At 45.7% G+C, this 69,673-nt stretch overlaps 5 protein-coding genes and 1 long non-coding RNA gene across 9 annotated transcripts in view; 4 read left to right on the top strand and 2 right to left on the bottom strand.

Annotated features, from left to right (window-relative positions):
• The first annotated feature begins 10,622 nt into the window (after positions 1–10,622).
• Positions 10,623–21,202, top strand: LOC118504982 (AT-rich interactive domain-containing protein 1B-like). The gene has a single exon (XM_036040135.1). It carries the CDS (start codon positions 12,148–12,150, stop codon positions 16,057–16,059), a length of 3,912 nt encoding a protein of 1,303 aa, XP_035896028.1. The 5' UTR covers positions 10,623–12,147; the 3' UTR covers positions 16,060–21,202.
• A 6,199-nt stretch (positions 21,203–27,401) lies between these two features.
• Positions 27,402–27,739, bottom strand: LOC118505018. The gene is made up of 2 exons (XR_004905380.1): positions 27,646–27,739; positions 27,402–27,561 (listed from the first exon to the last, which is right to left on the bottom strand). It is a non-coding gene; the product is annotated as an uncharacterized LOC118505018 (long non-coding RNA).
• Positions 27,740–27,915: 176 nt separating this feature from the next.
• Positions 27,916–33,482, top strand: LOC118505008 (venom allergen 5-like). The gene is made up of 8 exons (XM_036040197.1): positions 27,916–28,097; positions 28,159–28,305; positions 28,375–28,456; positions 28,536–28,683; positions 28,743–28,957; positions 29,026–29,101; positions 29,182–29,248; positions 29,653–33,482. Exons 1-8 carry the CDS (start codon positions 27,942–27,944, stop codon positions 29,842–29,844), a joined length of 1,083 nt encoding a protein of 360 aa, XP_035896090.1. The 5' UTR covers positions 27,916–27,941; the 3' UTR covers positions 29,845–33,482.
• A 542-nt stretch (positions 33,483–34,024) lies between these two features.
• On the bottom strand, positions 34,025–51,958 carry LOC118505005. 4 transcript variants are annotated; one of them, XM_036040194.1, is made up of 3 exons: positions 51,718–51,958; positions 41,171–41,485; positions 34,025–34,954 (listed from the first exon to the last, which is right to left on the bottom strand). In XM_036040194.1, exons 2-3 carry the CDS (start codon positions 41,434–41,436, stop codon positions 34,135–34,137), a joined length of 1,086 nt encoding a protein of 361 aa, XP_035896087.1. In that variant the 5' UTR covers positions 41,437–41,485; positions 51,718–51,958; the 3' UTR covers positions 34,025–34,134. The 4 variants fall into 4 exon arrangements, with proteins under 4 accessions (XP_035896087.1, XP_035896086.1, XP_035896085.1 ...); XM_036040193.1 differs by lacking the exon at positions 51,718–51,958 and adding an exon at positions 45,826–47,068 and having other exon boundaries at positions 41,171–44,592; XM_036040192.1 differs by lacking the exon at positions 51,718–51,958 and adding an exon at positions 45,826–47,068 and having other exon boundaries at positions 41,171–44,801.
• Positions 51,959–65,920: 13,962 nt separating this feature from the next.
• LOC118505006 (solute carrier family 25 member 46) lies at positions 65,921–67,779 on the top strand. Its single transcript, XM_036040195.1, has 6 exons — positions 65,921–66,084; positions 66,162–66,325; positions 66,410–66,692; positions 66,764–66,820; positions 66,884–67,099; positions 67,172–67,779. The coding sequence occupies exons 1-6, from the start codon at positions 66,044–66,046 to the stop codon at positions 67,707–67,709; spliced, it is 1,299 nt and encodes a 432-aa protein (XP_035896088.1). The 5' UTR covers positions 65,921–66,043; the 3' UTR covers positions 67,710–67,779.
• A 68-nt stretch (positions 67,780–67,847) lies between these two features.
• LOC118505001 (gastrula zinc finger protein XlCGF57.1-like) overlaps positions 67,848–69,673 on the top strand; it is a 1,915-nt gene continuing 89 nt past the window's right edge. Inside the window, exons 1-4 of the mRNA XM_036040186.1 lie at positions 67,848–68,055; positions 68,133–68,338; positions 68,398–69,203; positions 69,276–69,673. The exon at positions 69,276–69,673 is cut by the window's right edge and continues 89 nt beyond it. Coding sequence (XP_035896079.1) covers positions 67,918–68,055; positions 68,133–68,338; positions 68,398–69,203; positions 69,276–69,673 — 1,548 coding nt within the window. The 5' untranslated portion in view covers positions 67,848–67,917. The remainder of the gene's footprint in view (positions 68,056–68,132; positions 68,339–68,397; positions 69,204–69,275) is intronic.

Consider the following 69,673-nt stretch of genomic DNA (forward strand, 5'->3'; position numbering starts at 1 on the left):
CCAGCATCCGGTGGACCATCGCCATCGCCACCTGTTTCATCCAAGGACTTTTCCCTATGAAAGCTGTTTGGGGGGAAACGAAAGGGAAAAAGAAACTCCCGAAAGGGGTAAGTAAGTTGAATGGAAAATGAGATAGAAGTCGCTGTGAAAGGGTTGGCAAAGCCGAACAAGGATGACGCAAATTGTGGCTCCATAGTGTAGCACTGGCCAGCTTCACTGTGCAGAGAGGGTTAAGTGGATAGTCCGGGGAAGGAGAAGGAAGAGGGCAGATTCTGTTCACTGTCTCACTTTCGCTTCCAGCCGACCTAAACTGCTCAGTCCGAAGTGAAAGTGAAAAGCGAAACAAGTAAGGGGTCAGCTGAGACACGCCGGACTTTCGGAAAACTCGACACACTTGGCCCTAATAGCGTCTCGTTTCCTCACCGTTCCTCCTACCTTCCACCTCTCCCCGTTTTCCTCTCCTTTCAAAAACCTTGTTTAACATTTTCCAGCACGATTTGGCGCTCCCGAGAACGAGTAGATTTCTTTCGAAGCGGACTCTTTGAGATATCGACCCGAAATTGAATGGTAGTGTGTGTGCGTGTATTTTACATACATAACGAACCCTTTCCCTACAGGCATAACGAGGAAGGGAGGGAGGTGAGGGGTCTTCCGTCACGATTTTTTTCTCCTACATCAAGAGACGAGCAGTCCCGACAGCAGGACAGCGCTTGACCACTTGCTAGCGTTCGATGCTTGCAGCTTCTTTTTAACTTTAAAGAGAAGAGAGCTCGAGAGGAGAACACTGACCGAATGGGAGGAGAGCGGGGCTTCTTCGGCATGTCCGATGTAAAATTATGTAGAATACATAAAATAGGTAGGGAGGAAGGGAGAGAGTCTGAAGGGCAGTAGGGGAGTAGCCGGGCAGCTTTCACAAACACGCACGAAACGCATGCACACGCACGATTAGGATGGACAGTCCAGTTTGCCAGCTCCCCTGAGGAACTGGGTGCGATGGGACGCAAGGAACGAGGGAAGGAGATGTAGGTTTTAGAGCAAGCGAGATGAGATGGACGATGAGATCGCGGTTAGTACGAGCGCCCCGAGCAGGGAACGTTCCAACTTTGGAATACCAAAGAAGCTGGTAGAATTTTCAATTCAACCTTTCTTGCTGATGCTGTTGGTCACTCGATGTACATGGGTGTCCTTGCTCCTAAATGTGTGTGTGTGTGAGTGTTTGTTTGTGTATGAGAGAGAAGGAAAGCGAGAGAGTAGGAGAGCTTTTATTTAGGGTGGTATTTAAAGTGCGCCACACCGATGGAGGCTCCTGGTGGCTCGTACCGGATGGACGCTGGTCAGTCGTGAGGTTATGGCGTGCGGACGGTACCTTATCCTTTTGCCTTCCTATGTGTTTGCATTTTAATACCAGGGGGCCGTTTCTCACACGGGTAACGAGGTTCCCGAGAACCCGCTGCCGAGCGTCCAGCTCCCGATGTGTGTGCGTGTGTATGGGTGTTCTCCCCGCTCTTCCCATCATTAGATTGAACATTGGACACCTCCATCTGCTCCTAAGTGACAATCCTTTACCGTCCCGGGGTTCGCTCGTTCGCTGCCCATAATGATCGCGTGCGCGTGTGGCGACCTTTACAGTTAGTTAAGCACACGGAGGGACACGGCCATCGCAAACCGGCCAACCATCTTGGAAAATTTGTATGCTGCTCTCTTATACTTTATACATACAAGCAGACTCACGCACTTGTGATGGGATGTGTGGACATGTTGTAGGGCTGGGGAAAGGATGGAGCTCCAACCGGTGCAATAATGAAGAGTGGCGAGTACGTTGAATTGGTTTTCACATTAATTTGTAATACGTTTATTTTCATTGCTTGCGCATACTGAGGAAGAGCAAATCGTAGTTAAAAGGGTTAGAATGATAAGACAGCAGTTTTCTTGCTACAGTTTACGGAAAACTTGTCTAGTTAAATTAAGAGAAGGTCTTACTCGTAGAAGCTCATTAAATGTTACAATTTTTATTTTGTCGTGGCAATTGCCAGAAAAATCAAATGATGTCTCTCTGACATATAAGAAATTCAATATTGTGCGCCTAAAGTTATGCAATTCTTACAGCAACATAATCGTAATAAATAAGTAAGTGCTAAACCGTCTTTCCGACAATGATGTATGGTAATAGTACGGCCAATCAGGAGCAGAAAAGAGTTTTACGGTCGATCAGCAATCGTTAGCCAACGTTATCACCATTATCACTGATATCGACTAACGCTCGGAAGGCATTTCCGTTGATTGCACCTTGATCCCCAATCGATGTCGTTCTTGTAATGGATTTATGTGACGCATGTTGGTGGGATTTGTACGATGAACTTCAGGAGCTTAACTGTAGCATTGATGGAAGGCGTTGGATTGTTGTGTGTTCTAAGGAAAAAGCTTACGTATCTTCTTGGGAAATTATTTTTCTTTAGGTGTTGAAGCATGTTTGAGATTATTATTGTGATTTGAGTCTCCATTAAAAAGTACAAAAAAACACGATTGAATATCTCTTTTGGAGAATATCTGAGTTGCTACGCCGATGAGAAAGAAGTTTGTTTGACGATAAATACCATGGATAGTTCGATACGGTTTTATAAAGAATTTGCTGACACGAGATTTGTCGCCGTCGCAGTCACCATCTCCGTCGTCCACGCCACCAACAAAACCGGATTAGTAGCGCCGGTCCATGAAGATGGCGTACATAAATCTCCGAATCCATTTGGGCGGAAATGTTGGAATAAATTGAAAAAGATTCGTCCACACCGCACCTTGTAGTGTTGAGCCCGGTAAATGGCGGCCCGGGCCTGCCTCGGTCCGCATGAATAAAAATATGACGGTCATCGTCAAAAACGATCATTCATAGCGTGGACGGGGTCGAATAAAAGCGAAATAAGCTTCATCCAGTGTTGGGGTGAGAAATAAAATATAGGATTCATAAAATCCTGTTCGATTCCCGGGTCCGCAATCACCTGCTGCCTGCGCTGAAGACCGGCCGCGGATAAAGGCTGCTTCTGGGCAGTGGTCCAGATTGTCCAGTCGGTTGGTGCTCCCTGGTCCTCGCTGGTGATGGTGGTGGACGGTGAAGATAAGCAACTCTCATACTTCGGCCCTGTGAATTACTATCCATAATGCAATAGCACCCCCCGGTTATTCGGCGAGTCTTCCTCGCTCGCTTCCCAACCACGGATGGTCAGTGTGTGATTTTTGGGTTTCGTCCGCATTTTCCCGGTAAAACTTGGAATTCTTAAAAGATGCTGATAAAAATGTAAAAAGAAAACAACATACAACACACGCATTCAGTACCCGGTGGGGGAGAAGAGAATATTTGATAATGGGCAAGAATGCGTGTGGCCTGTGTGTGTCCCTTATCCCCTTCAGGTTCGACTCTGGGCTTTACTGGTGGTGGACACCGTACTGAAAGATAACGCAGATGATGTATACGGCCCGTGTGTGTGTGTGTGCTCGTGCGCATCGATCTACATACGCGTACATGGAAGCGAGCCATTTCCATTTCCTTTCACGGAAATGAAGAAAGCTGTACTTGAAGGGTGACGAGACGCAGGTCTCGAGGAGGCCTGCCTGGTGGAAGAAGTGGATGCTGACCACTCTCTTTTTTTGTTGCCTCAGTGCTGGGAATGGCTGCGAGCCTGCCCGGTGTATGAAAAATCGACCATCTATATTGTATAATATATGCAAAACTTTTGCTTTCTCATGCTGCTGCCTCATATGAGTTGGGGAGGACTGGTGGAGAGGGACGAGGTAGTGGGGCAAGAAGAAGGGAGGTTCCTTTTCACTTTCTCATATAGCCCGAAAAGGAGTATTTCGCTGGACATTGTCGGACTGGGGCGCTCGAGCTGGAATGCTTTTGAGCGATCGTTATTGTCGATGCTGTTATTTCTATTCTTGTCTCTTTTTTTTTTGTTTGCCCAGCGAGGGTGGAGGGATGGAGGGAGGGAACGGAAAGGGCACGAAATCGCCTCGTTTTCCCTTTTCACTTGCGGTGGTGGTGACGGTACCTTAGTTTCTGATGATGTAGCCGTTTCCTTCTCCGAACGGCGTACGAAAACGGACTAAGAGCGAGTTAGTCCACAAGAAGAGCACACGCACGAGGACCGGTTGGCGCGAAGAGGAGGTCGGTGGGTGGAGAGTGGATCTTGTGGATGTGGTTGAAAGTGAAAAGTTCGTATGCCGGTGTTGGGCAGCTTTTCACTGTCCAGCTGGTTAGCGGAATACCGTGCAGTGTGAAGGACAGCTTGGGGGGGCAAAACAGGATGCGAGAAACGTGCGAATACGTACAAACGATGCCAGTTAGAAGCATCGGAGCGAACTGTACAGTGCGTCTCAGTTGTAAGGAACGTACCAAATAAAATTTGATTTGGATTCTGTTCATTTTGAAGAACCAGACTGTTGTGAGCGATCCAAAAGAACTTTAAGGATGTGGTAGTCCGGTGTCATGCTTATAACGTGTATGACATGTGTATGAATCAGATGAAAAACAAAAAAGAAATAGCTATTGTCCTTCTTCACAAACGAGTGTTTGTAGGTGCATTTAGTTTATTAAAGTTGGATGAAAGAAACATCACTTTATTCTGTGTTTTCGCCATCTTCTTTTAAATTTGTCTAAAGTATAGGGTATCGTTTGGCTCTTATATACAGTTGAAAAGGTTCAAGAAAATTACACGTTCACATGTTGTAAAATAAAATGAAAAACAAAAGATTTGACAGCTATTGTCAAAGTGCTGACTACTTCTAGCTGTCAGGTCGCTACTGTCAGACTCCGGTAGATGGTGTCTTAATAGCAATAAATAATAAAGAGGCTACAGCGAAAACGAAAGAAATGCATGGTAACGGCCTTTTCGGTCTGTTCGCATTAAGTCAACTGGTTAACTTAGTGAAAATAATTAGTAATTCGTGTCTTATTCTCGATGCAAACTTTAGAATTTGGACGCCTGTTTTTGAGTGGTTAAAAGTATTAAAAATGTATTTTTTTGGATGATAAATATAATATTTTAAACTATTCAAAAATTCATCTGTGCTTACGTCTTATGTTGCTGTCACTCATCTACCTTAGTTAATCAAACATCTTTGAAACAATACTGATGTTTTTTTTGTAACGTACTGTACTACCTTACCGTTCAAGAGCGTGAGTTTTTCCAGATTATGCCACCCCGGTCGAAGAACCCCCGGCACACACGGACCAAACTCTAACGCCGAGCGGTTATTTGACCATGAGCGTGAAGGAAATGCCAAGCGAGCGAGGGGCGAGTTATCTCGATGGACGATTTAAATATGCGTGTGTGATGTACGTTTTCCTCATCCCGGCGTTTTCCCACCCTCGGTAAGGGGTGGTGGAAAATGGACAACAGCGGCAGCATCGGTCTCCTTCCCCGATGTAAAACACTTTTCCTTATGTGTGAGATGAAAATGCGTAAGTTGGCGAAAACCGAGTCCCCGTTGTGCCGTCACCGTGCCCATTCCGTTTCGCCTCCTTGGACTCGTCCTTTCGTTCTCGTTCGTTTTTTAGCACGACCGGTCTCCTGCTCCATCCTCCTCGAGAGGCAGCCAGCTAGCACATGAGAATATATTTAATTCGTGAGTGTATGTATGCCCTCGCGCACACACACGAGTCCCTTAAAAGTTAGGGTGGAAGGTGTGGTTGTGTCGGCTTTAGAGAAGCGCTTGTCCGGTTCTGTCCAGCAGCGTGGTCGTCCGGGCAGGTCGTTATGGTAATACATAAACACTTTCTTCAGCACATAAAAGTGGGTGCGTGTCCGGCGAGTGTGTGAGTGTGTTTGGGAGAGGGGGGTTGGGTGGTAGAATAGAATATTGATTTTATTCTATTTTTCCACATAAATTATACGTTCCGTTTGCATGAGCGCGTTCGAAAGTGGAGTTTAGCAAAGAGATTGGAGCTAGCAGCGCAAAAGATGTTGTTTGATGTTACTTTGCAGGCTGGAATTCATTTCTAAGATTAATGATTCGCTTTTCCAAAGACGGATTTTTTTTATAAATTGTTAGGAAAAATGAAATTCCTAATAAAAAATCTGAATAATTTAATTTTATGTTAGAATTACAATGCAAAACGCGTCTTAAGGATCTTGTCTACCGAGGACGAATATATCATCAAACAACTAATCTTCATCAAACGTTGCTTTTCACAGGAAGGAATCCCCCTCCAAACACACGCATCCCTAATGAGAAACATTTATTACAGTAACCTTTTTTATTGATGAGCATCAAATTACTCTAAATGCATGTTGGAAATAAATTCCGACGTGACATAGTTGCGTCACGATTTAAAGCCTGCCTTGCCGACGACCTGCACGACCTGCTGCAACGGTGGCGAGAGCAGAAAAAAGGCGACCGCTTCCGGTGTGAAAATTCCACGGTATACTCGTCAACCGGTGCAATCGGTGCCTGCAGCTCGGAGATTGCTCCTTCCCGGCGGTGCTTGCTTGCTTGCGGGATTGAATCAATCAACGATCAACGAGTTTGTGTCACTGACTGAGGTCGTTCGGGGGGTTGGATTCGCTCCGTCTGACCCTAACCTTGGCTAACATTTTCATCAAAGTTTCCGTGCCGGAGAATAGGGTACCGGAACCCTTCGAAAAACACCCCGAACCGGACCGCCGCCAGACGGTTTTATCGTAACGGAAAAACTATCCTTTTTCCATCTGCTGTGTGTGTGTTGTGCAAGCAAAAGCCCATCCTTTTTTTCACACACCGTCGCATAACGACCCCGAGACCGTCAGAGTTCAAGTCGAGTGGCCCAATGGCCCGGTACCCGGGTTTTTCCTTTCGCTTTTTTTGTGTTGTGTTGGTTGGCTGGTACTACTAGTCTATGCTCTCGACCCCTTTTCTGGGGGTAATGGAGGAGGGAAGGTTGGTTTTGGTGTCCTTGGAAGGGGGGCCTTGGTTGGTGGAAAAGCTGAAAATAAATGAGCCGATGCTTCGGTTCGGTGAACTATGCGCACATTGATAGTGATCGTTCCGATTGCGGCATTCTGTATGACGTTCATGCTGCTAATTACAATGAGTGAGCATCCTGAGTCGAACAAATCATTTTTACGATCACTCGTCTTTCTGTTCTTTCTCGTCCTGTTTTCCCTCTTTCGGAGTGATTTGCAAGTGGAAAAAATCAATGATTTATTTTCTATGTTTTTTTTCCAAAACTTCTCTAGCTTGATTGGGAAATTGTGTTCCTCACAGTGACTGGTGGAATTTTTAAGAGCGCACACATGTGCTAAAAATGCGTTACAGCTTAAAAAACGAAGATCACTTTAAAAGCAAAAGAGAAAAACAACATTCAGCGCTAGGTACCGAAATAGGGCGAACAAAAAAGCACAAAATGCAAAAGAAAATACTCCAAGCCTGGTGAGTTGAAAATTGGTTTCGGTACAACAGCAGGACACTGTATGCGGGTGTTCCTGTAGCTAAGCAAAACCGACAGCCACACCGCCATAAGCGCATAAGAAAATCTGGGTAGAAGAAAATAAGAGAAACGCACCAAAATCATTCCAGCAACGCTAAGCTGACAGAGGTTAGGGCTAGGGGCAATGGTAATGGTCTGCCCGCAACAAAAGAGGGTTGGCCAAAAAGGGAGGATGAAATAACGACACTGGTGTGTTGTAGGAGGAAACGGTGAACCGTGATGCACATGCACATTTCTGCACGCAGGTAGCGGCGTGCATCTCGGCGAAGGATCGACCCACGGCAGGGTAGAGGAAAATAGGCGAAGCCAGGCATGAATGTGGCACAGAATTGGAATTGCTGCATTATTGCTACAGGCGACCACACATACCTATGCTTCGGAGGCACGTACAGGCAGACAGGCACACAAACACAGAGAGAGAGAGAGAGAGAAATGCCCTTATTCCCTTAGGAAATGGTGGGTATTAAAGCGAATTATGCTTCGTATTTTTAGTTTATGTTGTTTAACGACCGAATATTTTTATGCTCCTTTTTATGGGATTTTCTGTTAGGTGTATTTTTCCTATTTCCAAGGGGGAGGTGATTGATAGAGTTAGCAATTTATAGTTGTAGAGAAAACTGACAGGTATAATTTATGGGCTCGGACAGGCCGGAAACGTTTGGCGAGTACAGTAGAGCGCTGTAAGCTTTAGAGAAATTAAATCATTTATGTAGAACTCAACTTCTTTTTATACTTCAACAGAACTGTTCTTATAGAATCATTGAGCGTTGAGCCCTTGAGTTTAAAATAAATTTATTGCTTCAGGAAAATCTTCGCTAGTTCTCCTGGCTCCTAGAAAACACAGCATACAGACCTTAATTTCGTTATTCGAAGATTTATTCAATTTCATTATCTTATGGGGTGCTGTAAACATAGTTGTCATACCAGCGACTTGTCCTTGTGCTAATTAGAGCATACATAGTTTGATTAGCGAAGCCCCAAACTACGTAGCGTATTGGAATGTTATGAGTTATGGTCCGTCCTCCGAACCGCCCATGGAAAGGAAGCCACCGTCCTTACCACATGTAGAGCTCCAGCAATACCGTAGAAAGAACCGAGCAAGGTTCCTCCTCCCCCCCCTCCCCGGGTCAAAAATTGTTCAAATATTTGTCGTTTGTTTCGTTAGCATAATTTATGCATCCAACGCATCTACGCATCGATACGGATCTGATCCCTGGCCGATAGCGGTTCCATTTGCTTTTGGAAGTGAGCAAAAGTTGTGGCCGAAAAACCCGGCCCGTGTCCTATGCAGAATGAGTGAAGTGAGAGCATGTGACAAATGTTGAAGCTGGTTGCCGAGCAACAGTTGGCTATTTTTGGGGGGACTAGGTTTTTATTGTGAGTCTTGCCCATTTTTTTTGGCGTCAGACCGCTGGCAGTAGTTTTGATTCGCTAGCCCGTAGTTCCCACGCCTCGAAGTTGGTTTAGTTGGGTAGGGGGCTTTTCGCTCTGATTGTGTCTCATTTATGCTTCATTTAGCGCAGGGCGCAGAGTCTAGTCTTGGTGTGGAATGTTGAGGAGAAGATGGAACAGATGATTTAGTGCGGCTAGGCAAACAATCGCACGGTACCGGCATGTGATGCGAGTCGGAGAATGTTGAGGAATGTTTTGCTTCGGACGAATCGATAGTAATATGAGTTTTGCTATGAGAAAACAAAATTCCAGTTTTTAATATTGATGTACAGAAAATATGAAGAACAAATTCATGGTCTATATCAGGAGATCTAGGAGTAAATTATAGTAAAGAAATAATTATATGAAATCTTATTCTGCGAACAGAATCACTAAAATGTAAGCTCAAACAAATATCCTAAGAAGCAAATTCCTAGGAACACAATTTAACTTAAAGGAAATCCTTTTTCTTTAATTGCATTTCACAGATTGGCTAAAATTAAAAAATACATTTTCAAAAACAAACTTCCCCAAAACATTCATCGTTCGCGCCGTTTTATTATAGCGCACGAGTCCTAGGCTCCTTTCTTAGCCAATAAAAGCGCCTTCCATCTCTATCGTGCCGAAGTCTTCTAGGCCTGAACGCGACCAGCAGAAAAACAAGGAATCAAGCGTGCGAGAGCAGGACAACCAGCGCCATTTTGCCATTCCTTTGCACAGATTCAGCGACACGTACCAAGGCTCAACTCGCATACTCATACACAGGAAGGGGAGGAACAAAATCTGATTGAGTGTGAGAGTGTGTGTGTTGGTGCTCATGCGATCAGTGCGATCATACTGCCAAACGGAAAATGCTGTCAGTGCTGTCAGTTAGGCAAATAGGGGTGGTTTTGCAGCGACATCCTTAAAATCGCGAAATTCTTATGTCGGACGATCTTTGGTACGATTAACGGAACGCGACAGCGAATTTTGAATGACATTCCAACCACTTAGCAAAAAAAAAAACAATTGAGCTAAGGATCAAATTACTGTTACCAACAGGACACAATTGAAGAGATTCCATCGTGAATACTGACTGACAAAATTCGTCTTCACAAGTTCTCTTCGCTCGTTTTATTTTCTCTGCTGTGTAATTGCGAATGTCCTGTGGACCGAAGCATGGTGGAGTTCTCGTCCGACGTAAAAAAAAATCCTCCCAGTCGTACATAAACGGCCAGTGTGCGTGAGTCCGTGCGTGTGGTGGCTATGTAAAAGATGCTGCCCACTATACTCTCCACACGCTGCCAGCAGTCACCGTTCCTTTACCCCTTGCAAGAAGAGCTACAGCAAACTACCCCTTTTTTGTTTTGGACTTGCGTGTGCGTGTGCGTGTGTGTGTGGTTTGAGCAAGGGGAAAGGGAAGTTCCATCGGACGTCGGTAAGCGTCGACGTCGTCGTTGGGCAAGAGAGCAAGATGCTGTGGGCAAGAAATCCGTCCAAGAGCGAAAGAGATAATCTGTAGCACATGGTGGACAGAAAGAGACGACTCGATGGTCTTACGCACGCATCTTTACCGTTCTCCGCACTGAAGGATACGAGAACATAGGAGGCTGAGACGGGAGAAAAAGAGATGAGCTGTTCCGGGACAAGATTAGAGACACACTCTTCTTGCTCAACACCCTAAATAAGACGTGCTGACTGATAATGGTGGTGGTGGTGGTGGACAACGACCACTACATACGCGCGAAAGAAGACGAAGGGTTGGTGGTGGTGGTGGTGGCATTCCGGCTATCCCGGGTGTAGTACTGGTCCAGTTTTGTCTCGGTCTGAACGGAATGGGACATTTCGGTCGCACAGCCAAAGGCTCACTCACGGTGAGGCTCTATTTGTTTGGGACGGATAGTTCGGTTTCATTTTAAAACGCGTCCTCAACCGAAGCGAACGCAGGTTGAGCTGTGTTGTGTTGTGGTACCGTCAGAATCTGTCGTCGTCGGTCGGTCGGAATATCCGTCCCGGTCGGCGCAGAACCATATCGCGAAGCGCGTGTAGGGGCGTCGTGCGAATTTTTGGCGACTTTTAGATCCCCACTGAGGGGACCTACGGCCCCCATCGGTTAAAGTTTGAATTTCGCAACGCTTTTCAAAGTTTTTAGTTTCCGCGTGTGATACGAGAAAGACCGAGACAAAGTAAAGTTTTCAGTGATCAACGGTGATCGTGACGAAAGCCATTGCGAGTGAGGTGTAATGTGAGTGAACAAATTGACACGCAGATACAAATACGACACCAAGTACAAGCGCGAGTAGGTTAAACCATACAGGAAAACACATATCGAAAATAAGAGAAACCCGAAGCAGAGAAACAACGGCACACACGGTTAGCTTGATAAGACCTGAAGCGGGTGAAGTGAAACAAAGAAGTGAAAACAACAAATTAATGCAAGCAGCAAGCACGCAGAGACCTCAGAAGAAATCCACCTCGCCACAGAGAGACAGTGAGTCCAGCGCAGGCAGCAGTGAGCCTGAGCGGGGTGTTGTGCTTCTTTCTTCCTTCTATCATTATTCTACCACCGGAACCACGGCGCTGGTGGAACACAACAAAAACGGTGATAATTAAAATTTATTGAGAATCTATGTTAATTTGCCGTTTGTCACACGGTGCGGGCGAGCGAGTGGAAAAGGCTAAGTGACACTGCGGCCACAAGGTGTGTAACGTGCCCCGAAGTGTGTATGTGTGTAGTGTAGTGGTGCGCTACTGCCCTGTTACTAGCTGGCTTAGCTTAGAGTCACCGCAGACAGCTCAGGAACCCCGGGTGTAAGACTTGGAAGGTCTTGAACGATCTCCACACTAGCTGCTGCTGGAGAGCAAGCATCGTCGCGTTAATTAGGATCGATTTATGTGAAAGTTCTCAGCACAGCCGTGTGTTGGTGTGTGTGTATGTTTGTGTGAGTGGCAAAATTCCGGAACAGGAGCGAGTGGGAAAATCATGCTGTTTGACTACCTCGGTGCAGTAGGCGTACAGCTAGGTAGATCGTTTCGGACGGGTAATTAAAAGCGGGCACGATAGTGACTGACAGCCGTGAGCGAGGGAAGCTTCATATTGTACTGAGACGTCATCCTGCAGACAAGTGTGTCCTGACGATCGTGTGAGTGCGTGTGTTCTGGAATCCAAGTGTGACCAAGACTTGCCGGGGAAGTGCGCGTAAAGATCTCGATGCTAGTGAGCGAAGCGGTGTCGTCGAATCGTAGCGAATTCCTAGTGAACCTGGTGCTGCCATCAAGTGATGGCCAGTAATGGGGGGACTCTGCACGGGGTTCCCCAGAGTGTGTCACAGCAGCAGCAGCAGCAACAGCACATCTGCTCCCAGTGTGGCCTATACTTTGAGAGTGCGTCCTCGTTGCAGGTGCATCATATGCACTACCATCAGCATGACAGCATGAACCGTTGGGGTTCACAGCAGCAGCCCGTGGTCAGTACAACGCTCGGAACGACAGCGGTTGCAACGACAACAACGACCGCCACCACCATAACAACGAACGGGACCGCACCGTCCTCCACGACGCCAACGTCCTCCGACACGGAGAACAACAACCAGCCCGGTTCGCATACGCCGACGCACGCGACGGCTGGTTTGAAGCCGGTAGCGTCACCTCACACGACGATCGCGGCCGCCGCCGATTCGAGTGACAATCAGCCGCCAACGCCACAGCCCACCATAACGGAGCCTGGAACTCCGCAAAGTTACGGCGGTGGTGGCACATCGCCCTATCACTCTCAGCAACAGCAACAGCAGCAGCAGCAGCAACAACATCAGCAGCAAGTAAGTCAACATCCGCATCAGCTAGGATTGCCCACGGGGTCAGCAGGGAGTGAGATGCACTATCCCAGCTACATCCATCCCGGGTACGATCCGGGCAGTTACTACTCCGGTGGACCTGGTTCGGGTCTTGACTACGGTGGCGGTGTACTAGGTGCACCTCTGCAACCTACGGACTATAAATCCGGCTCGTCGGTCGTGTCCTCGGCAAGGTACCATCCGTACGGCGGTGGTTCCAGTGGCAGCAGCAACAACGGCGGTGGTCCGGATGGTTCTTCGCCGGCGGTGGTTAGCAGCAACGGTGGTTCGGCCGGCATGAGTCCGCAAGTGGTAAGTTCTTCCAATGGTGTTACCGTAGCAGGTAGCGGCAGCGGATCCACGACTGTGACGACCGTCGCCAGCACCACTTCCCAATCGTCCCAGCCGGCCCATTCGCCACCGAACGGAACGGGCGGCTCGAACATTCCACCAACACCGTCCCCATCGCCGATCCAGTGCGAGAAGTGTGGTATGGTGTGCGAATCCGACGAGGCCCTGAACGAGCATGAGGCCACGATACACTCGAACGTGCAGTCGGCGCAAGATCAGCAGCAGCAGCGCGTCGATCAGGTTGATCTGCAGGGTGGTGGTGGAAACTGTTACACGTACGGAGCTGGAGGAACAGGCGGTACGCCAGTGTACCCCGTGAAGGAAGAAGCGCCCGCTTCGGACATCCTCGATCTCGACTCGCAAAAGATGGTTGGTTATGGACCTGCGGGTGATGGTGGTCTGTTGCCACCGATGAACTCGCTGCATCCACTACAATCGATGCAACGACACCCGATGATGTCTTGGCATGATCCGCACAACTTCATGGGTCCTCCGTCACTTCCACCGCCGCATCCATCGCATGGTGGTGGGCCCGATATGAAGCACTCGGCCGCCGTAGCAGCAGCAGCAGCCGCGGCCGCCTATTACCATCATCCGATCAAGTCCGAGTATTCGGCTACTCCGGCGATAAAGTCCGAGTATCTTGGTGGCGGAGGAGGTGGACATTACGGTGGGACGGGTAGTCCGATCGTGAAGAATGAATACAGTCTGCCGCCAACATTGCCACCACCGGCCGTGGCTCCACAGCCAACGAACGCCCAGACGATGAAGCAGTACGCGGACGAGATGCACGACAATCAGCTGGCAACCAGTCCGTCCGATTTCCCGAGCACGACCACACCGCAGGAAAGTGGTTCGCAGTACCGTACGTTCGAGCCGGCAACTTCATCGCTTCCGGGAACAGCGGGACCCACGAAGGGCACTGCTTGGAAGTCGAACGAAGCGCGCCGTCCGAAGACTTACAACTGTACGGCGTGCAACAAGTGGTTCACTAGCTCGGGCCATCTGAAGCGTCACTACAACACGACGCTGCACAAGAATGCGGTAAAGTCGAGTGGCCAGCCAGATCCGGCGACGCTACCGATCAGCGTGCATCATCACCCGGGTCGTGATCCGAACTACGCCAACAAGGGTCGCCGAGGAGGAGCGGGCAACGGTTCCGGAGCCGGTGCTGGAGGAGGAGGTTCAGGTGGAGCTGGAGGTGGAGGAGCAGGTTCGCAGATCCAGCAGCCTATACAGCAGCCAGTACCACCGCCCGATCCACCGAGAAGTCCCGAGTACGGGACGGGTCCGGGTGCGCAGCAGTACGGCAGCGCATCGGCGGCGGGGTTTTCGACGGCCGGGAACTCGCCCGGCCATCAGCATCCGGGCAGCGTGGGCCAGGTAGTCAGCTCGAACCAGTCACCGGGGTTTCATCACCCGTACGCCGGCGCGACCAGCGCGAACGGCACCACAGCCAGCTCCACTTCTTCAGCGGTTCCCCCAAACGGGGTAGCAGGTCCCTCCGTCCAAGTCTCCCAACCGAGGGGCCTGCAGATCTACTCGAACAGCAGCAACAGCCACAGCATGGCGGAGCAAATGGAGCAAGCCACCCATACCATTACCACCATCCTCACGCCCACCACCCATCCGCTCACCTCCACGGTGGGCATCCCGGACACCCTGGGCACCCGCATCTCCACCAGCACCACCCGCACGCCCACGGACACCCACACGCCCCCCACCATGGGCATGGGCTCGCCGGTGGACCATCTGCAGCAGCAGCCGCAGCCGCCGCAGCAGCAGCAGCCGCCGCCGCAGCACATCATCAGTTCAATGGAGCCCTACCACCACCCCCACACGCAGCCCCACACAATGCACACCATCTCCAATCCTTTAACTATCAGCACCAGCATTCCATCCTTCCAAACCATCCTGCCGGAGGCACCGAGCTATCACCTTATTATTGGTAATGCGGCCCATCACCAGCACCAGCAGCACCAGCAGCAGCAGCAGTACCACCCGTCGCAGATGGGGCTGATGGCCGGAGACGGTCAGTGGGTCGATGGAGGAGCAGGAGGTGACGGGCTGATCGAGTCGACGACGGGAGACCGTAACGGGTCGTTGGGGTTTCCCCGGTGTTCGGGGGGCGCCGAGGTGTATCAGGGCGATACGGCGCCCCCCTTTTCACCTAACGTACCGGACCAGTACCAGCGTCCCAGTAGCAGCGATGGGACCACCATCCTGACGAACCTGACCGATCAGCAGCAGCAGCACCATCACCAGCAGCAGCAACGCAACCAGCAATCGCAGCAGATGATGATCGCCCACAGCACGATGGGCAACAAGTACAAGGAGTACGTTGTGCTCCAGCAGCAGCAGCAGCAGGAGCACGAGGTAGACCCGTACCAGGAGCAGCTGTTGTACCGCGTGGCAACACCTCAGCTGGGCGCCACGGCACCCTCCATTTCGCCCGCTCCCTGCTCCCCCAGCGTCACGTCAACGGATGTCGGGCAGACGCAGCTGCAGTCGGGCCAGGTCGAGTCGGCCAAGTCGGCCAACAAGGCGAACGGGCAGCCGGACGTGCACCGGTGCATCGAGTGTGACAAGGTGTTCAACAAAGTATGCTATCTGACACAGCACAACAAAACGTTCCACTCCGGGGACAAACCGTACAAGTGTCATCGGTGCGGCAAACGCTTCCCGTGCAATCAGTCGTACGAGGAGCATCTGGCAAAGCATGGCGGCGAAAAACCGTTCAAGTGCGAACAGTGTCCGAAGCAGTTCAATCACAAGACGGATCTGCGCCGGCACATGTGTCTGCACAGTGGTTCCAAACCGTATGCCTGTGAGCAGTGCGGCAAGGGCTTTATCCGTAAGGATCACATGATCAAGCACTCGGAGACGCACCGGAAGAATGTGGCGGCTGGACAGGACCGGGGAGGCAACGGGCAGAAGCGGGCCGGTAAGGTGGGAGGCCTGAAGAAGGGAGGCAGCAAGAAGGACATCGTCGGACTGGTGGACGAATGACGATGGCTGAATCTTCGCTGTCTTACACCGGAGCTGTGAACGGGCGGCGATCGACACATCGGATGTGTGGTGTTGGGTGCTGCCGCCATCAAACGCCATCAAGTGTACATTTGTTTCTGAGCGTCGATTCGACCGTTTGAGTGCGTGTGTGTGTGTGTCTGTGCGTTGTACAGGGGTGCTCAATCGTTGCGTTTTGGCGGCCATAGGGGGAACTGGGGATTCGAATGCGTGTATCGTAAGCAACAGTTGTAGCCGTTAAGTCAAGAGCGTGAAGAGTTACCTCCCTTAAGTTACTACTACATCGGAACCGAAGTACCGTCAACTACCTGTAAATGTTAATGTATGCCATCACCAGCAAACGGGTGCCAACAACCGGAAGCTCGATCCTGCCGAGTTCCGAAGCGTAAGTGAATAGATTATACTTGTACACCAGCTACCTCAAGCGAGTATAGAAAGAGAGAGAGAGAGAGAAAGAGAGAGAGAGAGAGAGTCACCGTGGGGACATGTTTATGTATGTTTTATTCCGTTTTACAAATAAAAAATCAAACGAGATAGATCAGTATCGATGTTCAGTTTAGTTAAGCCAAGAATAGTGAGAATCAGGGGAAGATTTTGTTCTCCAGCTCAGGAACACACATTAGCGAGCTTTTTACAGCTCGCGAAACTCGTGATCACAAACACTGTCCGTCGGTGATAGGGAAATGGAGGCTCAAAAAAACCGTTCAAGATTCCTCAGATGCCCGCAACCTTTACCTCCGGTGCATTCGTAACGATTCTACCTCAACATAAGTAATGCATTTTACAATCCAACTCCATACACTAATCCGTAGACGGGTACGGAGACCGTTCGAACCGACAGATTGTTTATTTTGCCTCCTTCTGTCAGTCTTCTTTCTCCAGAATAGGAGCGCATCCTAGGTGTTTTAGGCCACACCGTTGGTGGCATAAATAAAGAACGAGAAAACCCTGGTGGCGAAGCGATAGAGTTACCAAGATATGATACCGATGGAGAACCTTTTACTATATATTTATTATTGTACATGGCAGAGGTGGTGTTGCGTAGCGGAAACATAAACACTAGAATGATATATTATGTATAAGTATAGATGTGACCCATACTACACTTCTGGAGCTATTCAGAACATTTTAAAGCAATAAACAAAAACAAAGAAAAGATTGTACTGTGTGTGTACGCGTAGTGTACGTATTCTTCGTTGGACGTTCTGTACTGGGTTCCAGTTTTAATCGATTCCATATGCGTGTGTGTGTGTGTGTTTGTGGTAGGATGGAGCCAGAGTCTAATGGTAGTAAAATGAGTGCTCGTGAGTGTACGGTAATAGAGAGATACTATGTAATATAATATAGTGTAAACAATATTTAGAGATGAATGTCATCAGCTGTTAGGCAGCTATCCGTTTTACCCTCTTCTTCCGGCGAGATGGAGTAAGAAAACAAAGTACATACAAACTACCTACAATCACGTACCTAATCTGATAAGGATGTTAAAATGGTGGCGCAGAAAGAGATGGGACAAAGCAAACAACAAATGGGAGACAAACAAGATCTGAACAGTAGTCCTCTTCTCTTCTCTGTGTGCATTATGTATTGCGTGTGAGTGTTGAGTGTGTGAGTGTAGTATTTTGGAATCTTTCGAAGCTGGTCACATTTTAAAACAGAACAAAAGTAGGAACAAAAACTCATTTTACTCTACATTAGACACGAGAGCAAATCAACAAAAAGGCAAAAGCTGATTGTAGAAAAAGGAAACTCATCTTATAGACTATTGAAACAAAACGAATGTACAAATGAACGATAATGGTGCAGGAAGTAGAAGAAAGCAAATCAATAAACAGCATATAAAAAAACATGATAAAACATTGGAAAACATATTTGAATCTATTGAGAGGCAAAAATCAAGCAAACAAAATCGAAAGTAATTCGTAACGATGGTACAAAACTCGGCAGCAGAGCAAAACGAACGGAATGAGACCGAACAAACTATGATGCCAAAAGAGATAGAGAGAGAGAGAGAAAGAGAGAGAGTGAAGGGGAAACCGGAAGGTTGTATGGCAACCGAATTTCGAAGCACATCAAACGAACGATATCAAGCTATATTAGTGGCACAATTTAATCATCGAACTTCACGAGTTGCACGCAATACGGAAACATATGAAGCCAACAGGCGTTCCCCGCGATCGTCCCTGTGTGCGTTAGGTTTTATTCGAAAAGTGATTGTGTACTTTATACGGTCAGGGCGTATGGTTGTGTTTAGATTAATTAATGGTCCCGCAAACACAGGTTGGAGTCGAATTGGCGAAAGAGAGTGTGTGAGAGTTACCAAGCGTTACGATCGATTACGAACGATCGTTCGGGTTTGATCGATCCGAGCAACGCAATACACTACTATTAATTGTCAACGTTCCTATACGCACGCACACGCAACCCACTTTGGATTTGCGATTGTCCCCAAGGTGCGGAACAGTAGCGTCCCAGTTCCTTTGCTTTGTGTTTCGTTCCGTTGGCAGTCGCGTTCGGTTTCGTTAATGGGAAACTCGGACCCGGTAATGGGCACCCGATGATGGTATCTCGCCCAGCCAACCCCGTTAGCCATATAGCCTACAGTACACTAATTAGTCTAGCCGGTGTCGGAGAGCCGAGCGATCGAGACGGTCCGTCTCGTTGCGTTTGCGAGTCTCTGGCGTTTAAGGTCAAGGCTTCAGGAATGCAGGCTCGTTAAGGCGAAATGCGCTTTTGCTTTTCGTTGATTTCGTTCGTTTCGAACCAGGCCCTCGGACTGAGGGGGGGGGGGGGGGGAGGGGTACCCTCAGAATCAAGTACGGAAAAGGAAGCAGACATAAGTCAAAACTCGAATCTCGGCGAAGCAAGCACAGAAACCACACTTTGCAGCCAAATCTGAAACCTCAGGGATACTCGTAGAATTTAATGTTAGAATGTATTTTAGAGTCTACAGGTGGTACAGGTGGTACTGGAATCAAGCATTTCGGCAACGAAAACACTAACGACTATCATAAAAACACATCTTACGATTCCGTAACATATCGTTCCAAATATGGTTTAAGTTCAGCGATTGATTATTTTAGGTTACTTGGTCTGTGGAGGTCTCTGAGATCGGCCACACAACTCTTCCAGCCTCGGTAGATACACGGCTCGTTTCATTAGCCTCTACCAACGGTGGCGGTTAATAGTTTTTTTAATGTTTGATTTGTTTGGCTTTATTTTATGGTGCATTTTATGTACCAACTACGTGTTGTTTTTTTTTCGTAACGAAATATCCTTCCTGATAAGCATTGTACACATTCCTAATTTAATTTTAGCTCTCAAACACACACACACAAACAGTGGTAGTAGAAGAATATTACTTAAATAGTTACCAGAGTTACCAATGTTATCCGTGAGTAGGGGCAGCGTGCTCACGTAACAATACAGGAAGTCAAGTGAATACAAAACTACAAACAAAAAGTACATTACTCCATGTAGTATGCTCAATCGGTAAATAAGTTTGTTATGTAGCGAAAGGCAAGAGATAAAAAGAAACCCGAAGCGCAAAGCAACACAGGCGCATATACGAAAAACCCAGAATAAACAAAAGAAACAAAGAGAAACGTAAAAGATGTGTGTAGTATAGGAAAACAAAAACAGATACAATGAAGATGTATAGAGTGTGAAACAGAGAAGAAAAGAGGGAAGAGAGAAAACTTACAACTAACAAAACAAAGAAATTAAATGGAAAAAATCTAAAGAGCTAGACATTAAGAGGTAAAGAAAAATCTACAAAAAAAACTTGTAAAAACTGAAAGGAAACGAAACGAAATGTATCAAAAAACTCAACCCGAATGCAATGCAACTGTAACCCCTTCGCGCGTTCACCCGATTATCAATATATTGTTTAAAACAATCGTTCCATATCAGTGAGATACTTAGGCTCAATATCAAGAGTTTGCGCGTGTTTTGCAATAAAAAAGGGTGCGTTCCTGGCGCACGTATATGTTAAGGTAGAAGCACACATATCCCGCTCCGTGTGAGATGGTCGCTAGAATCGAGAAGGATGGGTTGTGGAACAAACCAACACTTGTAGCAAAAAAGAAATCAGTTAAAGCATAGTGAAATTGAGTGGGAATTTTGAAGCAATAGAAGGATGTTGTTTTTATTTTTGGGTTTTTTGCGTAATAATTTTGAACGTTTCCCCTAAACCATCAATACCTTTCAGTATTAGAATCGGCTGGCAATTGGAAGTTGTACGTCTAACAGCTCCAATTTCCAGGTATTTAAAAAAAAGTATAAGGAGGGAAAATAGAAGCGTCTTCAAAACACGACATCACGGCCAAGTCCGACCCGGTGCTTTAGTTTAAGTGTCCAGTTTTGTTTCTTTTTTGTGTTTAACTAATGATTAAGTTATAACAGGCCTCGTATTGTTACTGCTGTTTCCGATTTATCTTGTACGTTTATCAGCTAGTAAGGGCTGACTGGCGCGATCGGCTGGTTGGCGGACAATGAATTACGCTGCCATATACCACCACTACTATTACTACTACTACTACTACTACTACTGCTTACCACTACCATGTTGAGTTTCGTTTGCCATAGAACACAACTTTTACACAGTCCAACAGTATGACAAGCACAGTCGGAATGGAGGCTCGTCTCAGGATTGGTAGGGTTAAAGAACCACATGTTGCTATTTAGTTGTCAGTTGTTAGCTTTTAGTTGTAAAGTATATTATCACGATGGTTATTATTATTACTATTATTATTACTTCTATCACAATAAAACCGGAAATAAGGAAATACAAACTCAAACAAACTCAGGTGTACGAAATGCAGATTCTACGTGCATAGGTAAGAAAAAGTACAACGTAATGGCAGGGATCTTAGAACAAAATCAACACGGGGAAGACCGAACACGTTAGAATTTTAAGTGCAAAAAGAAGGGCAAAAAAACTACAAAAATAAAACAAAAGAAGATTTATCCGCCAAAAAAAAAAGCAACCGTGTGTAATGAATGGTACCGTAACTGGAATTATGACAAGAATGCATACGAAACACGTACAACCAAATCTTAACACAATGGTTTTGCAAGTGTATGGAACAACAAATGGAATAAAGCAAACATGATAAAAAATATACGTGAGCATTGTGTTTTTTGCTTTTACTTTTCGGGGACTGTGGTTTGGGGTTTTAATTGATGGCAATATTGAATACGCAGCTCAGTGGCCGAGGCGATGACGGCACCGGTCTGCGGGTACCGGTAGTCAGAGCAGACTACTTTGCTAAGGGTTAAATCAACGCAAAGAAAGCCAGAAACGGCAGGCAGAGACCCATCGAGATGAGATGCTGGAAGCTTGAATACGCCATTAGAATGACACCGAACAGCCTGGGCACCATGAAATAGAGATTTGTTGATAGAGACGATTTAACCGGAAAAGTACTCCATCTCTTCAACTTCAACTTTCTCAGGTCTTGCCATGCCCCATATAGTTTTCTTGGCTTGATTTTTATCCGTGGAAGAATATTCCGTCCTTTGACCAAATGTTCCTTTTTCTCTTTCTTAACGTTCTGTAAGGCCATTTCGGCCATGTCTCAAAAAATATTTATACTAAATAGAGGAACAGGTTAATAAGATCATGTTCAAGAATTAATTTGTAAAAGATTTTCGATTTGAAGGCTCTCAACTACATACAAGAAAAGGGAGAAAGAAGACTCGCTATATATACGAGATACGTGGGACAAGTTAAATATTGTCTATGATGAGCCCTTAGACTGTGTGCGGTGGTTCAATTTATGCTTTTCATGTTGAGTTATTAGGCTTCTGCTACGGTATCCAGACCTGGTCACTGGCTTTAGCAAGCACTCCTTGTTAGGCTATTTCTTGATCGTCCAGAGATTTTGGTTATTTAAATTTTCCAATATATTTTTTCAAATCTCCGTCTGCCTAACTAACCAATTGAAACCTATCCTAAGGCCTAATAATCCTTTCGTAAGGCCTGGCCTAGTTATTCTTCAAGTAAAAAAAAAACAAGCTCCGCGGCTTTAATCATGCTGCCAAAGATTTATTCAGCTTTAACCTCAAGTTGATTATGTTTGCCAGTTCTAAGAACCCGGGCCCCATTAAATCGCAGCATTGCATCATCCTCAAGGAAGCAGGGTTGCATTTGGCACCGCAAACCTTCTTCCGCACGGCACGCTGCAAAAGAGAAAACTTGTGAAAGTGTGCGAAAGAAATGGCAAATCGACAGTCAGCATCTTCTGGCGTACGGTCAGAATCCCGGTGTCCCGTAAGGTGACAGGAGACGGTCCCGACCGAACGAACGCGCTAATGCAAAAAAACCCGAGTAGAGTAGTCCCTTCTTAAAGTTGGCGAGATGAGACGAAGAAAAATGTATTACCGGTTGTGCAAAATGTTGCGTGCTCCCTTAACGCGATCCCAAAAAATAGGGTCAAAAGGGTTAGATGAGCCGTTGTTGTTTTTTGTTTTTTTTTTCGGTGGGATTGTTCTGTGTTATATAGATCGGCGGCCGAAGGAAGCAAAAACACTAGAAAAAGGAGCAGCATCCAGACGAAGGAAAAATGAGGGCATTCCCCGATTAGTCCTATAGCAGGCACCCCTGCACGGGTGTGGTGTCCTGAGCCGGGAACTGAAGCAAAGTTTTCCACCCAAGGGCGACCCGGAGAAAGCGTAAATTGTAGACAGAGCGCGCCTAAGGGGTGCGCTAAAAACTAAAGCCTAACCTTTTTTTTGTGTTGTTGTCGGGCGGAATTTCGGTAGCATTAAGGGAGAGAAATCAGATCACACAGTATCGCACCAGACAGAGGGCAGGATGAAGGATGCTGCTCTGTGTGTGTGTGGATGAATGGGAAGTAAACACACTACTACTGTGCGGTGTTCCCAGCTGGGGTTTTAGGGGCTGCCGGGTTTTTATGTTTCGGATGAGCAAACACTTCGTGCCATGAGACTGAAGAATCCTGGAAGGATGTGAATTCAAGGACAAGGTGAAATGATTGTGGAACGCTGCGGTTTAGGATGTGGATGTGCTGTCTCGGGACGGTTCCTTTTTCCTTCGTGCGGCTTGTTGCTGAATCATGCGGCTTGCTGCTGCTGCTGCTGCTCAACCGGTGGCAGTGTGCCGGGGTTCGATCGGAAGTGGTTCGACCGTTGGTTGATTTGCTACCTCTCGTGCTTTTGTTGGTGTTTTGATCGAGCTGCACGTAGGTCCAGGCACGATCCGGGACGAATGTGTCAAATGTGGCACCCTGTCTGTGGACGCGATTAAATAGTGCAGCCAGCTGAAGAACGGTCCCGAAGCAGAATGAATACGTATTGGTAACCTTACCTTAGAAAGAGGAAAGTCATTGAAGTCTTCTCAGACCAGTTATTGGAGGGATCGACGATGGAAATAAATTTCCCATGAACTGTATGCAATTATTAGATTAGAGCCACAGCGAAACACACACACACATTCGTGTTCCTGATTGCACTTTCCCCTCCGGAAAAGGAAAAGCGAAAACAAAACACATCTCATCCCAACAATGTCAGCAGTCCAAGGGGGTTTTGGATTAAACTTAATTATTTATCAAAAAATCACAACGCACACAGGAAATTCGGCTTCGATGCTTCGTGATAATGAGCGTTTTATTTAAATCGTCACCAGCTCGGAGCTCTGTTTCGGTGCGACCGTGCGGCTGAGCTTTTCCTTTACATTTTTATGCTAATTGTTTGGGGTTTGCCGAACTCGAACGGAAGTTCCGATTGCTCGATTGGTCCCGATTCACAAATTTTTTAATGGTAAGCTAAGGTGGGATGAGAAGGAGGGAACAGTGAAGTGTCACTTCACGCTTCATGCCACTCCACAAACACACACACACACACGGTTGGTGAAAAGTGAATGGAAACGGAAATGCTGACCATCAGGAGAAGGTTCGTTTCATACCGCCGGCTCAAGTCTTTCGATTTGTGTCGTCGATTGGGAAGCGCTTTTTATGGTTGTTTTTGTTTCTCTCGCTGGTGTGTTGTGTGTGTGTGTGTGTTGTTTGTCGATAATGCTTCTGATAAGCGCGGTGGAAATCGATGAGAAACTCCCGAATGGCGATGGCGGTGAAATTATGCACAGCCTGTCAACAGCTGCAAAAGAAACAAACTGGGTAAAAATTTGGTTGATTGGACGAAACATCCTTCCGGCGGTATTGAGTGTGGAGAAATTTTTCTTACCCTCGGTGTGCTGCTTTCTCGGGTGCCCATACACGCACAAGCGCGGGTACGTGAGCTAACCGCAATGTAAATAATAATTGTGCAAGCACTGTCCTAATGAAATTGACCTCGCGCACTGTGCGGCGATCCTAAACAAATAGCGAGTCGGTCGTGATGAACACACGCAAACAAGCCGCAGGCAGTAGGAAGCATCCTTTATGTTGATATCGAATCGCCGTACTAAAGGAAAAGGGCAGACCAATAAAGGAGCTACCTTTAATAGCGAGCTGCTCCCGTATTGTTTCGTGCGGTTATCAGAAACAACAATATGCGAAATTGAAGATACGATCGATCCGGCTTGGGTGTTTTGATATGTTGTGACGTACTGGTTCTTAAAATGATAAGAGCATATTTTGATATTAAACCCTCATCAGACTCTCCTAATAGCATGGGAAAGCCATGATAATAAAGAGAGGAAAAAAAAATCATTTTCATTTATCATCCTAACAGCGTTTAGCAACTAATCCTATTTACTGCCACGGATTACGATACCGATGGAGATGGTAGCTTATTAAATAACAATTCAATGTTCGGGCGAGTTAGTTATGCAAATGGCTTCATTCTGTCATTATTATTTGCAGCTTAACAAACCCGAAACACGAGACGACGGGTTGCACCCATCGTGAGAAATCGATTGGTATTAGGAATTAGAAAGAAAAAAACAAATGCTGATGGTACGATAAAAGTATTCCAATAGAGATTTACGTATTAACATCACATTAATCAACCTTAGCTTCGAGCTTGAGTGTTTGCTGGAAAGCAACTGAGAAGTGATTTGTCCCCTTTTTCTCTGTTGCAGATAATTAAATACCATTTAGATGTGAGATGGTAAAGATTTCACCGGATGGTCTTTAAAATCTATCGCCGAATGCAAGCTTCCGGTCGGCGCTCGGGACTCGGGACCATTCCATGAGGCGATACAGTTATTTGTGTGTTACTCTCGCTCTCTCTCTCTCTCTCTCTCTCTCTCTCTCTCTTCTGCATAACTATTTTTGGATGGTAAAACCCCGACAAGCAGGAGTGGTGTGGCCCACCGAGCGACACGATAAAAATACGCAACACGAGGCAATTTAATAACCACATTCGATCGTATCGTTCCGAACATTAATATTTAACCAAAAAATAATAACCATCCCGAAACCAGTTAGTAGAGAGTGAGAATGGGTGGTTAGGGTGATGGGGGTGCCGAGACAGTAGGGTGGACGATTAAATGCGAACGCGGCATAAGTTGGCGCTTGCGTTTTGATTTGTGATTGCCACGAAAATTGACCATCATTTGATGAGTGCGAAGGGAAGGGGGGTGATGTGGTGGGGGAGACACCGGGGAGTCGAGGGAAAAAGGGTCTCTTCATTGGCGCACAATCGTCGCACCGCGAACAGATGGGGTGTTATTAATGTCTATCTTCTCTAGCGCATGATATGTTGTCTGAAGCGACAGCACAACGAACAGTGGGATTTTGGGGGACGGTTTTCAGGAGAGAATATTTGTTGTTATAGATAAGTGAAAGAGCAAGGCAGGAATGAAGCAAAGAAGCAATACTGTTGGCTATTTGGTGGTGTCACGGCCGTATAGAATGGTCATCGTTCATCGTCATCGTTAGAATGATTGAACACAAATCTGAAATAAAATTCTTGTCTGGACCCGTCTACCAAATGAAATATCAAAAAAGTTGCAAAACAAAGAAAAAGTCAGCGAAAAATAGGAAGGAACTACTAGAACAATGTAAATGGTAGAAAAACAAGGAAAGTGAACCAAATGAAGAAATGTAGAAAAAGAAAAGCTATACAAAGATAGCATGGTCAGAAAAATCAAGACAAAAAAATGAGCAAAAGAAGGAAAACAGAAGAACAAAGAGAAGAAAAATGTAAAATAACCGAAGGAAGCAAAACTACAAGAAAAATGTAAAATTGTGAAAAAATCAGAAAAATGTAAGAAAGGAAAGCTGAAGAATAAAAAAAGAAGAAGCAGTAGAAAAGAAAGCAGAAAAAATGCAACCAATAGAAAAACAAATGATATAAGAAGTACAAAAAGAAACATTAGAAGAAAAGAAAGAACAAAAAAACCCGGGACGGGTTATGAAAAATAAAGTCGAAAATAAATAAATGTTTAAAATACGTCAAAGCTGCAAATATGATTTCATGTGGTGATTTTTTTTAGTTACATTTGGATTGCTTTTTTTTGTCTAATCCTCAAACCCATAGTGCAATATGTGTGCAAACATTTTCATAAATGCTCATCAGACTATTCCAATTTCGTGGCGTTTCGCGGGTTTCTCTAGCTCTACCGGGTAGTTGCGGGAGGCAGGCAGTGGAGTGAGTATATCCACTCATCACGTGCGTTTTGTTGGTGCCTTTTCAATCTCCGTATGTTGCCCGTAGCCGGCAGCATAAACGCTCATAATCATAACACTACGCCGGAGCTTCATTGTCGGCCAACAGCCACACACACACCGTACGAGAAGCTGTTGACGGCAGAAGAAGTGAGAAGCGATGCCCAAGAAAAAAAAGAACAAAACGACGGACCGAAATCTACTCCACTAGACAGATATGTTCGTGATAAATCATCAAAACGCGACCAAACGCGGGTCTAGGCGCGTCTCGGGTAATCGGGTTGGTGATATATACCACTGGGTTGTGAACAGGGCAAGAAAATTGGAGGCCCGAACCACTGTAGGGAAGCGCCGCCGTGGAGGGAAATAAAGATAAATAAAATAATACTACGAATTATAAATAGGTAGGTGGAGCTTTTCTATGCGCTTTTCGGCTATTTCCTACTCACCTCTGTCAAGCTGTCGCTGTTTTTTTTTTGTTTTGTTTCGGGAACCGATAGTTCAATTTAAACCATCAAGAATATATCGGCTTTATCACAGGCCGCCCGTACCGTATCGACTGTGGGAAATGGTTGCGCCGATTGAGCCTCGTAAAATTGGAGAGGAAATAAAAAGGATTTTTTGCCAATTTGCGCAAACTTTATATTCGCGTCGATTGGAGAATTGGATTTGAAAGAAAGCCGCCTAGAGTTTGGAGAACAAATAAAGGATGTTTCTTGGATTTTTTTTGCGTCTTGTCACAAGAAGGAATTAAATAGCAAAAATGATTTCTACTTTATTCTGCATGTGCTCCATGTGAGTTCTTCGCCGAATCTTTAAGTCATGGTCCGGTCATGACTATTTGTTACGCGTATAAATTATTACCCATCAGGCTCATCTTCCGCAACATAAATCGAACACATGTGCGTCACTAAAGCGGGGAGCGAAAAACAATCGGAACCGAACGCATTAGTGGTGTAGTCCTGGTACATAAATTTGCAATCGGTATACTTACATCGGACGGGCCAGCAGCTTGAGGCTATAAAACGGCCCTGTTTTATGGTACAATCCGCGTGGCTGGGAACAATACTGTGGATGATTAAACATTTATCGTACGACCCGTTGTTCGATCGAATGTGGCTTCGTTTGGCGGTACACGAACGCACATTTGTGTACTTTATTAATGGTGCGCGATTTGGTAGTGGTAGTAGGCCATGATATTTCAACAGAAGATGGCTGATGCACCATTAACGGAGAGCTCAAAGCAATCCATGAAGTTTGGCTGTGACGTCAGCGGAACCACACGAAGGGATGGGAATTTCAATGATGAAGATAACGATTTTACTGATGAACATTATCAGCATCACTTTGGGGCAGTATCAGTGGACACTTTTCGATCAGGAGCATGTGAATCTTTGCAACGAGGCATACAGCTGTGGTGGACGTGTTCATACTATGTGCTACAAGGTAAGCTAGGCAGCACCCGTTGGAAGAATCTTTTATTTACTGCCGGATCTTGTTCTTCAAGGCAAACGAGACACATCCGAGATGCAAAAAGTTTGCACCAATCCAGCTAGGACCGGATAGCATCAAGAGCTTCATGATGGGCCACAACGGACTGCGCAACAAGGTTGCAACGAATCCTCAACAACCTGCTACGGATATGCAGTTTCTGGTGAGAGAAAAAAAGGAAGGACCTTTTTCCCAAACATCATTGAACAACCTTCGTCACCACTTCCAACAGCACTGGGACCAGGATCTTCAAGCGATGGCAGAGCGTTGGGTGCGGCAGTGCGTCGTCGGGTACGATGCGTGTGATTTCATCGGTAAGTAACCTTGCGTGCGTTCTCGAGTGTCTCATAACACCCAACGGAAAGCTTTGTGTCACCCTTCGGGGGTTAAAAGGTAACCCCTCGTATCCGATCGGCCAGAATGTGTTCTTCCATCCCAAACCGATCATGCGGCACTGGGAAGCGCTCGCGCTGAGTACGTGGTTCAGCGAGAAGGAGAAGCTGGGCAACAACCTGTCCGTCGGAAGTCTGCAGAGTGCCGGGTACGTATGGCACGTGCCATTTGTTTTTTTTTTCACCCTTTATCCCTTTTTTGCATCAGTGTGTCCAACTACACGCAACTCGTCTGGGCACGGACCCAGTTTGTGGGTTGTGGTGCGGCCAGCATGTACGGAGGACATCTGATCGTCTGCTACTACTATCCCAAGGGCAGCATAATCGGACAGCCGGTGTACAGCGTTGGTCGCGGTGCGTGTACGGGTTGTCCGCAGGAGCGCGCCTCCTGTTCGCATGTGTTCCGAGGACTTTGTGGAATTGGTAAGCGTACGTTGCGGCACCGGGAACGCACCGTCAGGTACGTCTCACGCTTTACGCGCTCGTTACAGATGATAAACATTCCGCTGGACACTGGGCAACCGCACCGTACACTGTGCCAATGCTGATGGGAATGATGTTAACAAGGTTCGTGAATAATTTCCAATGAACGCTGCGCAAACCTGGCGCTACCAACGGGATATTACAGGAGCACCACAATATTGCAGGGACAGCAAAGCAAACCGTCCAAGCCACACGAAAAGGGGAAAACACGCAGAACTTGGCAAACTCTTGGTGAGTTAATTAAATGTAGCGGGCAAATCTGAAAAAAAGCAACGGAATGAAGTTATAAAAAAGTCATTAAGTTGACACGTTCACAATCTGCAATCCGCGATATGCGCGCGTGTGTGTGTTGTGTGCTTCGCGCGAAAATAAAAACGCAAACAAGCGAATGCAAACGAGGGGTTGCGACTGTTGCTCATTAGACGCTCAACGTGGTGCTGTTTGCTTGTTCGCGACCGCCAACTCCAACACACACACGTTTTCCCGCGAATATGGTGGGAACTCCGCGGTTTGTTTGCTTTACGAGTCCCACAACTTCAGGGGGGATTGTTTTCTGCGGCGAGGGTGCGTGATAAAGGTGGCGATAATTAATATGAGGTAATTTATTCTAAATCTAAACGTTTAATTCGATTTAGAGCGGTGTGTTGATGTCAGCTTGTGATGTCTCATTTCTCATCATCAGTTCGCAAATCGTCATCAACGCTGAGACTGAGAATCGGCGTAGGGAAGTGATTGCAAAATTAGTGCTGCAGAAACTCGACACCCAGCGCTACGGGTTCTGCTGCTGGCCGGCAAAGTATTCGGCAGTAAACGCTTTTAAAGCTTGAACTAATCGCCGATGACATGCCGATCCACCAGCGAGACTGGCGAGCTGAGGAGACAAAACTAAACCAAAATCCCATTAAACGACCAGCCAGACGTTTGGTCGTTCGGTAGTTTGGTCTGCAAAAATGTTTTATGTTTCATTTTGTAGCATCGCAACTGTTTGCCCGTTTGGCTCGTAAAAGCCCCGATATCAACGACACTGTTGCAGTGTTAACGGGAGCACTAAAGACTCGGGCAGCTCAGGGTGAGCGGGTTCGGTTTTATTTTGTTATTTGTGCAAGAATCCGTACGCTCGCTCACGTTCGGTCACGAAGTGTAGACAGAATGTGCAGAAAGCTATAATTATAGTTTCATTAGCATAGCTAGACGAACAAAAAACAATACGAAAGGCTTAGCGACTAGAGCCTTAGACTGTGTGGAAGAATGATTACTTTGTCGTCGCATTTGACGGTTTTTTTGTGTTCTGTTTGCATTGTGGAATGGGTGCACCGTTTGGCCTCCTTCTGCATGATGGATGCAACGTGCTAAAGATCAGTGTAGTCACATTAGATTAAAGTTCGCGGATTTACCGTGGATCCTTTTACAGACGCGGCGAGGTGAACGTTATTCGCGACGGATTGCATTATCGTTTGTCTCGTGTCTAAAGACATTGCCCGGAGGAGAAATCTAATGAGGGCTATCATCAGTGAGTTCAGAGTGTTTCGGCAAACGGGTGGCCAGGTACAACTCCAGGGTGCAATATCCGAGGTACGAACTGCATTAATGACCAGCATGATGTCTCGCCAGACGACGACGACGACGACGACGAGGTTGATCGATGCACCTAACAATTCGTAGGCGTTTTTCGTAGTCTAGGTACTGGTTTTTGGACGGGTCTTGAGATATTTCAACATTAGGGAGGTCAGGTACCGAATGTCGGATGTCGAGGATCAGCACAGAATTGATGTGTTGCCGAAGATTGGCTAGCCCCTAGGTACGCAAAGGGCAATGGTTGTGGCCAGCGCCCTAACAACCAACCGGGCTGCATATTGAAGGCTAATTATGTCTTATTGCTTATTAAGTTTACGGCAGCCAAGGAAAGCCGATGGGAAACGGGGAAACGCAGAGCACAGTTGAATTACCCCGAAAATATCTGTACACGTACGTCTTTCAGGGCGTAAATGTAGTTTTTGAGAATTAAATTTCCGCATACCCCGACCGCTGATGGTGTTCGCTCAAGCTCAAGCCAGCCAGTGGGGGGGAAGTAATGATCGTTTGTTTATTTCGCCATTGGCCTTCGGCAAATTGTTTTGTGTGCTGGTCGTCGTCGTCGTTGTCTACGGTGGTGAGTGGTTCTGCGCTCAAAGGAAAATGAGCGATCGTCAACGTGTCTCGGGCTCGTCGTTAGGGCTTGCAACGAGTTTCCTTTCGCGTGTGTACCTAAGAAAGTCCATTATGACGGGCAGGTGATGGCGTGGCGGCGGGTAACAGCCCTGATGCAGCCATAAATCAGACTTCACGATCGATCGCTGATGGTGAGGCGGATGCTGCAAACGCGAATGAAACAAATCCATTTTGGCTCGGTCATATTTTAAATCTAGTTTTCTGCAAACAAAACAAGCATCAAGTTAAGCTTTTCTGGCGGTGTCATTAACTTTGGGTGATCAGCTAGGGGAAAAAAATTGGATATCGTAATGTATCGCGTCTGAAAGCTGATGATGAAGATCTAAGTGGATCGTCTTATTGCGAGGATGCTGATCCTACCGATAGGCATCTGCTTGGGTATGATGACGTTGCAGCTTACGGCAGGTTGCATACTTTTAGGAGCATATGCTATGATTGTGAAGGCAAAGCGAGAAGATCCCGTCCGGCTGATACCGTTCCATTCCCTAATGTAAATATCTTCATGTCTCCCGAGGTTCTGTCAGCAGATCCTATTTCGGTTGGGATTGTTTTTGGAAGCAAATTGCTGGTTCAATAGCACCACCGGACAGGCACCACGTTAATCCACGTGGCGGAACAGTGGCAACGAGGCCCCTAATCTCCATTGCCTAATGATACCTGATGTAAGGGAGCGGGGATCTTCGAACCGAGTCCGAGCAGAACCGTTTGTGGAGAGTGTGATCTCTATTTCAGTTGAAAAGAAGTAGAAAAAACCCACATGCACACGCACAGAGCAAGCAAGCAAAAAAAGGTTCTGCTTCCGTCTGTACCACATCGGGGATGATGCGCTGGTCAGAACCTTTTCTCTTTTACTGCGTCCGTGCACGAGGCGCCATCAGTCCTGTTCTTGGGACCCTCCTATCCTCCTAGGCAGAGGCGGCACGACACGAAAGCCGCCATCCGCTATGAAAATCTGTCATTTCTCAACAATTCATTTCCAATGTGGGCTTTTAGAAACGGGGAACGGGAAGGCCAGGATGTGGTAGGAAACTAGCTTCAACACGCCACAAGCCACATCCTGGCAGATTCATCGATTCCGATGCCGTGTGACGGCTAGCTGGCGGCATCAGTTTCGATTGGTTTGCCGGCTGTTTGGGTAATATATTATTTTAATTATCACCGTACAGCGATAGCTCATCGATACCGGAGTGTGTAATGGCGCATCATCTTTTCGGGTCCCGTATCATTAGGACCCATAAATACAGCACCGGAGGAGATTTTTCTCCGCGACTCTCGGGGTGGTTTTGTGTTTTGTCTAGAGATTTGAGAGCAAAAAAAGCAAGCAGCCTGAAGATGGCAGGGAGTGGCAAATCAAAGCGGTGCGAAGGGACGGGGATCAAATTGAGCCCTATGATTTTGGGATACGATGTATGGTTTTGTCGATTTTTGTTGTTGTTGTTGTTGTTGGTATACCACGGATGGCTAAGACCTCTGTGTTCCCTTTAGTTTCTTGGGTTTCCCAATCAAACTCGCCGTTTTTTCAAAACCTTCGCCACAGATTAAGTGGACGATGTTTTGGTTATGTGTTCGCGTGTTTCTGTATTGTTGCTATTATTATCCATCGAGGGATTAGAAGATGTTTTTTTTGCACGTGGTTCTGCAAATTGCATGCGAATGTTGAATGAAGATCGGGGCGAAGTTTTCACGTTGATTGGGAAGAGAAATCCAATAAAAGGGACACAGCAGAATTGGTAGCGGCAGGTCTAGAAATGCACCGTTGGTTACGGGGGTTATGCTTTTGGTGTGTATAAAAAAGGGAAGTTCTTGGAAAGTTGATTGACCTCTCGGGACGTTTGGATTGTTTGGGGAGTATGTCGAGCGTTGGCAGACTTCGATTCGGAGCGTGCATCACGAAATGAAGCTATAAGAGATTACGTTGAATGGATCGGTTGAGGGGTTTCGATCTTCAAATTGGAGAATCTGTATTATTAGCCTATTTTGCGAAAGTTTTGGCTAGTTGTTGTAGATCAAAGAGTGATCTATGATCATTTCTGTGTTGTTTAGTTCGATCAACATAGTTAAGATCACCATCAAGAAAGCATCTGATTTGAAAGAATCTCCCATTTTGAAATCGTAAAGGAGTGCCGAGCAATCTAAAATAATCCTCTGCCCTCGATTCCAATAAAAGAAGACATATTTGAATATAATTTTCAAAAGCAAATGATCTATTCATTGTTTGGAGACGGAAGGAATGCAGGACATCAAACGAAGCCATCACGAAGCGATCAGACTGATCGGGTGGCCCTGGTGTTACCGGTTAATGTTTCCGCTATTAAAATCATTTTACGACGCACCGACGCCACTGTTCGGTCTGATCATCATTCGCGACAATGTAGTTCACCGTGTGCAGCCCGCTTCAATTTTATGGCCGTGTGTGTGAGAGCTCGTGCGCGTTAGTTAATTTGTAGCTCATCTAGAAGCTCGTTTTTTGATGCATTTTTTTGGGCGGGAAACAAATTGGATTTCGGAAACACTCTTATGATGCGCCACGATGAGTTGGGACCGAGGCACCAGCTAATTAGGGTGAAGGGTAGATAGGGTTTCCAGTTTTTGTTTTTCGGCGGTGTGCAGCAGCACGAGCCCCAACAGCTGTCCCGGATCGCTGAGGATCGCCAATTTTGCTGTTCAGCTGTCAGCTGAAGGGATGGGATTCGTTGCTTTCACCTGGAGTGGTCGATTATTATTTTTGGGAACTTTCTAAAAGCCCGCGTTCCAGGAAGGCCTCAGAATCGTACACGCAAAGGAATGGTTGAGGCGGTGTAGGCGAATCTTAGGGATTTTACCGTCTAAACGAGGTTTATTCAATATTTTTCGCATCTTTCAACGATTAAAGCAATCACCAACGATGTCATCTACTGTACTGCGAGACTTCAATACTTTTCCCTGCTGGTAACTATGTCCACCCGAATGATCTGACGCGTCTTGGGGCTTGGCGTCCTGTAGCAGAGTGATCGGTAACCTGCCGGGATGTCTGGGTTCTGATCATCCATGCTTTCCTGCCCAACTGCTAGCCGGTCGGCGGAAGCCGGCCCCGATGCAGACTGTCCTCTGCTTGGCTGTCGATCACGTTCCTCGTGCGAATCCATCCTCGTGCCGTCCAGGGGCAATAGCACGTCGGTGGATGTCTTGCTCTCCGTACGCTCCATACTGCTGCAACCTTCCACGTGCTGGAAACAGGTCGCACTACCACCCGTAGCTCCTGTGACGAGCGGACTCTCCGTAATGGAGGACGCCGTCGTACCGAGCAGCTTCTGCTGATGGCGCTGTATCATCTCGAGCGAAATGTTGGAGATGTTGTCCAACAGTAGTGTCGCGAACGTATCCTCCTCGTTCTCGGTAATGATGTTGTACTGCTGGCTTCCCTGCTGCTGATCGTGCTCCGCCGATCCTCCCGGTCCGTCCGCTGCCCGGCGATCCTGCAGCTCGAAGCTTTGGATGAATATCTGAGGGATGAGACCACTGGCGGGGCCCGATGTCCCTACGACACCGGCCGGAACTCCGGACCCATGCCCGGGTGAACATCCAGGCGGTGCGGAGCAGTACCGTCCGAAGTTGCGATACTGCATGCAGAAGTGGGGAAGCTTGTGACGTTCCGAGCGGGATGCGCTTTTCGGTGCCAACGTTTCCGTACCGGGCGGGATGTTCAAATTAACAATCATCAGAGGCGTTTTGGGCCCTTCGGTGTGTTTCCTGCAAATAGCGAGTGGAGAAAAAGAGTGAGTGGAGGCAGGTGAGTAGCAAACTCGAACAAAAAAAAAAGAAGCGGAAGATGATCTTTGAAGCAAATTATGAGTTCACGATAGCATCGGGGCTGCGCCATGAATGATGTTTGATACAGGGCGCGCACCGAATGATCCGGCTCGGTGGAAGAAAAATGTATAAATTAACAGCAAACGATTCACCGCGGCCGCCTTGAAGACGTCTCGAGAGGCGCTTCTACCGGTGGGATTGTGTGTGAACTTCTTCCTCGCCTCGGTTCGCTTCTTGCGCCGGTTGCGAAACGTTCGGAAAACCCCTCCGGGAGGAAGATCAAGAAGAGCGAAAAGATTGGGCTCGTTTCGGAGCGTGTGAAAGCAGCCTCCAACTGTGAGGGTTAAGATGTGTGATGTGTGTGTTTTTTTTTGTGCGCCTTTGGACTTCGTATTCCTGGACTTTTATGAATCAACGGAGTCGTCGGTGTCGCGAAACACCTAACGAGAGGACCCCGGCCGGCGTACGTGCTCGTTTGGTGAAGACATATCAAACTTTATTGGGATCTCTTCAAACTCCGGGAGTGAGAATTAGCTCACGGGCGGCTAATGGGAGTCTTTGGAGGACCGCACCAAGGAGTCCGTCCGCAGCCATTGTCACTTACGTCACAACGGGCCGGGATCTTCGACGCCAGGCTATTTGGAGCAGACGGAAAGCTTCTGCAGCCACCAACGACGTTCATCTCACGGAGGACTCCCGTGTCATCACCAAAATGACTCACGGTGTGCATGTGTGTGTGTGTGTTGATATTTCGCATGCTCCTTCTTCTAATGACATTCGGATTTCGGAACGGGGTTGGCGATTCTGTCGGCCCCAAATTCGCTGATGACAGAAACAATTTACGGTAGGATAAAGCCAAAAAAGGCAGCAAAACATAAACAAAATTGCGCCACCAACTTTGCCGTGGACGATGTCGGTTCGGCAAAACAAAACACGAATATCAAGGGAAATTCCCGTTTAGGCTTTTGCGTTTCGTTTTGTGCTACGACTGCAACCTCATAGGGGGAGTTCGAAGAATGAAGCGCTGGACACACAAGGAATGCAACGGTGTAGTGTGATATTATCGCTCGGCTCGAGAATGTCGGTCAGGAATGTAAGGCAAGTCACAATAATAGACAGCGTATTATTAAAAAGGGCTAAGTTTTGTTTTCGGTGGGACGAATATAGAATCTTATTTCATTGTTTAAAATATTTTCTTCCAATTTTGCATACCTGAACGCTTGTGGTCGGCTAAAGACGCTTGTTATTTGTGTTTTGCAGTGTGCAGAGCTATAAGAACATGATCGTGGATCAGTCCTAATGAGATCAACTTAGAGTGAACTTCTTTGAACTAACTACACAATGGCTAATAGGAGCTGAGGCCTTTCTTTTTAATCTTTAGCGCTATCAACTGTTGAGGACTTATCTTGCCAGTGGCCAGTTCTAAAGGACATAATTTGCTCGAGCAGCAGCTAGATAGCCAGTCCTTTGTACAGACGAAAAGTCCTAATAGAGTATGAGACAGTTAGGACTAGGGATAGGTCTGGTGCACTTTAATCAAGCTTTTATCCGTATCTGGGATCAACTCATCTAAACAAATCTTTAGTTAACTTCAAATCTTACATTGTTACTGATACTACATATTCAAGTCAAGTTCTTGGTGACTCAGTGCTGGATATCTTGACTCTTAATTTAATGATAGCCGTACACTCAGCCAGAAATCATGGATAAGGTCCGATTGAGTTTTGGTAACTTTTTATGTGACAATCCAGTGGCGCTACCAGAAATCTAATCTCCGTTGAAGTTCTAATCAGGATTTGAAGTATGATCTTCTTGAGTAAAAAACCAGGCGTGCAAGTTGCATGAAATGATCGCCGATCAAGGTGCTCTTTGGTGATAATTCGTGAGAAGGCATCCTAATGTCTTTTGACCGTTTTGACCGTAAAAAAACCTGAACTTATCCAGATAAGTAATAGCTGCGTTTCATTTAATATCCCTTTAATATTGTTAGATTCGTGACACGCATTTCTTGAGCTTGAATCTTAAGAAACAAACCCACCTTTCTGTAACGAAACGAGTGTGTGCCTAAAATTACCTCTGACTGACATTTGTTTTGGGGCTATTACGTGGATCTCTGGATTTGTTATCCCATTTCAGTGTTTCAGCTGAGGTTTTTTCAAGAGTACCACCTCCTCGAAACGCAAAACTGCATGCACGCTCACCCAGCCATGATACACGAAAGTGATACAGTTTTTCGTCGTCGATTGTCGCTCGCGGCCCCGTGATCAACCCGCGTGTTATGTTTTTTCTTCATCTCTCCCATCAGGTCACTGTGGTGGAAGATGAATCCTAGCTTCATTAGGCCGCGGTCGATGCGATGCGCCACCGGGTTCGCGTTTGTTTTTTCTTTCTTTCTTCGTCCATCGGTTGCGGTTGATGCGCATGGGACGCGTTCTCGGAATTGTAGAAGTATGTAGAGGGATGCTGGGAACTGGAAACCCTGAAGACGCAACGCAACGGTACACCCGGGTCCTGGCTGGTGGGCTGGGAAGCATAACAGGGCTAACCCCAAACCGACCAGCACGCGAAAATAAGTCGCGAAACTGATGAGTGATGTTACACGGAATTATATCTCGCCGTGGAACCTGGACTGCGACCGCGAGGGGTGTTTAAGCATGTCACTGTGAGTGCAGAGAGCTACACGCAGAGTCGAAAAGGCGAACAGGAAGAAAAAAAAGGAACACACGCAAACTACTATCCCCCCCATGACATACGGGCTCACGGGCAAGACGGCCCAGACGGACCAGGGGGACCCGTTTTTGCGAATCGGATATTGTAGCCACGGTGGTGGAACGTCCGCGTGCGAGTGAGCGAGCGAGCAACGCGTCAGATCTTATTTACATAAATTTTTAATTATATGAATGCGCTATATTGGCTATCAAATTTTGGGAATCAAACGATGCCGCCCCGCTTTCCGTGATGGTTCGCGACTAGGCGCATGAGAAACGAGGCCGCACACAGACGCTCGCAAACACAGCCAAGCATATCGAGTTATAGATATGTTTTGTGCCGGCTTTTTATGTGTGATTATTGTTCTCGCCCAGCCGCACGTCGTCGCGTTGCGTGGCGTTTGAAGCGGTCCTAGACCATCGCGTCAACTTCCTTCCTTCGTTGTGGTGGCTGCTGCTGCTCGGGGCTCGCGGGCGAATGCTCACCCAGACGGCGGCTCCACCATGGTTAAATGGTACGTTCGCTTAGTTTTATTATTTTCCACCCTAACTTTCGGTTTGGCGCAGTGCAAGGCGTTTACCCAAAATTTGGGGAAAAAATGTTAAAAAAAGACGCCTCTGATATGGATATGAAGATGAAGAGGCATCTGTGGCAGCGAACCAGAAGGAACCAGAAGGGGGAAAGCATAGAGGAGATGGGCGAGAAATAAAAGACACCACCCTTTATTTAGCCCGCTTGATTTAGTGTCCGAAATAGATTTGTAGCCCGGCGCATTATGGATCCGACCGGGCTAATAAATTGCAGGAAATGAAGCGAAATTGGATAATATACATACCAACAAAAAAAAAAGCTATGAGCACACAGGCAAAACGAACCACAACAGCAAAAGCTGTGAGAAAACATCCAAAATCAAAGACTTGGCAATCGAAATGATATGGCACCGCGGCTAGAAGATGATACCGCACGCTGCTGGTGCATAGGCCATGGGGCCGGTTGAAGCGTGTACTGGCTAGACCGCGGAATGGTGGGCTAGTTCCGCGGGCTCCTATCAATTTTATGCTCAGTACTAATTAAAGTTCATAGCGACCGATGGCAATGGCTTTGGAGGGTGACTGATCAGCGAAAAGGGAGGATTGCGTGGAGATATATTTTGCAAACTTTTTTGCGAACAGGTAAAAAGGGGACTGGCCACGGCGAGGACATGCAAAGCAAAAGCTCTTGTCGGCAGATGATGCCGATTTGTTGTTTATGATTGACATGGCTTAACATGGCGGGTTGGTGGCCGCTGGCTGAGGTCTTTGTGAGTTGGAGCACTTCAATTAAATCAGCTATTTTCCCGTGATGGGAAACAGTTTATGATTCGGGTTTAAGGAGAGGCTGAAAAGGCTTTGATGAATCCTCATCAAAGTTGAGTTGAGTAATAAAATAAAGATTTGTTTTTTTTTTTGCTACAGGTAGATAGATAATGATGCCTTTTTGCAAAGCTAATAATTGAAATGATTTATTAAACGGTTGAAAAGTGTAATAAAAATAAAATATCAAAGTTTTAAACTCTGAAATATTGATAGTTTCTCGTCTAGACGAGACTAATGAGGGACTCAGAAGTGGATAATGGATGACATAAATAAGATGAGTTTTATCGATGTATTATCTTTGAAAAATGATGCCTTATTGGATGTCCATGGACCACCCAATTTCGATGAATAGATGAAAAATAAAAATATTGCAAAAAGTTTAAGTTAGGATGCGGGAAAAGGCTTGAAGTTGGGAAAAGGCGATCTCTAGATACGTAGATGTTGGACATCAACTTTTTTGGTTGATACTTTGAGAGCATGAAGCTCAAAATAGAATCTCAGAGTTAGCAGGTCATGGAAGTTGGTAAGACGATAGAGTCTTACTTCTGCAAGGCTCTAAACTATTTCGAGAAGTGTAAGCCTACCATTTCTGGCTTCCTGGATCCATCTCTGACTCCTGGAGAAACTCATTGTTCTCAGAAGCAGTACTCAGAGTCCAGTCAGAGTGTTATGGAAGAGATTCATAAAAGCCACCCGTGCTTATTATAAGCCCACATTTTCCCACAGAATTCTCTCTTCCACTCTGAAGTATCTTAATCGCCACTAATGCAATTGGTGGGATCAGCTGATCAGTTTAGTGTGAGCTACTAGAGTTATACTATATTTCTGATGCCATCTTCATTATCTTCGGGTAATTCAAAAGTCCTAGAAAATTATTTATCATTCTTCATTATAATGAGGTCCGGAAACACAATACACCACTATCAACATCTCTCTATCTCTCTATCACTTAAATAGATTAAAGCTACATGAGTGTGCTATTGTTGCCAAAAAACAGCATGTTTTTCAAACGATTTTTGCCAGGCTTTCCTTCCATTTCGCCAGAAATTCCATAAATCAGAACATTGCTTATCTTCGCTGGAACCATCTATCCGGAACCCGGGTCGAGGTCATGTTACTTTCCTTTCCCGTGACTGGGTAGCCTACATCTGATCTAAAGCATGCAACACGAGCATCCATCTTGCTCTTGTTACCAGTTGCATCACCTCAGTTGCTGAACTTTACTATTTCTTTTTTTAATTTTCTGCCTCACCGTTCTTGCGCTCGTAGATCATATCGTACTGGTTGGCTGGAGACACCCGGGCACTCATTTCCAGAACGGACGATAGGAATCTAATCTAATTAATTTAGAGCCCAGTGCGGGATGATTGCTGCAGCCACCAACGGAGCCATCGGGTGGTGCGATGTGTAGAGAATGGTACCATAAATTCAGCCAGTTCGGTGCCATAAACCGATTAGCATAATAATGATAAGTCGAAGGCATTAGGTTATGCAGCCGGCAGCCGGTCACTTCGGTGGTCGTGACACAGCCAAAAGGTGAAACTTTTTTTTTCGTCCAACTGAGGTAGAATCTCAGCTGCTATGCGTACTTGTTACGTTATTGTGTTGAGGAGGTGTCGTATGTATTATAAAAATCGCTTGTTGGGAAATCCATTCCGTAGGTGATTTAATCCAGGAAACGTGCGAAGCAATAGAAGACATTGTAAGGAAGCGTGCGACGAGGACAAAGAACGGTTCGAAAGTCATACGCAGTGAAATGAGATTAATTACCAAGGCGAGCGCAAAGTCCCCGTGACAGGCTGTCACCTCGACCGGCCGGTTGACACATTTTTGGGATCGCTCGTTTCCGTCGGATGTGGTTGCAAAACTTGTTGCAAAACACGGTAGAAACCAAAATTAAAACTAAACAAAACCGAAACACGATTCAAGGACTTGCAAGCGAACCGGGAACTCGGTTAAAGAGGAGAGCTAATAACGAATTATGGACCACCACCAGGTAGAAGGATCAGGGCAAGGATGATGTGAGCAAGGAAAAAAGTGAAGCAAAAATAATTGCAATCGCTCGGTGTAATAGCAGGAACAAAGCATTTACCTCCCACGTGGTGAAAACGGTTGACCCTCGCAATTCGTCCCGGCATCGTCGCCCGTAGGAATGGTGATGATTGTGTGAGCGGAGCTGTTGCCAATGTTGTTGGTGGTGGTGGTGGTTGTGGCGTTGGCGTTGGAGGTGGTGTTGCTGGTGGCAGTGTCCAGGTTCATCAGTTTCCGTGCCGTACATGGTCGTACGATCGGTCCTTCCAGTGGTTCTCTCGGCGGTTGAAGATGGCGCTCGGTCAGTCGCATGCGACGGCACAACATTGTCAGCGAACCCGGTTGTCCCGATGTCTCAGATGTCGTCTCGGGTGTACTGTAGCAGCAGTGGACATGTACGGGGCCGAAGAAAGGGGCAGAAAGAAACCAGTCATGAAGAGAAATGAAATCTGACAGATTAAACGGCACGTTGGGCGGTGGTTGGAGCACGCGGAGTAACATCATAATCGACACAATCGCGAACGTCACTGACATTGGACACCACCCGTCCAGGTGGAACGGCGCACCTGAGCGTCTGGGTGCGTAACAGAATCATCTCGCACACGCTGGCCCGGGAGGTCTATTGGAGTTGTTGCTCTAGATTTGCTCCGCCGTCAATCAATCAATAGGCGGACAAATTTAAAGTTCATCTGCCTCTGGTGCGAGCGTATGGGTTCGGGGTGGATGGGGGCACTGGAGGTTGCAGTGCGTGTGGTACGTCCATCGTCCAAAGTGGATTGTCCGAGTGGCTATGTGTAGTTTGGGGTCGCGTTTCTTCCCGGTACGCGATCAGCTTGAGATGTAAATCAAACTTCAAGCAGTTAGGGTTTAGCCGAAGGACAGCAGCACGATAAGTGGCAATAAGTTTTCAACAGTAGACACCCGGGAAGAAGTTGGGTAATTTAGTTGCTATGGGAATGCTCTATTAGTCTAGGATGCCTCTCATCTAGGTTGTGTTGGCTATAGGACAGTAATGATATTTAGAGGTTGTTTGAGGGTTGTGATGAGAATATTGGCTTTGTCGAAGCCCTTAGGGTGGACCAGTATATCACGCGTAGAATATCGGCTAGCCTAGAGTTAGACTAGTGATTTTACCATTTTTCTACATGGAGTATTCTGAGCTATGATCTGATTGTCGAATATTTGATGAAGATACATTTTGTACAGTTTGAGGCATAATTTCTCAAAACTAATTCCTAAAGAGCTCCTCAGAATTTTAAACAAAATCGTTGATTTCCAATTGCCAAGGATTGATTATTTAGGACTTTCAAAATGCTAATATGTCCCTTATGTTTTCTTGTGCAATTTTTATCGTACTTTTAACTACATCAAACCCTTGTAAAATCATCGGGATTATCAGGCATTGCTCCACAAGAATCACTGAAAAGCTCATCCATAGTGTGGAAACTGCTTTAAAAAACTTCTTTCAATAATATAGTGACTTGAAACTTTCTTAGACCTCCCATCCACAGCAGACTTCCAATTCTAGCCACTGTCATCCAGTCAACAGCCCGCTTGATTCATATGCTGGTCGCGTTCGCTTGACAGCAGCATCGGGCAGCGAAACGGAGCAAGAAAAGCACACGACGAGGATTTCCCTGACCGTGATTTCGTCAACGCTGTCCAAAATAAAAACAACTAAAAAAACAAAAACGCCGTAATCGGGCCTGAGTTGGCTGCAGTTCGGTGGAATTGTCTGTCGATGTCGTCTATTTCCTCGTCCACACGGGACAACACGCTTTTTACGCTAATGTAACTCCCGTACCGGCTGCCGTGTGTGCTGGTGGCGTGTCGGTGCGGAATATAAATTATCAATGATATCAGATTACACATTCATTGTGCTCACATGTTCCCTCTCTTTTTGTGTGTGTATGTGTGTGTTTGTGTTTGCATCTAATGTTGCTTTTGTTGGGTGCTGTCTCTCTATCTCTCTTTGGTGTTCTCTTTCGCTCCGTGCCAAAGCTTTCGGTGTGTTTTGGATTTTCTTTTCTAAATCCTGTGCTGGTTTGTCTGGCTCGGGTACGTATCTTGTGCCTGCCAGTCGATTAAATCCAAGCTGTTTAATGTCGCACGGAGGGGGGGGGGGTGTGAATGAAGGGAGCCACCTCTTCACCCATTATCGCTGGGCTCCCGGACCAGTATCTTAATCTACTGGTGCGAGGCGTGCTTGATCGTGTGTAAAATAAAACGATACGACGCTCGGTGGAGGACGCTGTCGCTGGCTGCTCCAAACTCGTCCAATATGCTACCAGTTGCTACCAGCGCGCCTGTACCGAACCGTCTGCAGTGTCCAGCCGGCCGATGGTGACATTTATGTGGACCCGTACGCGAGGTGCGTTGTTATTTGTTTCTTGGGCCTTTCGCTGCTCGCTGTGCCGTGGCTGTGGCTGTGGCTATTTGGTGGATCAAATTAACTTGTACTAGGCCGTGTGGAAAGGTTGAATTATTGTTCGGGATCGCTCCGAACGCTCTCGTTTAGTGAGGTTAGGGAGGAAAATTATGGCCCAAGGTTTGGTTCTACATCACCCGGCAGGATTACGTACGCGACTGGGAATGGAGATGAATTTCGCTGATTGCATTGGAATTAGAAGCTGTCGACGGGGAGAAAGTGAGAACGAACGCTTATTCGATCATTTCAATTTAAAAATAGAAAATAGCTTTTCCAAAGTGCCTGCGAGTCCTCTTTCTAGGTCACTTTCTATTTGCTTGTGTTTCAATTGGAAGCATTGAAAAAAAAAAATATAACGCCGAAGGGTACAACGTCTGGCGAGCATGCATTTCCAATCCCGCCAACTCCTGATGCGCACATTGAAATGAATCCTCCTGAAAGGAAAACCCCCGGGACGCTACAGGCTGGCGTCTAATTCCCGCTGTGCTACGGTTGAGCTGATTCCTATGAAAAGCTGGACAACGACTGACGTCGAAAAAAAGGAGGAGAAAAGAGTATAAAATCCACAAAGGATGAGCGAAGGATACGATTGAAGTGGACCGCGCCACCAGCATCTTCGTCCCGTCGACAAAAAAGCGGGTGGAAAATGTAATGTAAAGTAACTGCTTTTCGAATTCCGATTTGCAAGTGGCCGTATTGTCCAGGGAGAAATCACATTACGCTAATGGAGTGCAAAATGTACAAAAATCGCGCGAGCGCTTTCCTAGCACGGCGTATCCTTTCTGTGTGCCGTGGAAACTTGAAACGAAGCAAAATTGAATAAAGTAATCGAACTTGGTCTTTGATCATTTCGTGCGTTCTCGAGTGCCTCGACGCTTTCCTTCCTAGACTCACCTGGCGTGAGGATTCTTTTTGTTTTGTGTGTGTCAACGCTGCAAACATTGCGATGATTGCGATGAGCGCAGAGAATACGAACCCCGCAGGGGACAGAACTCGTCTCACTTTCCACTGACAGCATAAATCGTCCCGGTGCGCGGTGGATGGATAATGTGGAGCTTATTAAGGAGGGAACAGACAAAGCGAAACGGGTGAAACATAATCCTAGGCCAGCCCGGGAGCGGCAGTCCAATTGTTGCTCATCAATCTGTCACTGGGCTTAATCGATGGGAATTTTCGAGCGCTCGGCTGTCTCGCTCACTGCTTATTATTTAATCTCGTGTGCGTGCTTGAGTAGCCGTGGTTCGGTTCGGGGCGATATATTATGCTGCAGAAGTGGTAATTAAAAATATCCTTTTTTCAAGCCCTCTTCAAAATTGAGCATGTAGAAGTATAATTGGAGATTAAAACAAATGCCTTACATGGTTTTGATTCATATAAGAGGGAACTTTGCAGTCATATAATGGAATCTTATATGCTATCTTATATTAAATAGCATATTGTGCTATTTAGCAAGTAGCTGTGAATTGAGAAAATTCTTATTAAAAAATATATTTTCGAATTATTTTCTCTTTCACCCTATTCGTATCTGTATGATAGGGTTTAATATTGTTAACTTACAATCCAATGACATTTTGCAATTTTTCAATTGGGCAGGATTGAACCAAACGCTCCGAAGAACCTCCAAAGCTGATTGCAATGTTTCACAGCTGAGTTGCGAATTTCTCCTTACTGAATGCAACATTTCATTGTATGATTGCCACTTTCCACAACATTATTGTAATATTCCTTTATCTAGTTGAAACATTCCACAAAATTATTAAAACAGTCGCGTTTGCCAATCTCTTCTCCCTGTATGCAATATTCCATTATATGATTTCAAAGCTTCATAGCGGACTTGAAATATTCAATCCTGAGTCATTAAAACATTCCATCACATAGATTGAAACCCTGTAGAATTTAAGGAAAATGTCTGCTTGATCCCAATCTTTAAATACATTTTTCCAAAAATATCTTTAACCAGAAAAATTTTAGAATAAAGAGAGCAAAATAGATTCGGTAAGCGATTCTGTACATTCCAGGTTTGGTCCATTATCCTTGCCGCGTCGATTCGGTTCCATCCATCTCGGCAAATGTGCCGCACAATAAGGACACTCTTCGGCGATGTGTGCAGAACACATTTTTTCCAAAATTCTCCCGAAGTGCTTCCCATGGTTCTCATGTTTTTCCTCATTTACTTTTCAACTGTTTTCCTTCTTCCTTTTCCTTCGCGTTTCATTCTACACACTGTCTATCCTGCAAACTGTCTACAAATCTATGATTGTTTCGTGTTTCTTCTCCTTACCACGTACCGTGTTTCTGTGCCTCTTCTTCCACAGCTTTGGTTGCTTGCTTGCTCTATCGAATCTATCGGTTTGCGTTGCGTTGCTGTGCTAATGTGTTTTTATGCTTTCCTTCTCTTCCTTTTTTTTACGATTATTCGCATTTATCTCGCCTTTCGCTCTGTTTAATCTGTCCGCTTCACGTACATTTTCTTCACCGTTCACCGTTCCACGCTTTTCCACGTCCACGTTGATGTGTGTTTTTAATTTTCTTCTGCCTGCTTCGTTTGTCTTTTGCCGATTTTGCTTTGAAATTTTATTTATGTTCTACTGCCAGCTTTTACGACTATGGTCCAAAAGCGGAAGGTCAGGGTTGCGGCGGAGCTGCACGTCCTGCCGCGCTAGCAATAAGAGCCATGCCATTGCCGGGGAAAAGGATCACGCAGGATCAGATTCCATCGAAGCTACACAAGGCTCGAGCGAACGATAAGAAGCGACGGGAAGAGAAACGAGGAACAAAAAATGCGTAAAACACATTGCGAAGCTTATTTGTGATGAGTGTGTGCGTGTGTGTGTTTGCTAGACATAAAGCTTGAAAGTTGTGGGTGTTGTTTCGTAAAGTGCTGCTTTTCGTGCAGGATGCAGAAGGATAATCGAAGCGGAATCGAAAAATAATTTAAAAAAAAGTAAAGAAGAACAACGGAACGAAACCGAGCGGGTCCGAGCGAAACGGAGATAAGATTGTACGGCTCGAAAATCGTGGGAGGTGGAAGGGAAATGGAAAAAAAAACAGAACAAAAGAAGGGCAAAATAATAATAAATATAGTTTTCTACTTCTTTTGCCGAACGTCCTGTCAACGGTGGCGTAGCTATTGTTGCCCTGGCTTGAACGCGTGATTGTGATTTAGTGAATTCCGTTGCCGGCGTGTCGGGAAGGGAGGACATTTCATTGCAATGTTAATGCAGGGAAACGTAGATATTTTGTAAACTTTCCATTAATTTAAAAAAATAGTTACTAACATTTCATAAAATTTGGAGCATTTAATATGGCAAATTGGACAGTATTTAAAGTCGCCGAAGCAGATAAATTAAGCGATAGACACAATTCTGCAATTTTTATTTTTAGGTATTCTCGTGTTGCAAAATATAGGGCAAATAATTTGAAATTGCTAAATTTTTGCTAAAATAATTTATTTTTAGTGAAATAATCGCTCTTGAACAATCTGTTTGGCGAAAATTATGCTCATTTTGTTATATCAAATAGACTCATTTTACCATTTATTTTTAAATGATTTCTATCTTTCTCGTACTGAAAAATTGTTGTACAAAATCACAATGTACAGTTACATGAAGTCCGAATAAGCTGCTGCAGCATCTCGAACCATGCAAGTCATTAAGATTGTTATTTCGAATCATAAATTTATGCTCACAGCTTGCAGCACACTACACACTGCCTTGGTATTTATCTTCTTTCCTATTCCTTGAAGCTACTCATTCTCCTAGGAGGGCAGAAAGAGGAACAGCGAAAAAACAGAGAGGAAGAATAAGTTTAATGTGCTATTGCAACGAATCCATTCGTACGGTGATGGCACGGCAGCTGGGAATGGGCAAAATTCTTGGAAACAAGCAACACATTGTTGATGGCACACCGAGAAGCAAGCAAGGCAACGAACACAGGCAAGACGGATGGAGAGAGAGAGAGAGAAGGAATGAGTCGGCACAGCATAAATGACAATCGAAGCTGTGGAAGAAAGTGGTCTGTGAAACGGAGAACGAGCGAAAGAGTAGAGAACGCTTAGTTCGATCTTTATGCTCTCCCGAAAAATGTGCTGTGCTGCACATGGCGATCATAGAACAAACATCAGGCCCGTTGTAGTGGTGTTCAAGCAACAAGAAGCAGAAGCGCACAGGCAAAGCATAAAAGAAACTAGGAAGAAAAAACGCACATGAAATAGAGCAAACGGGGAGGACAAAAAACAAGAAGAAATAATCTAAAAATGGCATTAACAAAGAGGAGATAAATTAATGCATGAAAGAGAGAGAGAGAGAGAGACAGAGAGAGAAAGAGAGAGAGAGAGAGAGTGAAGGAATCGTGGAATATTGGCAGGAACAAACAGTAGGGAAAGCTTTTCCAGCGCTTTGTGAAAGTAGAAAACTGACATTTGATATATGAGTGGCTGTGTGTATGGGCGAAGCAAATTTGAAAAATATCCTTTACTAGAAACTGACTGTGATGTATGGGCTTTCGTGTTGTTTCAATTTTTTGTAAAGGGAAGTGTAGTTGTAAGATTCGCAAAAATTATTGCAAACACTGGAAACAGGATAAGCACAATAGGCAAGCTGAAGCTGATTTGCGAAACTGATCCTCGCCGTTAATCATTATTGAGCTCAGCTTCATGCTCGGTTGATCGATCTCGTGGATCATTATTTGCACAGGAACGCATCGCGTCTGTTTGCCACAGCGCGTCGATCCGAAGGACAGGAAATGCTCGGGAAAAAGGATCCAAATCCATCAATGTAAGCCAAACAAACGGCTCATCACCCACCAGGGAAAGGAACGAGATGGAAACCCCCGAAATAGATTTCAATAGAACAAGAGCAACAAATCAAACAGCAACATCGTATGCAGTGCAGTTTGCGATAGAAAAAACCTGAACTTTCTCACGGTTTGGGTTTTTTTTTGTTGGCAGAACAGGGAAAAGTCATTTCACTGTGACAGAAGGATTTTTTTTCCATCTTCCTCCACTTCGCGCTACGCACTCGATCTTGTTGTGCAGGTGCGAAACAATGGCAACAGACGATCGGCATCCGATGCACTTGAGCGATGCACATCCTGTACGGGATGCGTTGGGTTTTCGTTAAATGTCACGCTCGCCCTTTGTGTCAAGGTGAGAAAGGGGCAGTGACGGACGGATGGCTAGTGAGGCAGTGGGACAGGCTCAGGCTGGTTTTGGCAATCTGCACTGCCAACCGTCCGTGATTGATGAGGTGGTATTGTTTTCGAAGGTGGAGTTCGGTTCTTCTCTGCTACATATGCTTCTTTGAAATGCTCGTAAAGTAGGAAGTGTTATTCTTCGTCTAGGTTCAAATTACTGGAAATTGCTTTGTCAGACTATTTTCCTAGCAAAATATATTTGCTTAATTTAAAAAAAAAACTACTTCGTTCGTGAATGATTTATGTTAAAATAGCTAAAATAATCGAATAAATTGAATAAGCTTGCTGAAGTAGCCTATTCTTTAAGGTTTAAGCAGACGCGCCTAGATGTATGCAATTTGAAACACTTAAAAAAATTTAAACGATTAAGTGCAGTAAAGATGACATTTTTTATTTTTTTATTTATATTCTAAGGAATTCTTGAAGCTACACAAGAATCAAAAATAACATAACCGAAATAAATTGTATTGCATCGAGACCATGTCTCGCTGGAAAATAGCCATAAAACATAATTACCAGTGCCATTTACGTTGACGATAAATTAAACGAAACTGTCTCGAAGCTCGAAAAACTTCTTAAATTATCACGCAAGCAGCATTCGAGTGCCATAACTCATCCTGCAAACAATAATGGCCAATTGAGCTACATAAAAGTCAATTAGAAGCACCACCGGGGGTTCATGATTTTGCATGAGCGAATGCAACCGTCCACGATGTTTCCCATGTGTATCCTTGACGAATTTCATATGAAAAGAACTCATTTCAGTGTTGTGTGTTCCAGACTAAGGAGGATCATCATACGCCCAGGAACCACAAAAGAGGGACCACCTGTAATCGGGTCCCTGGTGGGGAAATGAGCAAATCGTACCTTTTTTCCTTGTGTGAGTATTCATTCGTAACGGAATCATACGTTCCCGTTGATCCGTTTTGGAATTTACGCTACATCATCATCTTCTCCACATCAAACATCATTGATGTCGGTACCACGCGACCCTCGCTCACTCTATTATCCCAGGACCAGGTAGCGTTATCCACACCGGAAGCACTGCAAGATTCGGGGTTTCTCTTTCGCGGGAGTGCTTTTCAAGTATTGAGGTGTTCCGTTTTCCGGGCAAAGTGTGAAAAGTTTACCGTTACCAACACACACACACACATACTGGAGTAGCAAGCAGGAATTATTCCTTCAAATATTAATATCCGTATCGGGTGAATCGGCTTCAGGTGGGAAATAAAAATCACTGTTACCGTAAACGGGCTCCTAACGATTGTTCGGGTCGGGCACGGATGGGGAATGTTCTTGCACGGGACTTCTGACGCAAGCAAGAAATAGGGTCGCTGGGTTTGGAGAGGTTGGGCCCGTTCTTTTGGTTCGGTTTGTTCCTCCTCTCCGGGGGAAAACAGGTCCCGGTTGCGCTTTCTTCGCGCTTACGAAAGGGATTAAATATCGCTTTCTGGGACGCCCTCCGAAGGTGTCGCGTGTGCTCGATATTTGCTCACTTTTGGGTTGGTTGAAGATTGGTTCGCGGCCAGTTCTGACTCGCTGAGGGGTGAGGGAAGAATTTGGTGTGAGGGGTTTTAAAGGAGAATGTGGGAAAACGTTGGTTGCAATGACATTCTTCGCACTGGGAATCTTAACTTGAAGAATTGAAAAAAGTCCGAGTTTGAGTGGAAAAATTGATAGAATTTCTAGTAGAATATAAGTTTTTGAATATATTCGATAAAATAAACTCTATCAATATTCCATCATGAATTTGAAAAGGCCTTCAAAACGTTGATATTGATGCAATAATGTTTAGTTGATGCAATAATGTTAGCTAGCCATCAAGTACGCCTGAAGGTATGCAATTCTATTCTGTTCGATTTCTTTGTCCAAGTGTCGAATTGAAAAGGAGTAATAGACTTATTAGAGTTATTTCTTCTGACCAAATAGTAGATATTCTTCTTAGTTTATCTATTAGCGACAAAAGTTGCTCAATCTTCAGCTTTAAGCCAGATCAGTATCTAATAACAAGCCGTCGATACTACTTATTCCTGTCACTTGTTCCTAGCAACTCACTAAAGCACTCACTTGCTTGTCTTGGGACTACTCCAACCAACACACACACACACACACAAACAGTATGCCACTTTACCAGTTCGCCAGTTTACATAGCAAAGTTAAGCAACGTCCGAAGTTTAAAACCGAACCAAATATTCTGCCCGTCTCTCGTTGCGCTCACTTCATTAATATTTGATCATAATTATGGACGAAGCTTTTAAGATTCAATTCGGTTGATTATTTTTCATCCATCTCGCATACCACAATGTACACCCACCTTCCTCCAACTCCCTGAGAGCCTATCAGTATCACGATGCAAACAACTAAAAAAAAGCTAAGCGAAACACTTCGAACGATCATTGAACGCGACCGAATGGCGCGAGGGAAGCAAACGATTTTCAAAACAATTTATCCACCCGCCACCCACTTTGGTCGCGAACTTCTTTCGGTCGGTCGTTCGATGGCGAGCGTGCTGAAAGATACGCTTACTTTCCATGCCGCAAAACACTGTTGCTTTCGTTTGTTTCTTCCGAAACGGACAGCAGTAGCAGTACGGTAGGGCGGTTGATTAAAAATTTACCTTCTAATTTGCGCTACGAGACCAATGACTTTCCGGTGGAATTTCGTCCAAAGATTTTCCCGGTTGGCACGTGTATCGAGAGCGCGCGGGTGTAGCCAAGACTTTCGTCACTTGGTTGCTTTTTTGCTGCTCCGTCTCCTTCAAGAATTTCTCCCAAGGCGGCTAATTTGGAAGCGACTTGAAAGCATTTTTGAGCAGACGCTAATTAAATCTCATGGTATCAATTTGTTTTTGTAATGATGCTATAACGGGCGTACCGCAAAATAAAGACGCGAAATGGTTCTCAGGAGACAGCTTTATCTTTCGCCAACCCTTGAGAAGCGATAGTCGCTTTCCAACCACAACCATAAGGACGAGTTCGATTACTTGCCTTCGAGTTTCCCCAACGACGAGTACAATCGGATTGAGGCGCAAAGTTTATCAACGAGGCATTTTCGGCTCAACAGCAACACGGCTGCGAAAATCAACACCAAATCGACTGCACTTCACAACCACTCCACGCGCACTCACACACACACACACAACCAGACACAAACGCACCCTCACACCCTAGGCTCGATGTTCGTCGTGGCGTCGTGGCGCACGGTTCCGGCGGCGGATCATAACTGTGCAGTCGCGACGATTGGGCTTATGGTTTTATGGCTCTAAATGGTGTTATACTCGACAGCCACTTTGGTGGCGCGCGCGACTGGAGTGAGACGGCTTGGAACGATAAAGTTATTTTCACGCTGATTTCCGCGAGTTTTCACCTCCGGTAGCACGGCCACCTGGGCCACCTCCATCTCCCAGGTTTCGGTGTTCGGCGCGCTTTCGGCGCTGCGAAAACAATCGGTTCAATTCACCCTGCTTATTGGCCCTACGGGGGTTAGGCGGTACGGGCGGTGTACAGACCGGAGCTGGGGAGGGTGATGAGAACCCGAAGCCCTATAGCAACGAGTGACGCACGCGACTGGCACCGTCTCTCGCCCGAATGTGTGCTCGATTGGAAGGAATCGTTGGGAAATTATCCTTTCATGCATAATCAATTGAACGAGCGCAGGACGGTGGCGTTATGCTGGTGTGAAGTCGTCCGGTGGTTTTGGTCACGAACTTTATGCATGCATCGGGGATTTCGGGGACAGCAAAAGTTGCACATCTGCGTGAATGCGGACGAGAGTTATGCGAATCATTAAGGTGTGATGAGGTGCGAAAGTGAGCGAGAGCAAAAAACATAAATGGCAAGTGAAAATCAATTATCGTTAGTTAAAATTACTTGGCCACTTGCTAAGGTTAGCAAAGTCCGCAATTGGTGTTTAAAGTTTGAAGTAATTATTTATTCATGTCTTAATGGAAGTTTAAGTGTTGGAAACGATTGCTGTTGGGAGGAGTTTGGCGGATAGCTTTTATAAACGCAAGATATTATCCATTTTAGTTTCAATAAACGGTTTATTATTGAATCGAAGGAATCGTCAGGATAATTTCAAGCATTTATGAGGAAAAAACCTTAAAATATGCTTAGCAAAGCATTCATCTTTTATCTCAATATAATTTTAGCGAGAAGAGTACAACATGCTGCTCAATTATGTTTTGAAATGCAGATTGCATGCTTTAGTATCTCAATTCGGGAATGCGCCTAAAAGTATGCTATTCCTACTTCATTTAGTTTTTTCAAAGCCTGCTGTTCCCGAAGCAAATCGATGCTCCTCTTTAATCTCGTTGGAAACAAATTTCCCTTGAAATGCAGCCAACTACACTTAAACACACCCAACACACACACACACCAACACGATTACTATAATGAAGCATTCTGAAGCCCTTTCCTTCATGTGTAATATCGTTCAACGCATTTGGCAACAGCACGCAAAAATGGCTGATTTTCCTGCGTGTTGGAATGTTGCCGAAGCATACATAGCTCAACCGTAGCTTACTTCCTGTTCTAGGCTAAGAAGGGTGAACCTTCCCAAGCGTTTCCCATCGGCTCGAAACTGAAATGTGCCAACGAGCCGTCATTAAAAATGAAGAGTATCGATTGGGCTTCCGGTTGGCACGTTTCACTGCATAAGCCTTTTACTACCACTAATGCCACTGTTGCTGCTGTTCCGGCCTCTGTGTTGCGACATGTTTCGATGCTGACCCCGAGCGCACCATCACCAACACAACGATCGATGCGATGAATGAGCCAGAGCTTTGCGAAGCAATCGGTTTAAAAATATACGCCACACTGTTTTCAACGCCCGTTTTGTTTTGCTTTGTGTGGGTGATTTGCCAACGTATTCCTTGCGAAACAAAAAAAAAAGGAAAGTGTTGCTGAGCGCTGTCGGTCACAGAACAACAAGCAACAACACCCGTGCAGATCGATCGGCGAAGGGTGTAAAATTAAATTTCGAAAAATAGGCTAACCGATGGAAACGGGTTGATTTGTTTGGCAACAGGAAGGAATTTAAAATAAAAAGAAAATAACAGGAAATGCACGCATGAATGGACGACGGTCCGAAGGCCCTTCCTGTGTAAGATATGCGTGGAGGATGTGCGGACGGGTCAGGGTCTGAGCAATGGAAGTAAAGCGTTCGCTCTCGATGATTGAATCATGATTGGGGTTGTCTGCTACTATGTATTTGATTTGCTAAGTGGGTCAGAACTGTCACCCGGGGGGCCAAGTTAATAGGCCAAACAATATGGCGCCATAATGTATGCAAAATGTAGCAAAAATTGAACTTAAAGTAATGTGCGACTGAAACAATTTAGAGGAAACAAATTCATCCAGCAATCAAACAGGATAGAAACATAAACAATTTTGATTAAAATCGTAAACATACTCGAGGTCTAATTTAAAAAAAAAACAAACGGATAAATTTCCTGTTGACACTGCACCTGCCCGGAATGGACGCAATAAAAACCAAACCGACCGTTTATTGGCAAGGGTGACATTTTATTTTAAATCCACCTCACTCAAGGTAAGGACACTGGCTGATCTACCTGTTGCCCTTCACGAGTGCATATATCTTCAAGTCGCAAAAAAAAAACCCACGAGCAAGATATTTATGACGAGTATTTCCCGCTTTTATTGCGGTTATCGCAAAATTTCCACCCTTCAGCTAGATCATAACTCTCGATGGAAGAAGGGCTTCAACTCCGTTTTCCCGCCACACGGCGAACGGATACGGAAATTGGTTCTCGTGGGTCGGATTAATGTACGCACCATGTACGGAATGTCGGTGGGGGCAGATTTGTAGGAAATGGGATTTAATAAAAATTGCCCAGTTTCGATTTATGCCTACTATACGGCGTGTGCGTCTGTCTGTGTGACTTTATTTGTAGCAATGACTTTGTTATGACGGCATGTGTAGGTAGGTTGGTTGGTTGTGGTGTAAGAAAATATATTAAAAATATCAATAAGCCTTCGGTGAATCTGGACAACGTTTATGGCTCGTGTATGGTTCGGTGGCGCTGATTGATGCATAAAAGTGTTACTATTTATTGCCCACCGCCACAGTAAAGGGGGATTGGTCTGAGTGACTTTGATGTGCCCGTGTGTACGGAGAATGGGTAATTCCAGCGTTTAGGCGGGCTTACATGCAGTTTGACGGGATAAAACGGATGAGAATAAAACATTTGTAGCATTACATTTGTGACACGATTGTTATTGATCCGATCGGAGTTTACGCGATGCACTATTTACACAAAGAGCAATTTGGGGGCTTTGGAATAAAAAATGGTTCCATCAATTTAGTCTTCAACTTCTTTCTGTTTGGTTTTTAGGTGGCCCTGGGCGTTCGTGACTTGAAGTATCCAATTTGGGGCCACTGTCCAGGCAGGTTATGAACCCAGATAGGACAGACAATCTCACCTTTCTGAAAAGTAGAATAACTCTTGAAGATGAGATGAAAACGTCCAAATAGGTTTTTTTTAAATTAATAAAATAGCAGTTTAAATGAAATTACTACAAAGGAACGCCTCAATGTATGCAATTTTAAAGCATTTCGTATTTTTGTTATATTGCAAAACACATTTAAGGCCCCGTTCATACAAAAGCTTAACCTTGGTCAATTACAGCTCATTTAACGAGCCTTTCCAACAAGCTTTCATGTGTAGAAGACTGATAGCGTATAATCCCAGCTCTCATGGCGTTATTACAAATAGCTGCTGGGCAATCATAGCTTCCCCACACTGTACATGTGTATCGCCGCGTATCACCACATTCCCGTACCGATAGCGAAAAGGAAAACAAATCGTGTGAAACTTCAACGGCACTCGTATACCTTCCGGTGGTTTGAGGTGGATTAAATCTGTCTCGGTTATGAGGTTTGGTTGGTTTGATTCGGGCAGTGGATAAATGGTCCGTACCACCGTTCTACTTCGTGTGCACAGTGATTTAATAGGCATCAACGTTTAAAAGGCTTACCCATTGGGTAAAGTCACGCAATGCGCGCTCCGATGAAACTAGGAATGGACTTTCGACACGCAACCTCCGCTGTCTGTGTTGAGGTTAAGACTTGGGTAAATTCCTTCGCTCGAAAATGTGTGTTGGAAAGTTTTTCGTTTATCTAGCGAGCAGCCTGGAGGAGCTCTAGCTCGGAGCGCACACGGTGAAGAGTTGTTACCCGTTTAAACAACAATTATAGCGCCCACTTCGAACGCGGGGGGAAAAAGTTAGGCGAAGAATTACAGAAAAAGAAGGTGTATTTGCGTGCCAAACGAGGCAGCTTATCGTCTGAGTTGGGGCGTTTGTTTAAGTTTAAATCATAACGAATTATCGCGGCACGTTAACTGCAATTGCAGGTGCATAATGACTTTGCTGCTCATTTCAACTGCAGTTGGTTGCGCAACGGTTCGTGCTGTTAGTTATGTAAACCGTGCAAGAATTCATGAGCACCTAACGCGTGTCAGAATGCATTTTTTCCCCTTTAAATGATGAAGAGTTTGCCTTAGATTTCATTATGTCATTTAGCACCTTAAGATTATATTAAAAATATTTAATTTTAGATAAAGGGGGCTGAAGAAAATCTACCCTTTGGCAGCCAATAATGACAACTGCCACTTTCACCTAATAACTTCATCAAGGCGAAAGGATTGATTGTTATTACTAATAAATGCCCACCGTCAGCGCAAAACCAGTGGCTGCTCCATCTCAAATCTCTTGTGCGCCACTTCAATCACCTTTCGTCAGCCGACTGGCGATGCTGACCGATTCGACGGTTGATTACAGCCGCAGTTGACAAGGACCAAATTGATATTGACGTCCGAGCGTAATTAGTGTTCCGTGCCGCCAACGCCAATCGCTTTGCCCAACCCCACCTCCTACGGCGCACACGTTCACGCACGCAATACTTTACAATCGTTTCGAGAAATGTCCTCTCGCACGGCACAAAGGAAATAGCGCTGGAACGAGCATCGTGCGACGACGACAACGACGATGGGGCGTTGGTAAAGGTGTTTGAATATTTATCAAGCAACTATAAAATGTTCTTACGTTGACAACATGTCAACGGCAGGCGCGGCCACGTTTCGCAAAGGCTGGTTTGGCCTGTTAAATAATTCATTACCGGTTGTTGGCGAGAATCGGTTGGTGGTGGAATGTTTCTACCTCCACACGAAGAAGGGAACAACTTTCGCACCGGAACGTTTCCAAGCGAAAGAGTGTCTTCTGATTTGGGGCTGAGATTGTGCAAAAACCTCCCAAGCTTCTCCTGGCGAACCTCGACAGAGTCACCGTGGTGTGCTGCTCATGTGGGAATATTTACGTACCGAACGGAACACTGGACGGGCGATATGTTCAATTCAATGGGGTCGATGTCTGAAGATGTCGTCTTGGTGGAGGGGGGGGGGGGAGAAGCCACGTTATGGGGGAGGTAGGAAGTTTGCACCTGTTTGTTATTTTTTAAATTCCTTAGAGCTATTCAATATTGTATTCGACGGTGTGGAAAAGTGTTTGAATAGTAAGTTTCATAGCACGATTGCTGAAGCAGAAAGCTGGCATTCCTTTAGAATTTGTTAATATTGTATCTGAATTGATTTATAAGAATATTAATCATAAAAAAAAATTAAAATGCTGGATTTCATATCAGGAATTTATCAGCTTAAATTTTAATTTTATTTAAAAACTCCAATAATCAATGGAGGCGCCTTGTAGTTCACGGCGCAGACCTATTTTGCTTTACTGTATTGTTGTATAAATTTTGAAAGGTGTTTCAACACTTATTTAAAAATGATCACACTACGATACGACAAATTTTTAATTCTGAAACTGACCAAAAATCTGCTCTATAACGACTTCGCTTGCTGTGCCAAATCTGTTTCCATCGAGCGATCAACCAAATACGCCTGAAAGTATGCAATTTGCATAACTCCACTGCTCGCCGCTTGCTTCAATGGTGAGAAAACGTTTCACAAAGGCGCATTTACTGCTCATTAACGTTTTATTTCATCTGATAAGCATCACCGATTATTTCACGGATATTATTGTTGTTGGATGCAATATGCTCACCAGAGGAAAACAAAAAGTCTAACCACAATACTTTGCTCATTTGTTGTGCGATAACTTAGCGGTAACCTTTAATATTCTTTGGTTATTCAGTGCTTGAATACTGCGAGAAAAATATTTCGGAATCGTTGCTCAGAATCCTTGTTCAACATCATCAATTGTGAATGGTGGTTGCTGGCTAGCACGTTTTAGTCTGTGTGGATATGTTTATGTGGGGTAGATTCCAGAGCCCAGAATTTATTGTTTTGTGTGTCGGCTACTAGTCCAGTTTCGGGGTGTCCATCCATTTCCTGCAGTGAAAAAGTGGAAGTAGAAGCATGAAACAGATGTTCAGGACGACCTTCAAACTCTTTCGAGCAACCAAAAAATGGAGACTACGAGAATAGCTACGACTCCTAACTTTTTCTCTGGTACGTGAATAGTTCTTGAAAGCTTAAATAAAATTCTACTAAAGTTCTACTCTTTTTCTACTTTCCAACAGTAACAAACTAGACAACTTTTCACCAGAGCACTTTCCACGGCAAACATCAAGGACACACATCCGTTCTTCGTTCGCTTAGCCCTAGCCAAAGCGAAACTACTTTCGATTTTATGCGTGGCTTCATGTGCTCGCTCTCTCCAACTCCCCGCCTTTCGCTTCCCATTTTCCAACCCACATAAAGATGAAACGAAAACACAACACAAGCACTGACGCTGAAGCCTTCCTGTGGCTGCTGGAGCTTGTTGGACGGTTTAGAATGTTCCCCTGGACGGGCGCAGAAAGGGGCCGGGCGGTCCCGAGAAAGGAAAGTCGTGTCCAAAATGCGAAGACCGAAACCAAACCATCGTCCCATTCCGGTTTGCCTGGTGAAAAACCGGTGGGCAATGGTGAATTCTTCCCATACATTACCACACATACGACCGGTCGCTTCCCTCCAACATAGCCACACACACACACAACACCACTTTCGGACGTTATCTGTTTGTACCCTCGCTTTCCACCCCCGTTGGACCACCTCCACAAAACCGGACGCAATTTTACTGCTTTACATTTCCATCGACCTATACCTATGTAATGCTCGACGCACTGTCCTGGTGCTATCACCGAGCTCCGAGCGACCGGCCAGACTCATCCTCCCCTATGGTTCGCTTCGTCTTTCTTGGTCGAAAGAAAATAGCCTCTTTCTGGCCCCCACATGGTTTTAAGCTTTTGAAAAACCCCTTTTACCGCCTCATCCTCCTTCTCCGGCCATCCCCCTTTCGCCGACAGTGACCATCGAGCAGCGCAGTGGCCAACGGTGCCCTATGTACAGCGCATAATATGTATACGCATGTTGTAAAATACGCACACACACACAAACACATAATCCTGCTCTCGAAACTCGAGGCCTGGTTTCAAAAATTCTGCTTTGCTTTCTCCTCACACACCATTAAAACGGATGCCTTCGAAGGATGCTGGCTGCTCGTGGGATCTGTTTGGCGGAGGAGGGAAACGGCAGAGACCGGCCGGTGGGAGTTGAGAGTAAATTATGCGTGTCACCCTTTCACTGCAAAGCCGTTCGTTTGTCCTGCTGCTGCTGTTGTTGCGTCACGTCGCCTGGACACTGCCGTTGCCGTCGACCGATGCTCTGGCCTGCTCCTGTACATATTGTAATTTATGTTCTCGGCACACCAGAAGAACAGAGAAAGGCACTGGTGAGATGGAGAGTGGCAAAGGGCCAGGAAAGGGATGCGAAAACAGAGGAAGTGGAAACTCTACGCAATGACTAGTCCACGCCGGCCAAATGTGTCTATGACTAGGCATGGTTGTTAAGGATGGTCTGTTGCTTTGCTTACAATCTTTCCCACTTTCTCGGCTGGCCATTCATCTGACCGTTTCTTTTACTTCGCTCCACTGTTCTGTCGCACGCGTGGCACAGTGGGTCAAATTGTTGGGAGTAACTTAATTAAATTTACTTAAACTTAAGTCCACTTTTTTTGCGAAAATAGCATAGAAAATTTCATTTAAGTTAAGAAACAAATCGGAGTAAAAATAAGGTAGTCTTATGTTTTGCATACATTTTGGCGTAATTTACTAAAGTTTGGGAAACATACGCTTAGTAGTTTACGTTAATGTTTTCTACAGATCATCTCGTCAATTATTTGATTTAATATCAAAACTTTAATGTTTGACTTAAAAAAACTGTTAACCACTATTCCTTATCAAACCCGAGCCCATAGTGCAAAACAATACCATGCCCACCCTCCGACTCTTCTGCTCAAAAACCGGTGGGAATGACTGGCCTCCTTCCATGGACGGGTCCATTCGCTCGTTTACAGTCGCACAGCTTCCGCCTGTCGGCCACCGAAGGAAGAACGCACCGTGAGTGTTTGTACCCACCCTCACGATATTTACCATCATTTCCACTTCTGGTGCTGGACTCGGGGTGGTGTCGATGTTCCGATGAACGATATGGGAGATAAGGTGGGGACGAGTGAGAGAACAATAGAGTACCAAGCGAAAGCAAAGCATCTCAACGTCCGAGTTTAAGTTGGTCGGAACTCGAACGAAGGAAATTTTTGTGCCCGATGTGTGTAGTGCGTGTACGGCACGTGGGAAGGTATGTCCAGCACGAGGGGGAAGGGTTGATTGGCTCGGGGGAAGGTGAGGAAGGGGCGCCTGGCGAGCAATGAAAAATGGAATGAGTTGCAGTGAAAGCGAGGAAAGCGTGGACGTAGCGTCGCCGTACGTTGTTTCCGCGTGTTGATGTACGTGTTGTTGTCTACATTTAGGCGTTTTAGCTAGCCGGGCCGGCGTTGCAGAGCTAGCCTAGCAAGTGTGGAGGCGTAGGTGGCCATCGGTTTCGGGCTCTAAAGTATGTGTGTGTGTGTGTGTGTGTGTGTAACGGGCCAGGATGTGTTTGGTTTGTGGCCCCCGAACGCGTGCTCTCTCTCTGTCTCTCTCCCACAAGCACATACTGAGGGAGATATAATGATGATTTTCAGAATAAATATAAACCAGCATGCTGCCGCTTGGACTTGTTTTGCTCCTCTACTCCTCAGGCACCCCTCTCCTTTCAGTTCAAGGAGGTTAGGCCCGTTGGTCCTGCTTGCCCTGGAAGCAGAACGATGTAAATGTGTTGCGCAAACACGCCAACACTGAAACATACTTACAGACAAGCCGCTTTCGGGAAGTCGGAACGTGAAAGAAGTGTTCCATTTCCGTACGCACGACGTCGTCGGCTAGTAGTGTCTCCGTTTGCAAACGTACTCACAAACTGCCAAACGGAAGGGCTGCCACTAGTTCTCGTATTGGAAAGTCCTAGAGCGTAGAGCGACCGTACGAGTGCTAGTTGTACTTTTGTTGCATTCAGGAAAAAGGGGAAAACGATAAGAAGATTTAAAATTGCGACACAAGCACCGGCAAACGGAGAAGGGGGAGGGGGAGAAAATTATTGCCCTACACGATACCAAGAACATGATTCTGTTGTTCTGTAGGAAAATTCTAAATTTTAGGCCACACTCATCCACCGAACAAGTGTCGTTGAATTGAGAATCGTTCGTTGCTTGTCTTGGTTGCTTGTATGTCCTTATGGGGTTCCTGCCGTTTTAGAGTTGCTGTGGAAGTCATCGAGCTATCGAACCGAAAGATAAATAAATAAATAACATGCTGAGAATTGTTTCTGTCAGGCGAAGAATATTGTTTATTAAAGGAGGTAGAAAAATATTATTTTTAAACGAAAGAGGTGTTTGTGTGTAGCTAATTAAACTCACAAATTCGATTATTTGCTCATTCTGCGCAAAATGAAACATTTCCTCGAAAAAGCGCCTAAAGTTATGTTATTCGTAAAACAACACATTTTTCAATTTTAAATAATCCGTTCAGAATGTGTGTGCTTCTTTTTTCTCTCTACGCAACATATCAAGGACTTTCAATCCAATTAGCGTGTCCTCTTAAGCCCTTCTAGTCCCGTTCCTCCATGCCCTCTGTATTCGACAATCGGCAATGCAAATAAAGAGACAGAAATTGTCACGCGCCTAGCCGAGATCGTTAAAACAATCGATTCCATCGCTCATCCGCAAACAGTCGCACGTAACAAACCTCTTCCTACAGCCAGGCGACCACTTCGGAGAAAATCCCGGTCCTCTCACATACGGTCAGCTTATGGTGGTCTTTGTCTCAGTGCGTTGCCGATGGGAAACGCACCAACGGTGTTTGGTCCGAAGCAGGAGGATATATTTTAGAGCGAGCGAGCGTTGGAGGGGGAAACAAGTCTCCTTGGAAACAGGTGTACCAGGACTCAGTAGGCTGATTCGTTTGATATGGAAATAAAGGCCTGGGGGAGCTAAAGGCGAGGCGTAGTAGTCGGGGATAGGGCGATGCGTCGAGGGATGTCCGGTACTGGGTTCGTATCGTGGACTATGTAAATTTCTATTTCCATCCGCCCATTCGATTGCCCAGCTTCCAGGCCACCGTTCCTTGAGACCGTGCCCGAGCCACCCTCCGGCATGTAAAGCAAAAACGGGGGAATGGGCAAAGGCCAGTAGCCGTGTAGTTATTACAGCGCTACTTCACCCTCCCAGGTTCGTTTGCATTTCGTGTGTGCGTGTGCTATGCAAAATGTGAACACCGATGGTAAAGAATCTGTACCGTTCCCTTGTACGACAGAAACCCCGGGTTGGACCGAAAGTCCGAAAACGTCGTTTACTTGCGCGACCCTTTCTATTCTCGCATTCTGGCAGTGTGTACAGTCGGCGAAATGTGAAGGTTGGTCCGCGTCCTTTAAATATCCTTCGACCCGTTTCAACGGCCGAGATCTCGCCGGGCAGCTCGTTTGTGAATATGCGTACGAGGACATGTGGTTGCTTGCTGTGCGTGCGTTCCAACGAGTTGTACGTGCTTGGAACGGTGGGGAGAGGGAGAAGCGGGACGGGGAAGGGGATGTAATATATATAATAAGTCACCGATGGCAGAAGTAGTGTCCGGCACAGTGCCACCGACCAGATAACGCGTCCCATTCGAAGTGGATGCTCATCGTTCGCTTCACAAACATACCCATGGATCAGCCTTATTAAACGTTGAAAAGTAGTTGTTTATCAAGCTCAAACAAGGCATGAAAACTACATACATGTAGGCGTAAAGAAATGCTCCATTTTTAAAAACGCCTGAAAGTATGCAATTTTTATAATAAATTTTTCTTTTTTCTTATATAATTCGAAAAATAATTTTAATCTAAACAAGCATGCCACCTGGGATGATTCTACCGTGGACAGTGGTCGGTTAAAAGCGAGATGCCTCTGTAACGACGTGTTTTTCGGAGAATGCGCAATCTTCCACCACTCCCGTATGTTGTCCACACCTATTCCGATAGGCCGAGGGGAGAACAACCCCAGCGGGCAAGGCAAGGCGACCGAACAAATAAAGCGAAATATTTTTAATAATAATCGAATCGAATACATAAAACCCGGTGGTGTGCTTGTGGATGCTGCGTGCGAGATGGTAAAATGTAGGCCGACCAACATGACACCGAGTCTGACCAGACTGACCCGGCACGGATGCCGGGGATACCGAACAATTTTGGCTCGATCGAAGTCTGTGGCGTTCGGGGTGTGAGACTTAATCGACCCGGACCCCAGTATGAACGCTAAATCCTTCGAGATTTCGACAAAGGTAAAATGGCAAATTGCTTTCCGTAACGGGTGTTACCTTCAGCGAAGGGGTTGACTGGGGTGGACCGTTGGGCAGGAAACTCACCATCTCCGCCACGATTCTGTAGCCGTGTTGTGATAGTCTAAAAATTATCGATATGAATTATGATCGCATTCGGCGGTAAATAATGATGGTCAGGGCTTTGGACGCGTCCGAATAAAAGTCGGCCCCAGTTCGGGAGTGTGGGTAAGTTTATGTTACGATAGAGGAGAGTCCTCGCTTCCCTTCGGCCAGGATTGTTTATTATCGTGGAACGATTGTGTTCGGTACGGTTTATTTTTTGTAAGATAGGGACACTCTACGATGGATAAAAAGTTTGTCTTGTTCCGTTTCGGTTCAGAGGGGTTTGCGCCTGAAGGTAGGCAAGGATGATAGGTTTACTAATTGAATCATAATTAGTCGAAACACGTAGAAGAATCGTTGGAAATTCGGGCCAAGATGCAAAGTGAATTTTTGGAATTGGAATGTTTGGGGATCGGACGCGTGGCTTCGTGGAGGAGACTAGATAGGACTGGTTTGTGGACGGGTTTTAATCAGCATTTCTGGTCGTTTGTCGGTTAGGGTTAAAGAGATCGTCCTAAAGTTCATTGGCTATTTAGTTAGGGACGTTTTTATGAAGATGTTTATGATGACTTTAAAAATCTCTTCCACATGGTATTCCTTGGCCTTTATAAAGAAGATTAAAAAAAATCCCAATAGTCATCATTTGTTGTCCTTTTGCCAACCGAGCTCTACATATCTTGCCCGAGTGTGTAATCCTTTTAAAGATAAACATAAGTTAATACTGCCATACGTTCCTTCCATCTCACACGACCCGGTTCTTACCTGTCAAATTATTAATCAGTGAAAGAACGCCGGACATGCAGTACATCTTGCAAACAAATTAATAAGACGCGCATCAACAGCACAAAAAAGCCGACCCAAAACGACCCATCTCGTGGAACGTGCAATATTACCCGTGGCAATAAAATAATATGGAACTGTAATGCCAGGGGTATATAAACATTCCTTTTAACCCCTTTGTCCCGTTCTGCAAGCGCCAGGGCTCTCCTGTAGGATAGGCTCGTCAGCCAGTGGGCACAAGTGTCAACGTACCGAGCTGACGGGTTTTTATAACTGTCCGTACGTGACCATTCCTTCTAACGGTGATGAGGCCGAAATTCGTTAAAGTAAATTGATAAGGTAAGCCATTTTCCTGTACTCTCTCTCACACACACACACACACACACACACACACACACAATAAGCACTTAAGCATGTGTGAGCAGATAGCTCAAAAAAAATTCCTTCTCCATGGCGCGATTATCTTGGACCATAAAAAAATGCCACCTGAATGAGAAACCGGAAAATGACCACTTGGTTATATTATGTGCGCTGTTTGCCGGAAGTACAGGTTGATTGCGTCGTACCGGGTTTACTACGCGGACCGCCGCTTTATGGAAATGGTGTGTGTAATGTGTGAGGGAATATTTGCTGAGTGGTATTTCATAATTGAATTTCGTTAAAAAGATTGTCGTCTCGGTCTCGGTTTGATATGTGTCTTGTGGTGTTTTTTTTTGTATGGCGCCTAAATGTAGATAAATTTCATTATGCTATTGATATTGTCTTCATAGCAACGGTTTTTCTGAACAATTTTCAGGAAAATCTTTGTATTGACTCTAGTGGCTGTAATAAATGGCTCAATGTTGATTGATTAGCTGATTAATTAGAGCGTCTTTGAGCCAGTAGACTTCATCCGTCTCTAAGGCCAACTCACTGTTCAGTCTAGTTTTACGCTTGTTCATTGGTTACACGATAGTTTCATACCAAGCTAATAAACAAAAGAACACATGCAGGGAACTGATATCAAGTTCTGGCATTCTTTCATCTTTAGTATGTTCGAAGAGAGGCAGAACTCTTTATGATTTGACACAATTCTGTTATCCTTTTAAATCCTGCTTGCCAGATCTGGAATTGCATAGCATTAGGCGTTATCAGTGTTTGAGCATCCAATGAAAACGTGGCCAACATATTTACAGATTTCAGGCATCCCTCAGTGGATGATTTTTCTTAGTTTTGGTGGTTACTTGTATTTGGATCATGCACAAATCTGCACATATCACAAAATTCAACCGATTTTCCTTGATGCAGCCGTTATAATTTGAAAAGAAGGTTTGCTGTTTGATTGGTGTAGTATTTTCACTGGATAGTGCGGAGACGACATTTCTCAGTATGCACGTAGAAAGGTTGGTTAAAAAATCCATACGATTATAGGAAAATCGAAAGCGTGATACACATGGCAGTTGAAGTACGGGCATTTGTAGCTCTTTGAGTTTGATTAATTAATTTCTTAAAATATAATGAAATTTAACCATTCCTCCATGTGTTTATGATGTTGTTTACCTTTTGGAATCGTTTCTGCTCTCACCTGTCAACGGTCAAGTGTCAGACGATTTGAAGCATAAAAATGACATTGATCCAGCCTCCGCTTGGCACATTTCGCTGTTAGTTTTTTTTTTACCAAATATTGAGCCAGTGCAAATTTTTGCAAACATCTTAAGAATTTGGTTTCGCACATAAATGTAGCCGATGTACAACCACCAAATGGCCGGCCTGGAGGATTACGAGCGGTAAGGATGGCGTTTCACCGTTTTCCAACCGATACCGAGCCGTGACTTCATGGTCCGTAATGCATTCCGCCGTACAGGTACCTGGAAGACGAGGACGAGTTAGATAATGCGCGATTCCTGTCCGCTTACAAACACACACTGGACGATGGGCAGTATCAGTTTATCAACTCGGAGCGCGATCTTACGCTTCCACTGCAAAAGCACAAGAACGTTCAGCCGCTGTACGAAAGCCCGGAGGATGGTGAGTGGTGAATATGCGAAGTTTGTTTACATTTCGGTACTGTTTCATCACTATTCGTTGTTTTTTGCGTTCTCTTTGGCACAGAAATATCGTTGCGGAAATACCTCGGTGCAAGCGTTAACCTCATCAGCTTGATAACGGAGAACCTGTTATGCCATCCGTTTTTGGTTCTGCGGCGCCAGTGTCAGGTGCATCATGCCGCCAAACGATACCACGTTGTTCCGATCACTCTGCTCCCCGTGATTGTGCATCTGCACCAGCGGCAGGGTGTCACGACGCTGTGGAAAGGTATCGGGAGTGTGCTGCTGGTGCGGGGCATGACGCTGGCTGTGGAGGATGTGATATCAAAGTTTACGCCTTGGCCAAAGTGAGTAACGGGAGCGAAAAACAGGTCCCGAAATTGAATTTCTCTAACGAATCGGATTTAATCCTTTGCAGGGAAATTAATGCTAAGACTACCGTTAAGCAATTCGGACAACATTTGCTGCTGAAATGGTGAGTTTTGTTGGCCGGGAACGGCTCCTAGCAGGATTCTAACACTTGTTCACCGTTCCACAGCATAAGCATAGCGGCGGTTGTACCGTTTTACTCTGCATCGCTCGTCGAAACCGTCCAGAGCGATATTGCCAGTGAGAAACCGGGTATATTCGACGTATTCCGTGAGGGTGCTAGTCGGCTGCTTTCCTGGAGCGTACCGCAGAAAGGGCGAATGTTGCCGGTGTGGGCTTTAGTCGGACCGAGCATATCGCTCGGACTATCGAAATATGTTTGTCAGTAAGTAAACCCAGCGTCGTCCGGCCGTAGCTTAGGCGAAATGATAATTCATTCCATCACACAATCTTTCAGGTTGTTTGTGCGCGGAATATCAACGAGAATCATGTGCAGGCGGGTAACGTTTTACGAGGAACGACGTGGTGCGCGTACACGGGATTTTGCCGCCCAAAGCCAGGTGATCGAGGTGTACTCGACGATGATTTCGCTGATGGTTACCGAGATGATTTTCTACCCGTTCGAAACGATCCTGCACCGGATCCAGCTGCAGGGCACCCGCACAATCATCGATAATCTAGACTCGGGCTACTCGGTGGTGCCGATCCTAACCAGCTACGAAGGGGTGGTCGATTGCTACCGGCAAACGTTGGCCACCGAAGGTGTCGGCGGACTGTACAAGGGTTTCGGTGCGATGATCCTACAGTTTGCGGCCCATGTAGCCGTGATCAAGCTGGGCAAGTGGTTCATAACGCAGATTTCGGAGCTGATGTCGAGCAAACCGCCCGCCAAGGTGGTTGAGTTTTACAAGCTGGAAGGCAAAACGCCGGTCGGGTCTGCCACCATGTCCCGGAGCATTAGCGGCATTAGTTCGCTTAGCGAAGAGATATCGTAGTGTGTGTTGTAGCGATTGCACGTTGAATGAGGAAAATAAAAACAAAAATATGTTTGTTCAAATCTTAAAATTGTATGGGGGCTTTCCATTTTTTTGTTCTACAACCTGTTTGACTGCGCAAGACTGTCATCTGACAGCTGTCAAAGTTTGTTATTGTTTGGAATCAGTTCATCAGCGCGAAAGGCAGGAGCTGACAAAGACGATAAAAATGGAAAATATATTGGATTTTCGCCTCATTTGCTGCACCTGTTTGAATGTTACGCATAGCACGATCTCGGTTTACCACAAGGATCTGAAGTACAGCGTTTCGCTTGCGGAAATGATCAACAAAACCAGCTCGATTGAGGTACCTGCAAGCTGCTCGGAGCTGGTCCGACCGAGGACGCTGTTGCTAATGTGCTAAAGGGATTCTTTTGCTTGCAGTTGAAACCGACCGACGACTATCCAGATAAACTGTGCTATACGTGTGCCGATAAGCTACGGATTGCCTACGAGTTTCGGTTGATGTGTGACGATTCTAATAGTATCCTTCTCAGCCATCGGAACCAGTCCAAAGACACTCCAGCGCCATTGACACTTGCTGAACCAGAATATGAAGATCTGATTAGTGAAGAAAGCGTTCCTTTACCGTAAGTCTTTAGCGTCGTAGCATGCCGTATTTCTATGGTAACTCGCGTGTCTATTGTAGGGATACAAGCAACGACTTGACCGATGTCGTCTTTGTTGAAGAATATCTGGAGGAATACCTGTTGGATTCGGAAGATACTGCACCGTCCAACGATGGACAAATCACTGAACAACAGCATTCCGATATTTCGACCTCTGAAGACGTCATCGTTGAGGAGCACTTGGATGCCGTGGAAGAGTATTTAGACTGCGACACTAGCGATACCAAGCCAGCGATCGCCACCGCGGATGAAGATGCGGAGCAAGTGAACGAAAATCAGTGCCCAATTTGTGGTCAAATTCTAAGCAAACTGGCGCACCTGAGACGCCACCTAAAAATTCACACCCGCACCAAAACCTTCTCCTGTACCCAGTGTCCGAAGAGCTTTGCACGATCGGATAATCTACGAGCGCATGAGAAAAATCACTCCCTAGAGCGGCGTTATAAATGCCCGCAGTGCAGTCAGCGCTTTAAAAGGATGGATGCGGTAAAGGTGCACATGTACGTACGGCACAAACTGTACGTGGAAACACATTTCCACGTTTGCTCCTATTGCAACACGTTTTTCGAGACCAAAGAGCAGCTGGACACGCACATCGGTAAGCACCGCCGGGAGAAGCAATTTGTGTGCCATAGCTGTGGCAAAACGTTTGCCGAACTGTTGCGGTATGAATTGCATATGGAAAAGCATACGACTCCAACGTCGGATACGGAAACGTTCGAGTGTTTCCATTGCTCGAAACTGTTCGATAGCAAGAAACAACTCGCCGTTCACATACGCTATCATACGGCGGAAAAGTTGTACAAGTGTAAATACTGCGACAAAGGTAACCAACGCTCTATTGGTGGTGTTCGGGAAGGTGGATGTGCATATATTCATCGATTCGCTTTCGTTACAGCTTTTGCACGGAAACCGGATTTGAAGATTCATGAAGACTATCATACCGGCACAAAGAACCATACGTGCCGAACGTGCGGGAAAAGCTTCTATCAAAAAAGTACGTTAAAAACGCACATGCTGACGCACACCGACGAAAAACCGTTCCTGTGCTCGCATTGCCCAAAACGGTTTAGCCAGAAGTACGACATGATTGCACACGAGCGGCGCCATACAGGTGAACGGTTTCAGTGCTTTATGTGCACGGAACAGTTTATTCACGCTCATCAGTACAATTCCCATTTGAAAATAGTGCACGATTGCGATGTGGAGTGTCGCAGGCGGAGCGTGAAAAAGTTTTTCCACGCATCGACCAAACGGACAGAAACGGAACGGATGCCGCCGGAGAGTACCGATAAA

The sequence above is a fragment of the Anopheles stephensi genome, chromosome 2 (genome assembly GCF_013141755.1).
Source record: "Anopheles stephensi strain Indian chromosome 2, UCI_ANSTEP_V1.0, whole genome shotgun sequence".
Taxonomy (NCBI): Eukaryota; Metazoa; Arthropoda; class Insecta; order Diptera; family Culicidae; genus Anopheles; species Anopheles stephensi.

What these genes read in the sequence shown, in the direction of transcription:
- LOC118505005 (XM_036040193.1), bottom strand. Translation starts at nt 41,643, where the DNA reads ATGTCAGTGACGTTCGCGATTGTGTCGATTATGATGTTACTCCGCGTG. An exon ending in CCGTTTTCACCACGTGGGAG is followed by an intron (nt 34,955 to 41,170) that starts GTAAATGCTTTG and finishes CGCTATTTGCAG; the next exon opens with GAAACACACCGAAGGGCCCA.
- LOC118505006 (XM_036040195.1), top strand. Translation starts at nt 66,044, where the DNA reads ATGTACAACCACCAAATGGCCGGCCTGGAGGATTACGAGCG. An exon ending in GTACGAAAGCCCGGAGGATG is followed by an intron (nt 66,326 to 66,409) that starts GTGAGTGGTGAA and finishes TCTTTGGCACAG; the next exon opens with AAATATCGTTGCGGAAATAC. An exon ending in CTATCGAAATATGTTTGTCA is followed by an intron (nt 67,100 to 67,171) that starts GTAAGTAAACCC and finishes ACAATCTTTCAG; the next exon opens with GTTGTTTGTGCGCGGAATAT.
- LOC118505008 (XM_036040197.1), top strand. Translation starts at nt 27,942, where the DNA reads ATGGGAATTTCAATGATGAAGATAACGATTTTACTGATGAACATTATC. An exon ending in CTACGGATATGCAGTTTCTG is followed by an intron (nt 28,306 to 28,374) that starts GTGAGAGAAAAA and finishes CACTTCCAACAG; the next exon opens with CACTGGGACCAGGATCTTCA. An exon ending in CGATGCGTGTGATTTCATCG is followed by an intron (nt 28,457 to 28,535) that starts GTAAGTAACCTT and finishes GGGGGTTAAAAG; the next exon opens with GTAACCCCTCGTATCCGATC.
- LOC118504982 (XM_036040135.1), top strand. Translation starts at nt 12,148, where the DNA reads ATGGCCAGTAATGGGGGGACTCTGCACGGGGTTCCCCAGAGTGTGTCA.